Source organism: Humulus lupulus, chromosome 7, assembly GCF_963169125.1.
Source record: "Humulus lupulus chromosome 7, drHumLupu1.1, whole genome shotgun sequence".
Lineage (NCBI taxonomy): Eukaryota > Viridiplantae > Streptophyta > Magnoliopsida > Rosales > Cannabaceae > Humulus > Humulus lupulus.
In genome coordinates this window covers 14,421,769-14,493,857 of record NC_084799.1, presented here as the reverse complement: position 1 = coordinate 14,493,857, position 72,089 = coordinate 14,421,769, and the positions used below count along the sequence as shown (strand labels likewise).

General features: G+C 38.1%; 3 protein-coding genes and 1 non-coding gene across 4 annotated transcripts in view; all 4 read right to left on the bottom strand.

The window, feature by feature from the left end:
* Positions 1-19,772: 19,772 nt before the first annotated feature.
* Positions 19,773-24,629, bottom strand: LOC133790754 (perakine reductase-like). Its single transcript, XM_062228511.1, has 7 exons — positions 24,448-24,629; positions 24,122-24,292; positions 23,508-23,717; positions 23,211-23,383; positions 23,031-23,127; positions 22,758-22,911; positions 19,773-20,220 (listed from the first exon to the last, which is right to left on the bottom strand). Exons 1-7 carry the CDS (start codon positions 24,505-24,507, stop codon positions 20,021-20,023), a joined length of 1,065 nt encoding a protein of 354 aa, XP_062084495.1. The 5' UTR covers positions 24,508-24,629; the 3' UTR covers positions 19,773-20,020.
* A 6,379-nt stretch (positions 24,630-31,008) lies between these two features.
* On the bottom strand, positions 31,009-31,079 carry TRNAG-GCC (transfer RNA glycine (anticodon GCC)). The gene has a single exon. It is a non-coding gene; the product is annotated as a tRNA-Gly (tRNA).
* A 2,661-nt stretch (positions 31,080-33,740) lies between these two features.
* Positions 33,741-35,692, bottom strand: LOC133790753 (perakine reductase-like). The gene is made up of 7 exons (XM_062228510.1): positions 35,580-35,692; positions 35,239-35,409; positions 34,923-35,126; positions 34,662-34,834; positions 34,451-34,547; positions 34,169-34,322; positions 33,741-34,052 (listed from the first exon to the last, which is right to left on the bottom strand). The coding sequence occupies exons 1-7, from the start codon at positions 35,637-35,639 to the stop codon at positions 33,868-33,870; spliced, it is 1,044 nt and encodes a 347-aa protein (XP_062084494.1). The 5' UTR covers positions 35,640-35,692; the 3' UTR covers positions 33,741-33,867.
* A 36,356-nt stretch (positions 35,693-72,048) lies between these two features.
* LOC133790752 (perakine reductase-like) overlaps positions 72,049-72,089 on the bottom strand; it is a 7,503-nt gene continuing 7,462 nt past the window's right edge. The window contains exon 7 of the mRNA XM_062228509.1: positions 72,049-72,089. This exon is cut by the window's right edge and continues 389 nt beyond it. The gene's annotated coding sequence lies outside the window, so the exon portion shown is untranslated.

Below are 72,089 nucleotides of genomic sequence, written 5' to 3'. Positions count from 1 at the left end.
TTTATCAACAATTAACCAAAGTTAATTTAAATCCCATTAAAATATATATATATATATTAATTGGCTGAATAAAAAAAATGATATTTTTCAAAAGTTAACCAATTTTAAATTTTAAAATCAATATCTAAACTATTTTCTAAAAATATCTTGTGTTGTTATAACTATTATCTAATATTTTAACCATTTAAAAAAAATAAAATACAAATAGTTATAACAAGCCTAAAAATATCTAACTAACAAATAGTTAAAAAAATTCAAATATCCATAAAAATATCTAACTAACAATATTAAAATTTAAATAATTTAAATATTAAAAACTATAGAATAAAAATATATTTATATTTTGAAATAAAGATTTAATAAAAATATCAAGAATTTAAATGAAAATATCTTAAATATCTGATATCATAATTATAATATTTTAATATATTAAAAGATTTAAAATTAAGTTGTTAGTCTAATTTTAAATTTGAATTTAATTCTTTGTAGAAAATATCTAATTATTAAAATCAACTAACAAAAATATCTTTATTTTAAAAAATTTAAATTATAAAATAAAAAAGATATTTTTAGTTTTGATTATACATAATAATTTTCACAATTTTTAATTTTATTTATTTTTCAAAAAAATAAAAAAATAAAAAATGATGAATAGTACCCGTGGCACTGTTCACGGGGTACTGTTCATCGATGGTGGCTGGTGAGCGCGCGCGCGGGCGTGCTCGCGGGTGGCGTGCGGAGGCGCGCGGGGTGCGCGCGGGCGTGCGCGCGGAGGCGCTCGGGCGTGCGCGCGGAGGCGCTCGGGCGTGCGCGCGGAGGCGCTCGGGCGTGCGCGCGGGTGGCGCGCAGAGGCGCGCGGGCGTGCGCGCGCGCATGGGCAGCCAGGCCAAAAATTTTCCAAAATTTTTTTTAAGCAATTTTTCAAACCAAAACCATTTTCTAATTAATTTTTACCATGTTTTACACAAAATAAATCATATATAAAAATTAAGAGCATAGAAAACACAACAAAATAACCTAAAAATTGCTAAAATTCACATAAAATCAATATGTTCATAAAAACATGAAAAACCATCCAATTATTCAAACATATCATATAATCCAATTTTAAACATGTTCATGCATGAAAATAAAGATTACCAAAGGCTCTGAGGCCAGTTGTTAGAAAAAACTTATACAGGATCTTTATTTATTTTCATGTATATCTAATATTAAACAAATTAATACGAGATAGCCTAAAACATGTTTCTAAAATTGAATTCAAAGAGAAACAAAAATAGAATACTTACAGTATACGCAGCGGAATTAAGAGTCCTTCCTTCAGTTTCTCTAACTCTTGTATCCTCTCTGTCGCAGAGTATTATCAAGAAACTGAACCGATCTTCTATTTTCTTCACGATCTTCCAATGTATCCTTAGAACCACCTAGACTAGTGTGGGCAATTCTCAACACATGAGATAGATATAGAGAGAAGAAGAGAAAATACAAAGAGGCTTAGAAAAGGACTTGTGTTTAGAGAGAATATAAAACTATCAGAAAATCTGACTTATCAAAAACCCTTTTTTGACTTCTCTATAAGCACTCCTTTTATAGACTCAATTAGGCCATTTAATTTAATTAAAAAATCAATAAAATAACAGCCATTTTGAAGCCCTAGGTCGAAATTATCATGGGTTATAGGCCCGTGAAATTTCCCATTTGATTATAAGCCCATTGGACTTAAAATCAAGGCCTGTATTATTTTCTATTGATTTAATTAATTAAATAATTATTTAAATCCTTTATCAAATTAATTATTTATAATTTGAACCTTGATTTAAATTTATTTATTAATTTAGATACCAATTTATCTTAATTAATAAATCTGCCATAATTTCTCTTTTCTTCTCAAAATTACACAACTCTGTAAAACTATCCAAAATTGACCTGGTCAACTTTGATAATTCTAATTGATGATTAAATCAATTAATTGAGACTATCTAGATGATTTTATCCAAGGTACAATGGGGACCATGGGCCTATGAAATCAAGCTCCAATAAGTTATCATAAATCTAACAAATAAATTTACTAACTTATTAATTCCTCGTGACTCCACTATAGACTTGGAATTGCACTCTTGAATTCATAGAACGCTCTATAACAAATATAGATACGCTATTAATTATCCATTGTTACAACCATAATTGTCACTCAATCCTCTATAGACGGTCTACAATGAGATAGGACTAAAATACCGTTTTACCCCTCATTGTATTTTATCCTTAAAACACTTAGTTCCTTGTAAATGATATTTCAGTAAACTAATTTAATTACTGAAATGAGATCTCTATCATTTAACACCTTGAACCAAACTAAAAGGAAACCATTGTTTCACTTCTTCATCAGAAGCTATAGATGTTCATATCTATGATTAACACTCCCACTCAATTATACTACCGAGTTCCCAAGATGTAAGTATGGGCTAGTCCGTAGGGTAAGCTGGTAACGAACAAGTCAAAGAACTCAAATAATACAATCAGTTTGAATACTAACCACTCAGAATTGAGATTGAATTGACCTATGGTCAACTATATGATATGACTAGAATAGATAATAACGGTATGTTTACTTATCTTATCAACTGTCAATATCGGTCCTGTCCGATGTAACAAATACATCCGATCTTATCTACTTTGCTAATGTTCTGGAAAGAACATAACACTGTAATGTGTAAGTAGATCATATCGTAGATTGGCAAGTCAGTGTAAATCCGGTGCACTGACTAATCTTAGGACTAACTTATTTTTGAACATATAATCATATTTATATTCCACTGTGATTACGTCACTATAAATAAGATTAGCTATATGCTCGGGATTTAATAGAAGTTTATATTAAATAAATAATCATGAAAATAAAACATGTGAGCAAAGTGATTGACCAAGTCAAAAAATGATTTCTATTCTTTTATTGATAATAAAATGAGATTACAAAGAATTTGGGTTTTAATTAGGGCATAAAACCCCAACAGACCCGTTGAGGGTATAATTGTAGTTATATGTGTTATAGGTTTGAGACTTCATTTTTATGTGGATATATTTGAGATATTTGGCATGAGTCAGTCATTAGTATGAAGTGTATGCATAAATGTTACGGATACTAAGGAGTTGTAAAGAAAACTTCATGGATTATGAAATTGGAAATATGACAATAGTTTCAGAAGTATGAAGTAGAACCAGTATCGATGGGTTACTACTAGAACAAGCATAAAAGTGGCAGGAATATCAAGTTGGGAATAAGTTGAGAATTAAGTAAATAATAAGTGATATAGTGAACAGAATCAGATTGTGGGTGGTGTAAACCCGACAATGTATCTGTACGCCCTGGTTTTCCCACGGGCTGATTAGCAGGTCGAGCCTCGGACTAATCATGGTTAGTCCGTAAATTTCCCAGGCCGGGGCTCCTGTTTTCAAGGTCGTACTCCATTAGCTCGAGGTATCCTCAAGGACTCGCCAAGGTTGCCCAAGACTGGGGTGAAGGAGTCTGAAGGTCAAAGGTCGGGTCAGGGGAGAAGCTCGTGGTACGAGCTGCTCCTGGATCTCTGACCCTTTGTAAAGTCAACACACGCAAGATAAACGTGCCTATATCTGACATCACGTGTCCGATATCTCCCTGACTTTTCGGACACGCAGCAGGAACGTGCGTATTCAGACACCCACGGCTGGGTTGGGCCGTGCGGCCCATTATCTCCTTACCTATCGATTTGACCATACTTATGTGTCAGGTTTAGGAATTAATCATGAATGTCACAGAGCTGATATGACAAATAAGAAGGTCACGGGATGACCTCCTTACCAACTTCCAGGTGCCTTCTCCTATAAATATGGAGACCCTGGGAGTTGATAAGGGTTGGAACAAATAGTCTCTGGAGATATATACTTTGTAACCAAATACTCAGAATATATCAATAATATTGACTAGTGGAGTAGAAGGATTTTAACCTTTGAACCACTTAAAAACGTGTCTTGAGTCACCAAGTTCATCCTCTAAGATTTCATATCTGTGACAGTTCTACTTTCAGCACTAATCCCTTTCTCTTCTTCTCTTAATTACCTGTTGGCGAAGAACCGCGTCAACAGTTTGGTGCTTTCATTGAGAGCAAGTTCAATTAGTGTTGCCACAAACATCCAACTATGGTGACCACTCGATCCAGGCATGACAACGAAACAGAGCAGCAGGAGGCCCACCATATTGCCATCCCTGATGAACAAATTCGTGAAGTCCAACAGAGGCCAGGAAAGCAGCCGGCGGGCCAAGACGACACTGGTAGCTCAGCGCCCCGGCCACCTAATCCGAACCCGTGTTATTATACTGCGGTGGAGATGGAGAATGCTCAACTGAGGAGCCAGTTAGCAGCAGCCGGTCGGCAAATCCAGGATATTCTGGCCCGACTACCCCCTCTCACAACCAACGTTAACGTTGGAGAGAGGCAAGGTGAGGCTCCTAAGTCTCACCGGGGTGATCGGCCTAGGCATAGCCGGTCGGATAGGCCTTATGCAGCCAACTCCACCCCTTCATCGCATCATCAAGAGGCAAACTTCAGGGAAATGCCTGGGGTCGGACAACAGCAATACATCCGTTCGGTCAGGACGTCAACTCCTAGTTCTCAACCTTCCTCGAGAACGCCCAGGAGAGCTCGAGGAAACTCCCGAAGGAGATCCGGGGAGGGCCAGCGGCGTCAGCCCGTCCCAGAAGACCGTCCTGCGCCTCGTCCAGCTCGCCCAGGGCGGGACCAGCAAGCTGGCAGAGCCGAAAGGCCCCCACCAAATTTGATCCGTCCAGACGGAACTAGGATCGCCTCCCCAGTCAGGCATCCTCCTTCTCCAATCAGATATCCGTCTCCTCGGCCCGTCCGAGACATCCCGGCTTACGGGAGTAGTAGGAGAAACCCACCATCAGCGGGACCTTCCCGGCGTAGCAGGGCGCCTGAAGAAAGCTCAGGTCCTCACCACCAAAGGCGGACTCCAAGCCTGTTCGACATGAGTCATTGGACCGGCAACCGCCGGAGTGATCTCTCTGGAGGAGACCTGCGTCAGCGACTGAGTTCGGCACAGAGCCACCAGACCACCCAGGGAGGCGACCTTCGAGATCGCCTCAACTCTCACAGAGAGGATCGAGCTAGAGATGGTAGGCCGGCCCACTCGGCGGGAGTCCGATCTGAAGTACGTAACGGAGGGAATGTCCCAAATAACCTATCTCAAGATAGGAGGGGCAACAACCCACCTAATATGTACAATGGGTCCGGAGCTGTGGAACAGCCTCGGAATAACCCAGGATCTCAGGACCAAACCCTCGAGCGCCTAACTCAGATGGAGGAACTGATGAGAAAGCTCCTATCAGAAAAAGAAAAAGACGAATATGATTCGGGTGACGAAATGGAACTCTTCCCCCCCAATATAGCAGCGACGACATACCCATATGATTTCCGTATGCCCCACTTGTCAAAGTTCAACGGGGACAGGGACCCGTCGGACCATTTAGGGATGTTCAACACCCTAATGATGGCCCATAACATTGGCCCGGAGCTGCGTTGCTTGATCTTCCCTTCCACATTGATCGGACCTGCCAGGCAGTGGTTCAAGCAGAGTAAAAGGCAATCAATCAGCTCCTGGAAGACTTTCTCAGCTGACTTCAAAAGGGCGTTCCGCGCCTCCCAGGCTGCCCGAGTCCAAGCCGATTCCCTAGCTAACGTGAGACAGCAGCCCGGTGAGACGCTGAAAGCCTACTTGAGCAGATTTGCGAATGTCACTGCTCGAGCCAGAGATGCAGATGATAGCTCCAAGCTCATGGCCATGAGAACCGGAATCCTGTGGAAAGACATCCAAAGGAAAGGAGTCAGCTCGGTTAACGAATTCCTTAACAGAGCCCAAGAGTGGATAAACTTAGAAGAAGCTGAAGCTTCAGCCGCGGGGACCAGCCAGGTTCCCGAGAAGCCCGCTGGAACGGGGACAGAGATCGTGGTGGCGATCCCCGAGATCGCACAGAACAACCAGCCCAGTGGTGGCAAAAGGAAGGGAAATGGTGAAAACAACCAGCACGGTCAAAAGAAGAATAAGTCTGTGGATAAATTCAAGCCCGTGTTCACAACATATACCGGGCTCACCCAGTCCAGGGAAAGTATCTTCCTGGCCAACGCTGCTCGGGTCCCCTGGAAGAGGGCGGAGCCATTGAAACACCACAAAGGAAAGAGAGACACTTCAAGATTCTGCCGTTTTCATAACGACGTCGGCCACAATACCGACGATTGTAGGCATCTAAAAGATGAGATAGAGACTCTCATCCGAGCAGGCCCCTTGGCGCAATATTCACGAAATAGGGTCCCAGCTAGTCGTCCCGCTCCAGAAGTCCCAGCCAGTCAGCCTGGGCCTCGGGTAGATCAGGACGTCCCTCCTCCCGTGGTCGAGGGAGAGATATCCACCATCTCTGGAGGACCGCACATGGCTGGCACGAGCAGAGGCGCCCAGAAGAGGTATGTGAATGAATTAAAGGCCCACAACGGAGCGGAGTTCGTCCCGGAGCAGCGTCAGTCAAAACAGCAGCGGTTAGAGAAGCAACCGATTACTTTTACGGAGGAAGACGCAGGCCATGTCCAATTCCCCCATAATGATCCCTTGGTCGTAGCAGTCCAGCTCGCCAACGTGAAAGTGAGGAGAATGTTGGTGGACAACGGAAGCTCGGTGAACCTCCTGTTCCGATCCACCTTAGAAAAGATGGGTCTAACCGTCGCCGAGCTAAAGGCGACCTCCATGATGCTATATGGTTTTTCGGGAGAAGGATCGGCAGCGATAGGGACGATCGAGCTGGTGATCACCCTAGGAGAAGAATCTCGAACAGTCTCCAAGCTACTTGAGTTCATGGTCATTGACTGCTCCGCTACCTACAACGCCATTTTGGGCCGACCTACGCTCATAGCTTTCGAGGCCATCACTTCCATTCGACACCTCGCCGTGAAGTTCCCTACTTCAACAGGAATCTGTACCATCAAGGGCGATCAGCTCGCTGCCAGGGAATGCTACAACATTTCCATGAAGGGAAATTCTAGACCCGGGCAGTTGGCAATGGCCATTCAGGGCGAGGAGGAATCTCAAGGACCCTTGGCGGCTCCTGAGATTGAAAAACCTCAGAATCCCGAAGAGGAAAAGATCGCCTTGAGTGAGGACATTGACCCCCGAGTTGGCGAGGACAGATCCGAGCTCCAGGCTATTGAGGAGCTCGAGGAGGTGAACGTTGATAAACAAAATCCATCACGGACGGTTAAGCTTGGGAAGAACCTCTGTGACAAGAGAAAGGCGGAGCCGATTACGTTTCTGAAGAATAACTTGGACGTATTCGCATGGTCCCACGAGGACATGGTGAGGATCAGTCCGAGTGTCATCATGCACACGCTCCATCTGGATAAAAGCGTTCCTGCCAAGTCTCAAAAGCAAAGGCGTTTAGGAACAACCCGAGCTGAAGCCCTAGAAGAAGAAGTGGCCCGGCTCAAAAAGTGTGGCTTTATCCGTGAAGCCAAATTTCCAATTTGGGTCGCCAACCCCGTGCTAGTTCCAAAGCCCAACGGGAAATGGCAGACCTGCATTGACTTCTTCGACCTGAATAAAGCTTGCCCCAAGGATTGCTTTCCATTGCCAAGGATCGATCAGCTGGTGGATGCTACGGCGGGGCACGAGCTCATGTCCTTCATGGACGCGTACTCAGGCTACAATCAGATCGCGATGAATCCGGCAGACCAGGAACATACCAGCTTCATGACCCCAACGAATGTCTATTGCTATAAGGTCATGCCATTTGGCCTGAAGAATGCCGGAGCTACCTACCAGAGGCTAGTAAATAGAATGTTTGCGGACCAGATCGGAAAGAACATGGAAGTGTATGTTGATGACATGCTCGTCAAGTCAAAGACTGCCGACAACCATGTTTCCGACCTGGAAGAATGTTTTAAAATACTACGGGAATACGGCATGAGGCTTAATCCTCAGAAATGCACGTTCGGTGTCGCATCTGGGAAATTCCTGGGGTTCATAGTCAATACCCGAGGAATCGAGGCGAACCCCGACAAAATCAGGTCACTGCTCGAGCTTCCTTCCCCCACGTTGCGGAAAGATGTCCAAGGCCTCACAGGAAGAGTGGCAGCACTCAACCGGTTCATTTCCAAGTCGACCGACAAGTGTTTGCCCTTCTACAACCTACTCCGGGGAAACAAGAAGTTTGAGTGGACAGTAGAGTGCGAAAGCGCATTCCTCGATCTGAAGACGCATCTGGCTGAACCGCCCGTGCTGTCCAAGCCCAGAGCAGGAGAGCCTATTTTCCTCTACATGGCTGTCACTGATGATGCAGCTAGCGCCGTGCTGGTACGAGAAGAGGACCAAGTTCAAAAGCCAGTCTACTACATCAGCAAGAGACTCCTCGGAGCAGAATCACGGTACCCACTGATGGAAAAATTGGTGTTTTGCCTAATCACAGCCTTGCGAAAGCTTAGACCGTATTTCCAGTCCCACTCGGTACACGTCATGACCGATCAGCCTCTAAGGCAGGTTTTGCAAAAGCCTGAAGCATCGGGACGTTTGTTAAAGTGGGCGGTCGAACTCAGTCAGTTCGAGATTTTCTATACTCCACGAACTGCCATTAAAAGTCAAGCATTGGCTGACTTCGTGGCGGAGTGCACGGGATTCCAGGAGTATCCATCAGAAGGCCCACTTCAAGTCGCCTCGCCGCATTCGTCGTGGAAGATCTTCGTTGGTGGTTCATCTAACGAGAACGGCGACGGGGCCGGAATCATTCTAATATCCCCCGAGGGACATAGATTCCACTCGGCGCTAAGGTTCGGGTTCAAGGCGTCTAACAACGAGGCAGAGTACGAAGCTTTGTTAGCTGGGCTGAGGGTAGCTAAGGAGTTAAAGGCGAGCTCCGTCCAGTGCGTCAGTGACTCCCAGCTCGTGGTAAACCAGGTTCTGGGCGAATATCAGGCGCGGGGACCCAAGATGGCCGCCTATTTGGCAAAGGTAAAATCCAAGCTGTCTGCATTCGAGCGAGGATTGATCGAGCAGATACCTCGAGAACAGAACGCCAACGCAGATGCTCTCGCCAAACTCGCCACCTCAGGAGAGACAGAAACCCTGGGGTTGGTGCCAATAGAATTCTTGAAAGAACCAAGTATAGAAGGAGATCGGGCAGAGGTCGAGATGATTGATGCTAGGCCGACCTGGATGACTCCAGTCATTGAGTATCTCACCGAGGGCAAGTTGCCCGAGGGACATAACGATGCGCGACGAATCTTGTATCAAGCTCCGAGGTATATGCTGGTCGATGGTGTGTTGTACCGACGTGGACATTCCCTGCCTCTCCTCCGATGCGTTCATCCAAGTGAGGCACAGCCCATCCTGCAGGAAATTCACGAAGGATTCTGCGGAGACCATGCTGGGGGGCAAAGCCTGGCCTTAAAGGTTCTCAGGCAAGGTTATTACTGGCCAACTCTGTCCAAAGACTCGATTTCATATGTGAAAAAGTGCGACAAGTGCCAGCGATTCGCTGTGGTTGCCCGAGCTCCTCTAGTCGAACTGAAAATGATCTCGGCCCCTTGGCCATTCGCCGTTTGGGGGATAGATTTAGTAGGCGCCCTGCCTACCGGTAAGGGCGGGGTCCGCTACGCCGTGGTGGCCATCGACTACTTTACTAAGTGGGCCGAGGCGGAGCCGTTGGCAACAATAACATCGAAGAAGGTACTCGACTTTGTGGTTAAAAGCATCATCTGTCGATTCGGCCTGCTGAAGAAAATTGTCTCCGACAACGGCACTTAGTTCGACAGCGACCTGTTCACCGAATTCTGTGAAAGACACGGAATTGTGAAAAGCTTCTCCTCTGTGGCCTATCCTCAGGCAAACGGCCAGGTCGAGGCTGTCAACAAGACTCTAAAGGCGAGCCTCAAGAAAAGATTAGATGAGGCAAAGGGGGTCTGGCCAGAGCAGCTCCCCCAGGTCCTTTGGGCATACCGGACCTCGCATCGGACTCCTACCGGTCACGCTCCTTTCTCCCTAACTTTTGGGAGTGAAGCAGTCTTCCCCGTGGAAGTTAAAGTTCTGTCGCATAGAGTCCAGTCCTACGACCAAGATAGGAACCACGAGCTCCTATGCCATTCCTTAGACCTTATCGATGAAAGGCGAGAGGATTCGCAACTCCAGCTCGCCCATTATCAACGAAAGATCACTCGCTACTTCAACACCAAAGTCAAAAAGCGTACCGTTAGCGTTGGCGATTTGGTCCTAAGGAGAGTTTTCCTGGCCAGGAAAGATCCCAAAGATGGAGTCTTGGGACCGAACTGGGAAGGACCATACCAGGTCATTGAGGTCATCAAGGAAGGAACTTATAAGTTAGCTCGACTTGATGGAGGGGCAGTCCCGCGGGCTTGGAACGCCATCCACTTGAAGAAATATTATCAATGACCCACTTGTAAGGCTTGGAAGGCCACTTTTTATGTATTAATAAAAAAATCAAGTTTTTCTTTTTATTTGCAAGTGTAATCTTAAAGTAACCACGAAAGACCCTTTCCCAGTTACTTGGGGGGCATATGGTACCTGGATATAACCAGGTCTCCTTAACGACTTAGATGTTGGTTTTTATCTATGGATCATTGCTCTTCCTAAAGAGCTTGAGACACGGATAAGGGTTAACGCCAACTAAGTCCTATCCTGGTTTTAACCGGGTCATAAAACTTAGAAGTTAACTTAAATTTATTGATCGTGGTTCTTCTTAAAGAAGCTCGAGATATAGATAAAAGTTGACACGAACTAAGTTTTCAAAATAAGCTCCTGGTTTTAACCGGATCATAAAACTTAGAAGTTAACTTAAATTTATTGATCGTGGTTCTTCTTAAAGAAGCTCAAGATATGGATAAAATTTGACACGAACTAAGTTTTCAAAATAAGCTCCTGGTTTTAACCGGGTCATAAAACTTAGAAGTTAACTTAAATTTATTGATCGTGGTTCTTCTTAAAGAAGCTCGAGATATGGATAAAAGTTGACACGAACTAAGTTTTCAAAATAAACTCCTGGTTTTAACCGGGTCATAAAACTTAGAAGTTAACTTAAATTTATTGATCGTGGTTCTTCTTAAAGAAGCTCGAGATATGGATAAAAGTTGACACGAACTAAGTTTTCAAAATAAGCTCCTGGTTTTAACCGGGTCATAAAACTTAGAAGTTAACTTAAATTTATTGATCGTGGTTCTTCTTAAAGAAGCTCGAGATATGGATAAAAGTTGACACGAACTAAGTTTTCAAAATAAGCTCCTGGTTTTAACCGGGTCATAAAACTTAGAAGTTAACTTAAATTTGTTGATCGTGGTTCTTCTTAAAGAAGCTCGAGATATGGATAAAAGTTGACACGAACTAAGTTTTCAAAATAAGCTCCTGGTTTTAACCGGGTCATAAAACTTAGAAGTTAACTTAAAATTTGTTGATCGTGGTTCTTCTTAAAGAAGCTCGAGATATGGATAAAAGTTGACACGAACTAAGTTTTCAAAATAAGCTCCTGGTTTTAACCGGGTCATAAAACTTAGAAGTTAACTTAAATTTGTTGATCGTGGTTCTTCTTAAAGAAGCTCGAGATATGGATAAAAGTTGACACGAACTAAGTTTTCAATATAAGCTCCTGGTTTTAACCGGGTCATAAAACTTAGAAGTTAACTAAGTTTATCAAAAAAAAAGAATATATATGTGTATTGTAGCCAAAAGCATGAAGAAATACATAAGTTAAAATTGCAAGGCAAATTGTCTCGAGGTAAAAATACCTCGTGCTAAGGATTACACAAAATACTTCAAAATAAAAAAGAGAAGAAAAAGCGCCCTAAGCCCCATCAGTCGGCCCCTTGGAGGTCGTGGTCTCACCCTGCTCCGCCGCGCCAGAGGCTTCCTTAGTCTCCGAGGGCGGCACCTCTTTGTCAAGGCGGGCTTGGAACTTCACCAACAAGCGCGCCCAGAGACTCGGCGGCATGAAAGAGAAGTCAGCCTCCGGGTTGTGGGCCCATCAAAGATAGAACAGTTCCTGCATGGACTGTTCCGAGGTGGTCCGTTCGGCTTCAAGAGCGGCCTGGGCCTCAGTCTTCGCTGCCTCGAGGTCTGTTCGCGAGGTGGCAAGGGATGCCTCAAACTCTTGGACCTTCGAGCGGGTCCTCTCTAACTCGGCCTTCGAGGTCGCCAGCGCATCTTTCGCCGCCTGAGCCTCCTGAAGAGCGGCCTGGTGCTCAGCCCTCATCTCCTCGAGCTGAGCCCTGGTCCTGGTGATGCCTCGATGTACGGCAGCGATGTCCTGCGAGAAATGAAAGATAAGTTGGCTAAGTAGAAAAATAAGGCGGTGTGTGAGGGGTAAAGCCTTAAAATAATGGGGCAGCTTACCATTAGGGTCATGTCCATCGAAGACTCTATTACGTGGACCGGGCTCATTGTCTCAATAGTCCGGAGCTCCTTCTCTTTGAACTTGTAGAAATGGTTGACGGCGTAGCTCGCCGACTCGTACACCGTCCCCCGGAAAGCTTCTGGGATCTTCTCCAGATCCTGGGGATCGACCGGGATGCGTACGCCGGGGGCCACTACAGCCGGAGTCCCGACCTCCATTCCCACGTCCTGGGTGGTTGATGGAGATCGCTGGGGCGGCGGGGGCATGCGTCCTGCTCTGGCAGCAGGAAGAATTGCCCCCTCGACCTGGGATGATGGGGTTTTTTCCTTCTCCTTTGCCGGAGATTTAGTGGAGCCTCCAGCCGTGCTCTTGGACCCGCGGAGCCTTTTCAATCTTGGCCCTGCTGGGGGATTCCCCCCGAAGTCTATGCCCCGCAGGCTATCCTCGGGCTGAGAAATCTCTTCTGCCAAAAACAAAAAACATGGTTATTACAAGTTAGCAATCAGGCTGAAATAAAAGCAAGAGGTTAAAGGCGAAAAGTATGCGAATACTAAGGGAGCCCTACCCCCCGAGCTGGAAGAACCTAAGACGATTATTTCCCGAACAGGCGCAAGTTCTGGGTCCGGTTCTGACTCGGGGCTAGACTCTTCTACATACTGCCTAAGCCCCGGAGCATAGATACCTCTCTGGAGTGATGGACATGTGCGTAAGTTGGTCCCATACTCCTAAAAAATGATCAACCTAAAAGCTAGGGTGTTATCTACTACTACGGTACCCCTAGGCCGACTATCTTGGTGATCCAACACGAGCCGGTCAACACAATGGAGCAGGAGTGTGTTCAGGTCCGGGTTCCTTCGGTGATGATGGACGATCTGCCTAGGATTGAACCTAACCAGCCGGGGGTCCGCAGTGGCCCTATCTACATTCTTAAGCAAATAAGGGTTACCTTGACCGGAAGGACCCGCGGCTGCTCCGGATTGGATCCTCTCCTCGTCCATCCCCTGGGCGACCTCCAAGGCCCTCTTCCTATTCCTCACGAGCGGAACTTCAGTCGCCTCGTCCTCCTCGTCTTCCTCTGCCGCGACCTCCTCCACGATGATAGGTCTGTTGGCGCGGGCTGGGGGCGGCCCCCGGGGCCTCTTCAGGTTCAGAGTCTGATTTGGGAAAATCAGTTTGCAGAACACCATTGTCTCGTCCGTCATGAGCACGCGATAGTCCTTTTCACTGGGGGGCAAGCCCGCCAGTGTTTCATATTGACCCCCGAGGGTCACAGACTTTTCGGTCCTCACGTAGATGGCTGCAAGATTGGATGGAATCAGAGTGGAATACGGGAGGAGCTAAAATAAAATAACACTTAAAAGGCGAGCTAAGATCAGGGTTCACTTACGAGGACGGTTGAAGTAGTGGTGCTCGCAGTTCCGGAACCCAGTTGACATGAAGAACTGGTCCTTGAAGTCATTTGGATGGCTTGGCAGTTCGATGACCACCGCCGTATTAGGAAAACAGGTTAAATAGTAGAACTCGTCGCCACGCCCCCGCTGGTCCGGGCTGGCTTTTAGGCAAAAGAAGTATAAAATATCCGCAGGAGTGAGGACTTCCCACTCCTGCTGCTTGAATAAGTACCTCAACCCTGCCAGCAGACGGTAGGGGTTGGGGGGGAGCTGAAATGGGGCCAACCCCACATAGTTGAGGAAATCAGCGAAATACTGATCCAGGGGAAGGAAGGCCCCTGCCTTGAAGTGTTCACCGCTCTAGGCCGCGAACGATTCATCGAGCGGTGTGCAGCTCCGCTCGCCCTCCGCAGCAGGTCGGGCAATAACGGAGGCTTTCCCCAGTGGAATGTTGTGGGTGAGGAAGAGTTTGTTGATCTTCGCCTGATCGGTTATCTTTGAGACGATTCTCTCCGCCTCAAAAAATGCGTCAGGGGGCACCTCGACCTCCTTCTCCACGGCCGGCCCAAAGTGGGGGATCGGTGAGCTGGACATCACCGCCTTTCCTTTCTCCTGCTGGGAGGCCGAGCTTCCAACGCTCTTCTGAGGGAGGTTCTTTTTTGGAGCCATCTGGTCGCCTAGTGAACACAAGAAAACATTTTAGAAAAGGCGATCCAAGCAGGATGAAGAATAATTATTATTTGCACGAGCTGGGGTAAGCCCAGCTCGTGGAAGATGGAACCACGCGGCTCAGTGAACACGCGTGTATACTCCCAGCAGATCCCGGATTACTCGGAATTCGCGTGTCAGGGGGTTCAGAGTAAAATTTTCCTTGGGAGGAAAGTTTCAGTAGGCAGGAATTGCAAAACCGCCCATGAGGCGTGTTTCCTAAGCTACCCGGTTTTGCACTCAAAATTCCCAAAACTCCTACCCAGAAATTGTTCTAGAAAAAGCATCCTGAAACCCATGCTCTAAGGCGATTTCCTTCAACGAGTATGTCCTAACCTAAAAAGGGCTGTCACCCTCCATATCCGCGCAACCCAGAAAACCCTTGCATGCGGCTACAGTAAATTTTTTTACTTAAGCTACAGTAGCATGTTTTCAAAGTAAACAGGGTCAGGAAACTTACAGTGTATGGCTGGAAGGTAGACGAGAGTGTTGCGCTGGTAGGAGCTTCGTCGGTGTAGTAGCTTCCAAAGCTTCGGAGAAACTCATGCGCCTAAGCTTCTTGAACGATGAAAATGGCAGCAGCAGAGTCGAGGGTTTCGTTCTTCTGAAAGTTAGAGAGGGAAGAAGAAAATAGATTTGGGAAATTTTGAATGAAGGGGTGGCCCGTGCGTAGGGTGGCCACCCCCTTTTTATATACGTGAAGAATCACGTGTAGAAGGCTCTTGGATGACCCTAGTGAGGGATCCGAGGCCTTCCACTCGAAATACGAAACGACGGCTGGGCATAGACTAGGCCATTAAATGCGGTTCTCGTAAAACGTACCGTCACCACCCACGACGTTCCACGTATCAGACGCCTGCACAAAAAGTGGAATGTGAAGGGTTGTGGGGAAGTCTAAAAGCCCCTACTGTGGTCTTCTATATATGACGTCATATACCACGAGCAGGAGCTTGGGGGCAGATGTACGCCCTGGTTTTCCCACGGGCTGATTAACAGGTCGAGCCTCAGACTAATCATGGTTAGTCCGTAAATTTCCCCAGGCCGGGGCTCCTGTTTTCGAGGTCGTACTCCATTAGCTCGAGGTATCCTCAAGGACTCGCCAAGGTTTCCTAAGACTGGGGGAAGGAGTCTGAAGGCCGAAGGTCGGGTCAGGGGAGAAGCTCGTGGTACGAGCTGCTCCTGGATCTCTGACCCTTTGTAAAGTCAATACACGCAAGATAAACGTGCCTATATCTGACATCACGTGTCCGATATCTCCCTGACTTTTCGGACACGCAGCAGGAACGTGCGTATTCAGACACCCACGACTGGGTTGGGCCGTGCGGTCCATTATCTCCTTACCTATCGATTTGACCATACTTATGTGTCAGGTTTAGGAATTAATCATGAATGTCACAGAGTTGATATGACAAATAAGAAGGTCACGGGATGACCTCCTTACCAACTTCCAGGTGCCTTCTCCTATAAATATGGAGATCCTGGGAGTTGATAAGGGTTGGAACAAATAGTCTCTGGAGAGATATACTTTGTAACCAAATACTCAGAATATATCAATAATATTGACTAGTGGAGTAGAAGGATTTTAACCTTTGAACCACTTAAAAACGTGTCTTGAGTCACCAAGTTCATCATCTAAGATTTCATATCTGTGACGGTTCTACTTTCAGCACTAATCCCTTTCTCTTCTTCTCTTAATTACCTGTTGGCGAAGAACCGCGTCAACAGTATCTAGGTATATGTTGTTTATAATTGGACGTGGCTACAGTACTTAGCCAAGATATATCGTGATGATCCTAAGTAGTGGGGATCAATTTTGATGGAAAGATTATATGAAATTTTGAGATGACAAGGAAATGTTGAGTTGTTAGATACAATCGAGGTTGAGAGAATCTTGAGATGTTATGGCATAGGAATTTCAAGGATGAAACCCTTTTTAAGGGGGGATAGTTATAATATGTCTTTGCATTTTATGGGTATTTTGGTAATTTGACCTATGAGGGTAAATTGGTAATTTATGATTGATGCTTATGTGAATTGTTTTCTTTTAAATTTCATGATAATATGTGAATTGTTTTATGATTATGAAATGCATATGTATGGTAGCGACAAAACAAGTTCCCTCAAGTATCAGGGGGTTAAGTGCCAAATATATTGGAAATAAGGGGTCAAAGTAGAAATATGAGTTTTATGGTAGAAAGTGTAATTAAGAAAAGTCAAAACTATTAGCTTTGATAGAGAATACAAAATTGGGCTTAAGTAATTACTAAGGAAAATTAGAGAATGAGGATAGTATGGTAAATTTTCTTTATATGATTAATTATCATAAATAAATTAATATTGAGAATTAGGTTTAGAATTGATACGATAGCCAACCACTTCTCATTTTGATACGCGATAGAGTAATAAGCCAATAACATTTTTCTTGTTCTTGATCTGGATCTTGGAGGCTTAGGGATCCAAAAGAGGACGTGGATTTAGTAATTTGGCAGACTAAGAACTATACAAAGGAGTAAGGATTGAGAGATTGGTGGCTGAATATTGATTGGTAAGTTCTTCCAAGTTTACTGTTTAGGTTTGATGATAGATATATGTTTTTTTGATGTTGAGAAAGGGATTTTATTGTATTTGTTATTATTGATGTTTATAATATGTTTAGGATAGGTTATATATGACTTTCAAGGGCTAGAAACATGCTAGGTTGACTGATTTGGTGAATTGGGGTCGAAACTTTGCGATTTGGGGTTGAAATCTAGGTTTAAAATCACATCTACGATTTCTTTATTCGAGGACTAGTGCGATCGCGCCCAACCCTATTGCGACCGCGCTACTTGGTTGGAAAGCCCGTGCACTCTATGGGCGCGCTTGACCACGCCCAGGCACTGGCACGACCACGCCAGTTGCCCATAAATGCATTATTTTAGTTCAAATCTACCCTTTTGATATATATTGGTACCTTTTGTTTTGATGATTTATTCAATAGGGTTTTAGGAGTGTCTTAAGGATATTTTGAGGATGAATTAGCCTTAAGAGGGACATGGGTGTATTTTTAATATGGTTTTGGTTTGGCTTGAGTTTAAAGGTTTTGATGTTATATGATATGATAGACTCGCTAAGGACTTGAAGGGATGCGTTCATGTGAGTGGAGCGCTGCTGGACCAGAAATAAGAAAAGTTGACACATGCACGCAGAGTGTACGCTTGACGTACTTAAGTGTGGTAAATTTTGTATGTCACATTAGAAATTATGTTATAAGTTATGCTATAAATTATGTTATTAGTTATGTTATGAGTTAGCATGTTGTGTGTGACTGAAATATGTGTGAATATGCTGTATGTTTGTGTGTCATGCTTACGATATGAAAATGCATGTTCACGTTACGATAAATTGCATGCTTACGTTATGAAAAATGCATGCTTATGTTAATTTGTGCTTGATTGCACAACTGACCAGATCAACACTGGTCTACAGTCAACACTGGTAATACATGTATGGATTGAATATGTTATGCTAGTATAAGTTATTTTATGCTATGTTTACATTACACTATGGTTAGGTTAGGATAGATTACATTATACTATGACTATGTTACACTGCGATATGGTTGATTATTGAATTTTGTATGATAAGGTATCGCCTATGGGTAGTTTATGTTTTGAGTTGTGATGATAAGAATTAATTTATGTCTATGTTTTATTTTTTATGTTTTATGTTTTATGATTTATGTACTATGTCTTATATTGTTGGGTTTTTGGGATTATGTCAAATATAGCTCTTCTTACTAGGCTTTAGCTCACGAGTACTCTGTGTTGCAGGTAAAAATAAAAGAGTAGTTGATGAGGCGATGAGTGGAAGCAAGCTCGGTCAAAAGTGTGCATGTCGTGATTGTCGACCTGTGGGTCAAAAATGGTTGCTACTTATGCATGGTTTTAAAAGTCTTCAAGTCATGGTTTTATTTTGAGTTTTAATAACTTGTATTTTTATCAACTGTATGCATGTAAAAGATGATTTATTTTAAATAACGAGATCTCGAGTTGCACATTTTGTAAATGATATTTAATTCATGTTTATTTTCAAATGAGTTTCAATAAATATTTTGTTCTAAATTATGTTGGGTCGTTACACAATAGTTTTGGTTTTTTCGGCTGATTGTTGGTCATGGTCTTTATGGGTTTTGTGAATTTGTTTCTGTGTTTGCATTTCATAATGGAATATCCTAAAAAGTGTTCTTGTACTGATGGTTGTTTTGGGGACAAAGTCTTATATGATATAGGGAAAACTTTTTTAGTGTCTAATAAGTTATGAATTTTCTCAACTCTACACGAGAAAAAAGATATTTCCATATATGGAGTCATTTTCATTAGATCCATAGCATAAATCTATCAATAATTCAGATCACTTCTCTGTCCAAAATGTTTATTAGTGACAGACAAGTTTGGTTCAATCAATTAACTATGTTGCAACAATCACTAAATAACAAGGTGATTTCAAGGAAATCTTTTGCTGTTGTTTGTTGTGAGGATCTTTATTTTGATTATTATTTTGTTGTTTGTAGTGACTCTTATGTTTTTTGCTTGTAGTTTTGTGTATTGTTGTAATTGTAGTTGTTTCCTGTTACGTTGTGATAGTTTGTAGTTGTTTTCTTGAAGAACTAATTGGTTGCTTGGGCTGGTTCGATGTTTTAATGAATTTGGCGCCCTCGGTCTGAGGCATGTTCAATAAAAAAAGAAGAAAATGGATTTTACAATATGCTGCCAAATTTGGTCATACAGATGTCAGATAGATCAGACTTAATTATTTATTATACTACTCAACTATATTATGTATGTATTAATTAGTAATTTAATTATCATGTTTGTTTATATATATAAATATATATTTATTTGGTCTTTAGTACAAGTATTTTTAGAAACAAATAAACTTAACTGTAAATTGTGACTAAAATACTTAGTATTTTCAAAATGCATTTTTATACCTAATTTTTTTGTGTGATAAATATACTCAATGTTTTCAAAATGTTGCACTTTTATATTCAATTTTTTTATTGCAGTAAATATATTCAATATTTTTAAAATATTATATTTTTGTACCTATTTTTTTATTATTATTTTGAGAAATAATAGAAATTGAAAAAATATATAAAATTTTAATTAATTTAGTTTAGTCTTTCTAAATGTGTTTGATTATTTACTATTTATACACTCGATACTTATATATTATTTTTAAAAAAATTAAAAAAAAAAGAAGGGTGAATAAAAGATAAAAATATATTATTTTTAGTTTTTTTTACATTATATTGTATTACATGGCTGGGAATGACATATGGATCGGGAAATAGTTCAATCGAGATAAATAGCATTCCTTAAATTTGTAAAATTAAAGAAAAAAAAGCACAAAAGCACACATGATACATAACACATAAAATCATTTTAGCTAGAGACAAGTGAAGACCAAAGTGCTTAATTAAAAAGTAAAAACCCAGTTGCATGATATTTTGTCAAGTAGAGAGCTCGGAAACTTTTGGGATTGGAGGAGTGTTGGCAAATTTCCAAGACATTTTATTTATCATCTCATGTTCTCTGCCACCAACAACCTCTTCAACTGGTACAGCATCACATATTTCTTTCACCACCTCTTCTGTTAGTTTCACATTGATTGAACCAATGTTATCATCCAAGTTCTTAATCTTAGTTGTCCCTGATGAACAATGTCAAACCATACATGCAACCTTAGATCTTGTCAAACAAGTAAATGTGTTTGACATTATTTTCATACAATAATTTTTTAAAATAAAACTAATAAAAAAACAAAATATTTTGAGAACCAAAAAAAAAATTGTCTTATGTGTTTTTTAACATTAATGAAATATTAAATTTTAAAAGAGTTTTTACAACTGTACATTAGAGTATAATGCTAAAACTTATGCTAAACATATAATATATTGATTTTTTGTGTCAAATATAACACACTATTTACATCTCCTATTGGAGATGGTTTTACTTTCTTTTCACTTTCTCTCTCACCCAGCATCATTTTTTCTCCCCTCATTTTTTCATCATTTTCTCTTATTATTTATTACATATTTTAACAACATTTGTTTTTTCTAAATATATTTATTAATTTTCTATTCAATTATGAATTTTAGAAAATAATGACCAAACACCTTTTATTTTCTTGAAAAACAACAACAACAAAAAATTATTTTTTATTCTCATTTCATAAATACACAATTTTGAAAATAATAAACAAAAAGAATAACAAAAGGCTCTTAGATTCTAGCTTAGCTCAGAGACTTAAAGCACTTACATTGGATGAGCTAAAATGTGTTATTCTTTATAATATAGAGAAAAAATTGTTAAGTAACCTTCCATTGGATGATGTAAAGTTATATTTTTTTACCTAAATGAATAGTATTTCTTTATATGTAGTGAAATATTATTCATCAAGCTATAAATATTTTATTATTTTTTTATAAACTTTTGTATATATATATTGTTATACCCAAAAAATGGAGAATGCATTCTAGAAGAGCTAAGGGGAGTGGTCCTAGGAGACCCCAAGGAGGATGTGGTCTTAGGAGACCCCAAGGAGGATGTGGTCCTAAGAGACCCCAAGGGTATGTAGGAGGCAAGCCTCCCAAGATTTCCTAAGTGTTGGCTCGAACGTGTCCAAGGTAAGTAGCTAAGGAGGAGGAGTCTCATGCAAGAGGAATGAGACTTAGATTTTGATAGGGAGAGCTATACAATGTTCGATCGGACATGTTTGGGGGATGCTAAAGGAGGTTGCCTCAATGTTGTCCAAAGTGAGGTTGCCTCAATGTTGTCCAAGGTGAGGTGCCAAGGAGGTTGCCTCGGACCACCTTGGTCCGAGGAGAAGCAAGGAGATTGGTTCAAGGAGGAACATGGCATGCTAGAGGAGAGTGCCATGTTAGAGGAGAGAAGTGCATGTCCTACCACCATGCACGTTCAACCCACCAAAAATATGTCTTACCACCATGCATATCCTACCACCATGCATGTTCAACCAGCACTTGCATGGGTAGTGGGTAGGAGGTGGACCAACTAGCTAGAGGAGACTAAGTCAGACACAACTCCAACAACATATGCGGGAATCTCTCATTCTTCCCACAAATGGGGGTTTGTTACATTTCGAATTTTGAATGTTTAAATGTAATAAATATAATAAAATATCCCTATCATAAGGGGATATCAGTTGAGGATCTCAGGCCTATAAATAGAGAGTTTATGGGATGAGAGAGGGGCTTCCTTCTGCTTCTTCTTTCTAGAGAGATAAAATTGGGTCTGTCTATTCTAGAGAGAGAAAGTGCTGAAATTAGAGAAAATTCTTGTATTTTCACAATTTATACTGAAGAAACTCAGTTGGCATAGTCCATCTGATCTTGAGTATAGATTTATAAATCACAACTCTAAGTGGATTAGGCTATTACCGACAATCGGGGCTGAACCACTATAAAAATCTCCTGTGTTCTTTACTTTTCTTGTTTATACCGTTTGTTGTCGTTTTGATTTCTCTTGAAGGCTTGTCGTTATTGACGTTCTCACGTCGTTGGCTAAAAACGCAGTCAACATATATATATATATATGAGTGTGATACTATTATGTTTAATTATTTTATTTCTTAAAATGAATAAAATATTTTTAAAAATATAATATATATAAATAATGTAAATAAGCAAATGTATGGTATAATGTAAAAGTTTTGAGGTAAATTATAAAAATGTATGTTTTTGTGATATATTTTATAATACACTTTCTTTACAATATTTATCTAAAACTCATAAAAACATCTTCCATCAGCCCATTTATACATATATTTATAGTAGCTATGCACAAACTCCAATTAATCCATCTCTACATTTACATAACATTTACATATCATTTATATAATATTTTAATATTATTATTTTTCTTTATAAGTTTTCTCTCTCCATTTAGTATATATTTATTATTTCTTTTTTATTTTTCAATTATTTTATTTTACTTTAAGTAATAAAATATGTTTAAAGATATAATATTTAAATGATGTAGAGAAATATATAGAGAAGCTGATGTATGGTATAATGTAAAATTTAGAAGTAAAATAGAAAAAGATGTGTTTTGATGATGTATTTTAAAAAATGGAGTAGAGCACGCAATATGAATGCTCTTAGCTCATATATAATAAGACTTTAATCTAACTTGGAAAGGAGTGATTGAATGGGGAAAAACACTCACCAGGGATTGGTACAACATCTTCCCCTTGTTGGAGAACCCAAGCAAGAGCTAGTTGTGCTGGAGAACATTGGTGCTTCCTTGAAAGGGTTTCAATTCGATCATAAAGCTGTTTGTTCTTGCTCAAGTTCTCCCCAAGAAATCGAGGGTGTGAAGCCTAGCGAAAAAAAAAAAAAACAAGTCCTTTAAAGTTCAAATGTTTAGGCCATTCCCATTATGTTAAAAAACACTTTGTATCAGAATTGGCAGAACAAAGACCAGTCTTTTTGTTCATACCAAAATACCATCCCCCAACTCATTTTCATCGATTGCTTTACTCCCAAAGAAGCCACGCCCAAGAGGACTATATGGAACTATTCCAATGCCTAGCTCCCTACATTTGATTATGGATAAAGATCAAATATGGTGTAAAAAACAAGAAGAAAAGCAAAGATTTCATAATCTAAACAAGAAAACCTGCAAAGTGGAACGATTTCTTCCTCAATATCACGACTCCAAAGAGACCACTCCATTTGTAAGGCAGTTATGGGGTGAATAGCATGTGCCCTCCTTATGGTGCTTGGGCTGGGTTCAGATAGCCCAATGTACCTTATTTTCCCCTCTTCCACAAGCTTCTTAAGCTCACCCATCTACACTCCAAACACACAATTATAAACTCTTTGAGCTAAAAAGAACATCTTGCCTTGTAAGATTTTCACAAGTACGTAAATAACAAAATTTACAAATGAAGTAGGAAGAAAACGAATCACTAACAGTGTTCTCTATGGGCACTAATGTGTCAACTCTATGTTGAAAATACAAGTCAATGTAGTCAACATCAAGGCGCTTCAGGCTAGCCTCACAGCATGATCGTACATACTCAGGGGTACCTCTCACTATCAGTGAATGGCTTTCTCGATCCAGTCCTACTATACCAAACTTTGTAGATATTTGTACCTTTTCTCTTGGTAACTGTTTTAAGGCCTAAAACATCACAAAATCACAAGAAGGTATTATTAACGCTCTAGAGCCTCAATTACTTGCCCACACAATAGTAAACTATTTTTCTTTGTAAAATTTTCCCTGAAAAGTGTCAAATGTTGGAAGAATTTTGTAAATTGTATTATAAATCAGGGGTATTTTTATAATATACGATTGTAACGGCATATTTTTGTCTTTTCATTTTTAGACAGAATGAACTATTTCCTGTTTCTAACATTTGACATTGTTTAGGAGAAACTCTTACAATAAAAAAAAAAAAAAATCAAAATACAAAAGTCAAAAGTTTAATAGTTATGAGAGAAATAAAGGATTTATCCCAATTACTTTAACAACATAACACATGGTAGAAAATTACACCAAAGCACACGTATGATAATGATGTGTACCTTTCCAACCAGAACTTCATTAGCAGAGTCGCTACCATAAGCATCAGCAGTGTCAAAGAAAGTGATGCCTTTGCTAAATGCATGTTTTATCACCAAAATCCCTTCCTCTTCAGAAACTGGAGATTTGTAGACTCCATTCAGATTCATACATCCAAATCCCAACTTGGACACCTGTAAGTATAAAAAAGGTAAATGGCAAGAAAGAGAGCATCTTTTCGAGTTAAAATTGTACCAATTTTGCACATGGGTTTTCAAACAACACATGAATGAACACAAATATGAATGGAATTTAATGAGAAAAAAACAAATTGAAATGGGATTTTTACCTCAAGTCCAGTATTGCCCAGTTTAACTCTTGGAATCTGGACCTTGTTATCATCGGCCATGTTTTCAAATTTGGAGACTATTTTGTTTTCTTGTTCAAGTTTTCTTAGGATCAATACACAAATATCTGTTACCAAAACACAAGTATATGTATAGGAAGACTGAAGAAGGCAAGTCAGGCAAGGAGTCTGTTAAAGTCATTGCAGGCCAGGCAAAAAACAAGAAAAAAGACAAACAAAAAAAAAAAGTTCCCTGACATTATCTTGTAAATGAGTAATAATTTATGCACATAAACATTATTCCACGTGTTAGGTAATTTACTCAGTCACATTTATCAAAATTGTATCTGTTGATTTAAAAAGTAGTGTCAATTCACAGTATGCAATATATATGGATATATTTTAATTGTACATATCATTAATCTTTTTAAATAATACCCTTGGTAGGGTGCGGCACATGTTGTTTAGAGTCACTCTAGTGTTATTGCTTAATTAGATGCTTGTTGATAAAGTCTAACATGCAACATGGCCAACCTATTGAAGAGCTTGATTGCCACAACAAAATTAAGGTATTGTTGCCGTACTTTTTCTTTTATTATATATATATATATATAAAACATTTTAATTTATTATCTTTTTATATACTTGTTTGGCACACAATTTTTTTTCTTATTATTTATATAAATACTCATTTATTTCATTCAATTTTCACACCATTACATATATTCTTCTTCCAAATTATCAATATCACAAAACTTCTTTTCTTACCAATGGATTCCCAAATTCTCTAAATACCAACTCCCAAAATCTAAATTTTCAATATTCTCAAGTTTTTCAAAATTCATAATTTTCTCAACATATCAACCCTCAAAATCTAAATTTTCAATATTCTTATTTCAATAAAAAAAAATTCAAAATACTCCCTCTACTAATCCCCAAAATCCAAAATTTTAATATTCTCAATTTAACCAAAGTTTTCCAAATTCTCAAAATTATCCAATGTCCTCTTACCTTTACCAAAATTTTGGCTCTTTTAAGATGCCCCAACAAGCTCTATTCTTCGTACCAACAAATTCACTACCATATGTCTTTCATACGCCTTTCCTACACCAACCCAAAATTGTTTCAAAAAATTATAGGGCAAGTATGGAAAAGTCTAGTATTAATTTGAATCGGAAAACATCGTTGACACCTGTCTCTGAAACCCATCCTAAACATTGTGTTGAAGGGATGGAAAATGTAGTTCTACACAATGAAGATGAATCAAGACATAAAGGTAAAGTCAAATGGAGCAAGGAAACAACTATACTTCTGATAAGTGGATGACTTAATACATCTAAGGATGTCATTGTGGGGAATGACCAAACTTCTACACATTTCTGGGCTTGGATCGTAGAATACTACAATACCAACCAAAAATGTGAGCAAGCAAGAACCGTAAGGCAATGCAAAGACCATTGGAACAAGATGAATCAATGGGTGTTATAGATGAGTACAACAAGCACATCACAGTGGTTGGTCTGATGAGCAAATTCTTGAGAATGCACATCAATTGTACAAATTTGAAAATAACAACTCAAATTTTCTACTTGTGGATTGTTGGAGATTGCTAAAGGATGAGCCGAAATGGAATACAATGTACCAACCAAAAGGTGGTAAGAGAACAAATGTGTTAGAATCAGGGGCATTTACTTCATCTTCCAATGCAGACATCAGTGATGATGAAGTATGTGAAGTGCGTCCTACTGGCCAAAAGGCAGCAAAGAGAAAAGTGAAGGAAAAAAAAGACACACATACTAGATTTATAGAGATTAGTGAACGGAAAGCGGCTGCATTGGAGAAATTGGCGGCGATAAAGGAGAAAGAGGAAGAAGATAATAAGATTAAATGATACATGGATTATCTCATCGTGGACACGTCGCACATGACTCATAAGTAAAAGAAAAATCATGAAACCATGTGTACTTATATTAAGACTAATATCTTGAAGTTGTAATTGCTATGTATTTTTATCAATGACATTATTATGTATTTTATTTTATTTTAATAATATATCCTTTATTTAGTGAGTGTATTCATGACTATATTGTAACGACTATATTTTAACGGCTGCATTTTAATGACTACATTTTAACAGCCATATATGTCATCATGTATATAAATACCGAATTTCAATCCTCCTTTTACTCAACTGATCATTCCATCCTTCATTTTACTCTCTCATTCATCTTTCATTTCCAAATATCATATACTATAAGTTCGACAATGGATTCGCCAAATTCTCCAAATCCATACGACAATATGAGTTTAGAGGATATCATAATTGCAGAGTGTACTGACGATCATGATGATCAATATTTCAAAGCCTTTATGGATGGGGGTAGCTCTTCAAGGCAAGGAAGAAAGAGAGCCCACATTGATAGGGGTCATTTAAAAGGACAGTGACGTTTTTTCGATGACTACTTTTCTGATGAACCATTGTAACTTGTATACAGATTATCAATTTCGAAGAAGATTTAGAATGCGTAGACATGTATTCCTACGCATAGTGCAAGCTCTAGAAAATCATTCGAAGTATTTCCAGATGAGGTTTGATGTAGTCGGTAGAAGAGGGCTTTCACCATTACAGAAGTGCACCGCTGCTATGCGAATGTTGGCATATAGAGCGCCTACTAATTATGTTGATGAGTATGTTCGAATTGGTGAAACCACCGCTATTGGATGTCTAGTCAATTTCGTTCGGGGTGTGAATGAGATTTTGGTACTGAATATTTGAGACGACCCAATGTTGGGGACATTCGTCGCTTACTTCAAATGGGGGAGGTGCGTGGTTTTCCAGGCATGCTGGGAAGCATTGATTGTATGCACCGGGAATGGAAAAATTTCCCAATTGCATGGAAAGGACAATTCACACGAGGTGATCACGACAGACCAACAATCATGCTCGAAGGAGTTGCGTCACAAGATCTCTGGATATAGCATGCATTTTTTGGTGTTCCAGGATCCAATAATGATTTGAGCGTGTTAAATCAATCCCTATTATTCACTCAATTCTTACAAGGGCAAGCTCCAAGAGTTGAGCTTACAATAAATGTCACACAATACAACAAGGGGTACTATCTAGCAAATAGTATCTATCCAGAGTGGGGTACATTTGTTAAAACTATCTCACTGCCTCAAGGAGAGAAAAGAAAATTATTTGCCCAATGCCAAGAAGTGGTACGCAAAGATGTTGAGCGAGCATTCTGAGTACTTTAATCTCGTTTGCTATTGAAGGAGGACCAACACGTTTTTGGCAAATAGATGTTCTCAAAGATATTATGTATGAATGCATCATATTGCACAACATTATTGTCGATGATGAAAGAGATGCATATGATATTTTGGTTGATTTTAATTATGATGACGACTCCATCGACACCCCAACAGTTGAAGTATTGCATAGACCTATTTCTGACTTCTCGACAATGCTTCAAAGAAATGCTGAAATTTGTGACAGAAACATTCATCGCAATCTTCATATAGACTTGGTGGAACACATATGGTCAAAATTTGGAAATAATTTTAATTAGCTTTTTTTTAATTATGTTAGATTGATTAATTATGATTATGTCATTTTATAAGCTCTTTTAAATTTCGTCAAATTTAAATTTAATGTAATATTTATTTATATTAAAATATGAATTTAAAAAAATTAGTATGACAATATTTATAATTATAAAATAATATATTAAATAATAATATGTGGGACTATAGTTGACAACTTTTGAAGTGATTTGGCATCGAAGTATTTTTATGGATAATGTTACCAAAATGATGTGTATGAAAGAGAAAATAAAAAATTAGGCCTGTTTGACATTGTTTTCTATTTTTTGTTTTCAAAGTTGTATTCTCATAAATGAGAACAAAAAACTGTTTTTGTAGTTTTCAAAAAACAAGATGTGTTTGGTTAATGTTTTCTAAAAACAATTTTTTAGTTTTATTTTTTTCAAATCTTAAATAAAATATTAACAAATATATTTACAAAGAGAAATTTTTTTAAAAGTTTGTAATAAATAATGAGATAAAATAATTTGAAGAAAAATGATGAAAAATAAGAAGTAAGAAAGCAAGGAGAGAAAATTTGAAGAAATAGAAATTGAGAAAAGAGAAATTGATCCAAGAAAAAATGAGAGAGAATGTGATGAGAAAGAAAGTGAAGAGAGAGAAGTGATGAGAAAGAAAATGACGAGAGAGAGAAGTGATGAGAAAGAAAATGACGAGAGAGAAAAAATGATGGGAGAGAAAATGAGGACATATTAAGTGATGAGAGAGAAAGTGATATGAGAGAAACTGAAGAGAGAGAAACTAATGAGAGAGAAAATTATGTGACAATAAATGATGCTAGATAATAATAAATAAATAAATGATATGAGAAAAAAAAAGATAGACAAAATTCTTTTGAGAACAACAAAAAATAACTTTTTGTTGTTCTCAAAATTTTCTGTATTTTATAACTTTATTTTTAAAAATTGTTTTATGAAAACAATGTCAAACACCCTCAACTTGTTTTTAAAAAACAGTTTTTAACTTTTAAAAGCAAAAAATAATTTTTTAGTTAAGGTGCCAAACATCTTATATTTTTGGATGATTTGTACATTTTAAGTAACCAATGAAATAATCACTGTTGGAGTTGCTCTTATAAATTTTGGATTAATAAAATATATATTTCTTAATTTTTTTTTAAGTGAACCCCATGAAACACATACAAATCATCCAAAATATATTTGCACACAAACTCATACAAACACATACGTGAACTTCAATAATGGAAAGCACATACAAACAGGCCGGAAAGATTTGCACACAAACTCAGTCAAGAGCCATACAAGTCTAGTGTATATATTTAATTTACATAAATAGATAAATATCACCCAGCAAACAATACAACATTGAGCACATCAAATATAAAAAATTGAAAACTGTTAGAACCTTACCCATTAAAGTTTGAATAAAGAATATTTACAGGAAAAATACTTAAATTATTGTGTTTGTAGCAGTTAAATATCTAAGTTATTTTTTTGTGGTGAAAATACTTTCCGTTTATGTTTTGGTGCAATTTAGTGCATCTATTTGTTTCGTCGTTAAGTTTGTCACCATGAGTATAAAATTTGCTTATAATTTGGATACTTTCGCCGCAAATATATCTTAAATTTGGTACTATCGCCACAAATATCCATTTAATTTAGTACTTTCGCCGCAAATATCCATTGAATTGTGTACTTTTGTCTACGTGTCACAATCAAACTTAATAGTGAGAATTGACGGTTGTACTAAACTGCACCAGAATATGGACGGAAAATACTTTCGCTGCTAAAAAAATAACTTTAGTATTTACAAAGATAATAAATTAGATAATTTCACCGTAAATATCCCTAGAATAAAAAATAAAAATCTTTAATATTAGTATAGTTTTATCTAAGCTATATTAAATTCCCTAAAAAAAAGTAAGCAATATGAAAAACTATATACGATGAAATCAGACCTATATATATAAGAAATAGAAAGAAAGAAAAAATAGTGTAAACATTGAGAATGATTAAAAGACTCAAAAATAAAACCTTAAAAAATAAAAGAAAAAGAAAAAAAATATTATTGTATGTTTTGGAGGGTAAATTGTGAAAGTTGCGGCCAGTTTTTTTTTTCACACTCTGTAATTCGTCCATGAATGGAATGATCAAAATAAGTGGGCTCTAACGGTTTGTTTGGTATTGTTTTCTGTTTTTTATTCTTAAAATTGTGTTTTCAGAATTGAGAGCAGAAAATAATTTTTGTAGTTTTCAAAAAATAAAAGGTATTTGATTAATGTTTTCTAAAAATAATTTTTTAGTTTTATTTTTTTAAATCTTAAATAAAAATTTAACAAATATATTTACAAAGAGAAAAATATTTTAAAAGTTTGTAATAAATAATTAGATAAAATAATTTGAAAACAAAAATGATGAAAAATAAGGAGTGAGAAAGTAAGGAGAGAAAATTTGAAGAAATAGAAATTGATCTAAGAGAAAATGAGAGAGAAGGTAATAAGAAAGAAAGTGAAGAGAGAGAAGTGAGTAGAGAAAAAGTGGTGAGAGAGAAAAATGATGAGAGAGAAAATGATGATATATTAAATGATGAGAGAGAAAGTAAAGATATATTAAGTGATGAAAGAGAAAATTATGACATAATAAGTTATGCAATAGAAAATAATGAAAGAGAAAATGAAAAGATAGAAAGTGAGAAGAGAGAAAATAACGAGATAGAAAGTGAAGAGAGAAAAAATACGGAGACAGAATGATAAGAGAGAAAGTGATGTAAGAGAAAGTGAAGAGAAAGAAACTAATGAGATAGAAAATGATGTGACAATAAATAATGTTACATAATAATAATAATAATAAAAGTGATGCGAAAAAACAAAATTAATAACAACATCAAATAATTTTTGTTGTTATCAAAATATTTTAGTTTTTGTAACGTTGGTTTTAAAATGATTTTCTAAAAAAAAAAAAGGCCTAAAGCTTTTGTTTTATTAATCTTTGATTTAAATGCACCAGCCGGGAATCGAACCCGGGTCTGTACCGTGGCAGGGTACTATTCTACCACCAGACCACTGGTGCTTTTGATTTATCATTTGATAATAATATATAAATTAGATTGTTCTTTTCATTATTTCAAAATTCGTATTTTTTATTTCCATAATCTGAAGCAGTATTTGTTTGAATACTACTAACAGAGTTTAGAAAATATAGTTTTGATTTTATTATTAGATTTTTATGATGTCTTCGTCTGACATTAAAAAAAATGCCACCTTGTGATTTGAATAATTGAAAATAGTATTTCAATTTTTTTATTATGATTTTCCTAGTATTACAACTACTGAATTAGGTTGGTTAAAGAAAGGAAATTTCATTTTATATGCATGATAATTTAGTGAAATTTTTTAATATGCTAATATAAATTACTATATCAAATATATGACAATTTCAATTTTTTAGACAAAAATACCTCTAACATTTAAACACAATTTTTCTCTTTCAATCTAAACTCTCTTTTCCAACATATCTCATTCTCTCACTCTTTCTTATTCTAAATTTGTAGATCTTGAAAAAATACTAAAATTAAAAAAAAAAAAAAACATTTGAAACAGACATTTGAGTGAAAAAATATGAACCTCCAAAGTTTTCGCCAAATTTCAGTGTAGAGCATTGAAATTGTATCGAAAAAGCATCGTTTTGGCCAAAAATCAAGTTTTCATGATTGCATCATAATGACATTGAAACACCATCGAAAAAACATCGTTTTCACCAAAAATCAAGTTTTCATGATTGCATCGCAATAATATCAAAACACCATCGATTTTGCATCGAAAAACCATTGTTTTGCCCAAAAAATAAGTTTTCATGATTGCATCGCAAGAGCATCGAAACACCATCGATTTTGCATCGAAAAAGCATCATTTTGGCAAAAAATTAAGTTTTCATGATTGCATCGCAACAACATCGAAACATCATTGATTTTGCATCGAAACATCATTGATTTTGCATCGAAAAAGCATCGTTTTGCCCAAAAATCAAGTTTTCATGATTGTATCGCAACAGCATTGAAACACCATCGATTTTGCATCGAAATTGCATCAATTTTTACAACGAAATGCATCGTTTTGATGCAATTTAGATACTTTTTTATGGTGTTTTGATGCAATTTCAATGAAAAATCGATGGTGTTTCGATGCTCTTGCGATGCAATCATGAAAACTTGTTGTTTGGCCAAAACGAAGTTGTTTCGATGCAAAATCGATGGTGTTTCGATGCTGTTGCAATGGAATCATGAAAACTTTATTTTTGGCCAAAATGATGCTTTTTCGATGCAATTTCGATGCTCTGTACTAAAACTTGATGAAAATTTTGGAAGTTCATATTTTTTCACTCAAATGTCGGTTTTAGATGATTTTTTTTTTAATTTTGGTATTTTTTTGAGATCTACAATATTAGAATGATAGAGAGAGTGAGAGCGTGGGATAATGAGAGATGTTAAAGAGAGAGAGTTTGTATTGAGAGAGAAAAGAAATGTTTGAATGTTAGGGGTATTTTTGTCTAAAAAATTGAAATTGTCATATATTTGAGATAGTAACTTATATGTTGGCATATTAAAAAATGTTACTAAGTTATCATGCATATAACATGAAATTTCCATTTATATATATACATTTTATATTATAAGTGTGTAAATAACGTAAATTGTTAGTTTTAATAATTTTTTATTTTTTTTGTTAAATTTAACAAAATATTCTTATATTTAACGATAGATTATAAACATGATTTAAACTTAAATTAAAATAAATAAATAAATAAGCAAATTAAAATATGATATTTTTGATATATTTTAAAATAATAATTATTTAAAAATAATAAAATCATACGTTTTATAACTTAAATAAAATTTAATTAAACATATAACATAATATAATCTACTATCAACTAGAAACAAACTTCTTTTAAAAAAAATAGCAACAAACTTAAATTTAAAATTCATGTATAATATTAATATTATTCTAAACATATAATATATAATCTCTTGTTGCCACTACCAAATTTAAAAACTAAAACAAACAAAAATAAATAAATTTATTAAAATATGATATTTTAAAAATATTTCATGATAATTTAAATAATTAAATCATATTTATTTAAAAATAATAAAGACATACATATAATTTTTTTCATCTTATAAATTTGTGTGATAATTTATTTTCTATCAAGTAATTGAATCTCTTTTTCTTTATCAAATTCACCAAAAAACATTGCGAGATACATTAGAAACTAAAAATAGTTGATGCATATATATCAGAACAACTAAACATCAACAATATATATATATATATCAGGACAACTAAACTTCAACAAAACAAATATTCTAAAAACAACATAAAAACAACTTGAAAACAATAAAAAAAAGAACAAAAACAAAATTGTAAAAATGTAAAAATTTCCTTAAAACCGTAAAATTGAAAATAAAAATCTTTGACTATAAGAATGTATTTATTTTAGCGAAATTAAGTTTTTTTTTGTAAAAATCTCTAATCATGACCATGTAAAAAATTGTTAATTAACGAAGAAAAAAGACCTGAGCTAAATTTAGGAGACACCAATTTAAATGCTAAAAATATACTTCTATATATAATAAGTGGTACAAAATAGTAATCAAAATTAAAAAAAGTACTGATTAATCTTTTGTTAAAAGGAAAAAAAATACAGAGAGAGAAGAAAACAGACCAAATATCAATCTCCAATACAAAGCTCATGAGCATTGTCTTTTATTACAAAACCTAGAATTAGAAACATTGATTGAGACTGAAAAGTGAAAACTCAGCTGAAATGTGAGACAGACTCATTAAAATGGTATTTTTCAATCCCCAAACTTAAGTGGTGTATTTGCAAACTTCCATGAGCAACGAATAAAAGCGGGATGCACTCTATCACCGGCCACGTCATCGATGGGTACCAAATGAGAAATCTCGTTCAAGACTTCTTTGCTCAAATTCACTCCTAACGATCCAATGTTATCATCAAGGTTTTTTGTCTTAGTTGTACCTATATCATTAATTAAACATATTAACCCAAAAACAACCTTAATTAGCTTACATTTGCACTAATTAATAACTAATAACATGTCATTTCTATATACATAGAGTAGTTTGTTGTCTCACCAGGGATAGGTGCCACGTCATGACCTTGATGGAGAACCCAGGCAAGTGCCAATTGTGGAATGGTGCATCCATATTTTTTAGCCAACTTCTCCATTTGATTATACAAGACTTTGTTTCTCTCTATATTTTGTCCTTGAAATCGAGGATGTGATTCCTTAATGTTTAAAACAAACAATTAAATAAATAAGTAAAAGCGATTTTTAGGTAATTAATAAAGGACATTGTTATACTTAATTCGATTTAGACAGATAATAAACAAATAAATGGTGAATTATACTATACCAGAAAAGTGTTGGGAGGTAGACTCTCCACAATTGCCTTGCCACCAAAAAATCCACGACCAAGAGGGCTATATGGAACTATCCCAATACCAAGCTCTCTGTCATTCAACATTTAAACAAACTAATTAATAAAAAGATCACTATTTTGAGTTAATTGATAGTTATAACCTCATTAAATATTGATTCCAAATATATAAAATACTTTATCATACCGGGAAAGTGGGATGATTTCTTCTTCAATTTCACGAGTCCAAAGAGACCACTCCATTTGTATAGCAGTGATGGGATGAACTGCGTGTGCTCTTCTTATTGTGTCTGTGCTTGCCTCAGATAACCCAATGTACTTCACTTTACCCTCTTCCACCAACTTCTTCAGCTCTCCCATCTATAAATTATTATAACACATATATATATAAATATTTACCAAAGCAAGAAAAGAACTAACTCTTATATGTAATGAAAATGGAAAACTCAGTGTCCTCAATGGGGATTGTAGTGTCCACTCGGTGCACATAGTAGAGATCAATGTAGTCCACGTTGAGACGCTTAAGACTAGCCTCGCAGCAGGCCCGGACATGCTCAGGACTACCATTCACCTCAATTTTGTCAGCTCTTATTTCCACAATACCAAATTTTGTGGCTAATTGAACCTTATCTCTAGGCAACTCCTTCAAAGCCTGCCAAACATAAGATAACATCAATATTAATTCCTATATAACTACTCTGTTTCAGTACCGAGAGTTAACATTAAGAAGAGAATATATTTGGATTTATACAAATTAAGTATACCTTGCCAACCAAAACTTCATTAGCATTCTTCTCTCCATAGATATCTGAGGTGTCAAAGAATGTTATTCCTTTGCTGAAAGCATATTTGATTATTGATATGCCAACCTCTTCAGGGACTGGTGCGTTGTAGACTCCAGTAAGCCCCATACAACCGAACCCAAGCTTTGAAACCTGTAAATTAAGTTATATACATATATCTAATGATCAGTATTTGATATATTTTTCAACTGGGTTTTAGCTCAAATTTATGGTTCCGTAGTAATTTGTGAACTTCTTCACAACTTAAAATCTAACAAAATGAAAATTTAAGAGTAGAAATTTTGATGGGTGTTAGTTTTTACCTCCAATCCTTGGTTTCCCAGTTTCACTCTTGGAATATTGAGACCTTTTTCTTCAGCCATCGTTGGTTATTTTGGGTAGTGTTTGCTTTAAACTCTTACTCTCAGTTGTGTTGTTCTGTGCACTAAGAATGCAACCTTGGACTCCTTTATATAAGGAAGACTTGTAAGTTTCGGAGCTTGTGAAATAATTTAAAGCATTCATTATTTATTGTTATCTTAGGATTTTAATGTGTGATCATTGATGACTTCATTCTTCAGATGAGTCATGTGTGACGACTGACCACACTAAACTGAAAATTGTTTGGTTTTTCAATAATTAATTGGCAAAAGCAACACCAAAATCAAAAGTTAAAACTCCATATGTTATGGTCAAACTCAAAATGCATTTTTTATAATGTGGTGGTACAACGACGTGTAGTTTTATTATCGAGCTGAAACGACATTGGCTAGACCTAGATGATATGAATTATTTTACTTTGACATAAATTGATGTATCTTTTTGAGAAATTCACATATTTAGTTAAGATTTTATAAAAAATACATAGCTTTTCTTTTGTAAACTAATTTGTAACAACACAATTTCTATGTAACCAAAGTTTATAAATTTGTAACTAAAATTTAGAAGTTTATAATCATATGTTACAATTTTGTAAATAATATTTACATACTAGTTAGAAAATTGTAATACCCGATTACAAAACTGCTATCTATATTTTTGTAAATTTTGTAAAATTTAGTGTTTTTAATTTTTTTTTTTGAAATTTATAGTACTATGTGTAATTTTTCCTATATTTTTTAGTCGTGAGAAGAAATGATAATTATGGTAGAAGATTTTAATTATACTATTTTTGTATATTTTAAAATATAAACTCGTAAATTTTATTATAAAAATGTTTGATTTAGTTAATATCAATTTATCCTTATATAATCATATGAAGTGGATAAAATCCATGCAAAATACAAAATTATCCATCGTTTGGGACGCATTCAATTCAAAATTTAAGCCATATGATCTAAGTCAATCAATATAGTAAAAATAAAGTTGTATATTTATCTAGTCTCCTAATTTATAGTTGGGATTTTTTTTTTTAAAATATCACTTTTATACTATTAATGTTAAAAAATATGACAATTATACTCTTATTAATTTGTATGGAAAAATTTATTAAAGAAAAAATTAAAGTATGAAAAATACAATTAGTAGCTAACTAAAATATGAAAATACCATATTTTTTTTGTCATAGTCATATTTTCTTTAATTTTGAAGGTAATTTTTTTTTAATTTTTAATTTTTTTCTACTAATTTTTTCTTTCATCCTTTTTCTTTTTCTATTTTTCCATTATTCTTCTTCATCATCTTCTTCTTCTTTTCATTTTTATTAATTTATTTATTTTTTCTTTCATTTGTATTATTTTTTTTCTTCATATTTTTTCAGTTTTCTTTCCTCTTTTTTTTTTCGTTCATTTTTTCCTTCTATTTTCCTTCACTTTTGTATTTATTATTTTTCCTTTCTATTTTTTTTTCACACATATGAGCTTTTTTTTCTTTTTTTTTCTTCTTCCATTTTTTTTCTTTTTTTTCTACCAATTCTTTTATTCATATTTTTTTCTTTTCATTTTTCCATTATTTTTCTTTTTCTTCTTCTTTTCACTTTTATTTATTCATCTGTTTTTTTTTCCTTCATCATTTCTTTTGTTTTTTTTTTCATTTTTGTACTTATTATTTTCTCATTCCATTTTTTTTTCTTTTTTTTTCCACACATATATTTTAATATTACATAATTATTTTACTATTTATTTATTTATTATATTTTATTATTGTAATTTTTTTTATAGTTTTTTCAACTATATGTAAAACAATTCAAATCAATTTTTTCAGCATTTTCTTTTTACTGTAACACTTATAGGAATACCAAAATTTGGAAAGAAAACTAATAAAAATATGAAAACGTGAATGAGTAACTGGTTACCTTCACGTTCTTTGTGTGTATATTTCTGAGGGTAACTGGTTACTTTCACGTTCTAGTGTTTGTATATTTATGGGTTCTTTATGGTAACTGGTTACCTATGTTACTAAAGTCATAGTTACTTATTCTTCCTTTTTTAATGAAGTGTTCTTCCTCTTTTTCCTTCAAATTTGATGTTTATTTTCTTATTTAATATGAGTAACTCGTCACCCCTCTTATGGTAACTGGTTACCCCTCTTACGGCAGAAAGTTACTCCTCTCAGGATAACTAGTTACCCCTCCTGGTACATGTTATTTAATCTAGCTCTAGGATTTTTTTTACATAACTATTAAAGATCAATCAAGTAACTGATTACCTTGCCCAGGATTTGAAAAAAAAAACGTACAATCTAAAAAAAAAGGAAAAAATGTTTACAATAAATACAAAATTAAATTAAAAACAGTTCATATTACAAAAAAAAATTGCAAAACAACCAAAGAAAAATTAAATATAAAATAAGTAATATTAAAACAATATAAAAGAAAAAAAAAGCTAAAAAAATAATAATTAAATTACAAACATACCCTTCCAAATTAATAAAACTTGATTAAGAGTAAAATTATGGCATAAACCAACTTTTATACAAAAATATGGGAAAATAAACCCATAAAAATGAAAAATTCTAAAAAAAAAAGTCATATTTTTGCACACTCTATTAAAAATCTCATATAATATGTAATTTCATCTTTATAGTTTTACCTAAATATCAAATATAATTTAGTGTTTTTAAAAATTTCACAACACACCTTATCATTATGAGAAGAAAATAAATCCAAGCTAGGACCATTTATTAAAGACAAAAACAAGTCAGAAAATATTTTTTTATATATATTTTTGGGATTTTTGCGGTATAAGTACCCAAAGTTTTGAGTTTGTACACGGCATAGACCTAATTTTTTTTACGGAACATAGTAAAACTGTAATTTCGTCCAGCTTCGTCACCAAGAGTTTCGTGAGTCTGTTTTATAAGTACACGTGTAAGGACTAGATTAAGCCTAATTTTAAAAATTAATTTTAAATTAGAAAAATAATTAAAATACATTTAAAAATGAAAAAAATTCTAAAACATCTAAATTACTAATAAAATAATTGAATCCCATGATTAATGCCCAAATGTGACTTCCACTAAGCGGTGGTTGTAGTATAGATCAGATGGTCGATTCCATAAGAAGGTAAAAAAACAAAGTTAACAATAAATAAAGTTTAGAGATAAATAATTTGAGAAAATTACAACAAGTGATATTTTTATGTTTTTCAGATTTAAAGATTAGAAATAAAGATAGGATAAAAATGTGATGTAAAAAAAATGTAACAAGTAGGAAGGAGCAAGAGTCACATATATGCATACTTATTTATTTGGATCTTTGATTCAAAAAAATTACACAAATGAATAGTTCACATTCAAACTATTCGTTTACATCCAAACTATTCATTTGGAAGATTTAACATTAATGTAACACTTAAAATTACCTAATAAGACTTAGGGCTATGATTAGGGTGTCAGGATGGCAAATTATGGAAAATTATTTGAATATATGTGATTTAATTATGAAATATGTGTTTATGTGATATATATGTGTATTATTATATGATTTTGTGAGTTATATTATAATATGACTAGATATGCGTGTTTATGTGTATTAAATATGCATGTGAGCTCGTTTCTTATTAGAAGGGAAATTTTAGGGGTGAGCATCGATCGGTTTGGGTGGTTTTTTCATATTATTAAAACCAGAATTCGGTTTTCGGTCTGGATTGGTGCGATCCAAAAACCGATCGACCAAACCAGTTGAAGAAAAAAACTGACTATTTTGGACCGACCGACCAAACCGAATTTATTTTTTTATTTTTTTAAAGTTTTAGTTAAAAAAACTAAAAATTTTGGATTGTTGAAATACATTTTTGTGCGTTTTTAAAAGATAAATATATAGAACATAATTACATTCACAAATTTGAAAGTTTGAAACATAATTAAAAGCCTATATATAAGAGCATAACATAATCTCAAATCACAGCACATCAAAAGTCCAATACTCCAATGTCTATTTGTCCAATCCAAGACACAACACAATTAAAATTTAAAACCAAAAGTCTACAACCACAAATCTCAACACATGATTAAAGTTTAAACTTAAAGTCCAAAGTCCATAGTCCATTACAACACAAATTAAATCTAAGTCTAATCGACTACAACAACACAAATCAAGTTCAAAATAATAGATAGAAAACAAAGTCCAATCCAAAATTCAACATTCATTTCATGGCCTACATCAAGCAACCATGACCACTTGCTCCTAAGACAAAAGAAAGAATAAAATTATAATGTATGACATATGCTACATGATACTTTTAAGAGAAATAAAGCTACTAAACTATAATCTTAGAATTCAACTAGTTACCTTGAGATTTCAATTGTTCTTATCAGTCCCACTCCCGCTCCCAGACCCACTGCCAAGATTCTTAGGTACATAGGTAATACATGAGCCATCACCTGACAAATCTTCAATTAATACAAATAAGCTATAATATATATATATATATAATATTTCAATTAGAATAAGCTATTAAGTAAATAAATACCTGGAAAAACTTGTTCACATGCCTCTAAACCATCAATCTCATCCATGTATTGTTGAAGCACAACAGGCTCTTCAGACTCACAAGTATACCAATTTTTAGAACAAATCAAAGCCTCCACCATCCTCGGGGATAAGGAACTCCTAAATGAATCTAGGATTCTTCCCCCAGTAGAAAAAGCTGATTCAGCTGCTACTGTAGACATCTGAACAGCCAATACAGCTTTTGCCATGTGCGCAACTATTGGATACTTGAATCCATTCTATTTCCACCATTGTAGACTATCAAAGGTAGGATCAAGCTTCTCACGATGATCACTCAAGTAGTATTCAAGATCATTTTCTTCAATGTCATCACTAAGTTGTAGTTGCCCTTGAAGAAATGATTCTATACTGGAATTGATAACAGGCTGAGATGGTTGAGACTGAGATTGAAATAGTTGAGCTTGAGATGACTGAGATGGTTGTTGTTGTTTATAAAAAGCATACAGCTGTGCCAAAGTATTTGTCACCAACTTTATTATTTTTTCAGCCTCACTTGAAGTGTACACAAATTTGAACAACCTCTAATTTATACCTTGGATCAAGGATATTAGCAATAAATGTCAACATATTCATCTTCTCAATCCTTTCCCAGTACTTGTCATACTTTTGTTTCATACTAACTGCCGTAGCCCCTAACAAAGTATTAGGATTAGAAGCCATAGTAGTTAAATCAACTTGAACCTTCAAAATATCTGGAAGGAATAGATTGGATGTGACATATAATGACCCACTAAATCGATTAGTAAGATCATAGAATCTCCTCAAAAAGTCAACAAATACAACTGCTTTTTCCCAGTCAAGGATGGTTGGTGGGACATCCATTATTTCTTCATCAAAGTACTTTGTGTAGTTCGCATCTGCTTCCAAATTCTCAGAAGCCTTCTTGAATTTTATAGCAGATTCTAACATCAAGTAGGTGGAGTTCCACCTAGTAACCACATCCAAGCATAACAAGGCTTTTGATTCAATGTTTGCATCATTGCAGCTTTCTTTAAATCTTTTCAGTCTAGCTGGAGATGATCGCACATATCTCACAACATTTCGAATGCTTGAAATTGCAACATTCAACTCTTTCAACCCATCAGTTACTATCAAATTCAAAATATGAGCTGGACACCTCATATGAAACATTTCTCCATTCAATGGAATGGTATTGTCTTTGTCCAACAAGTGCCCCGTCAATTTTCTAAGAGCAACGTCATTTGAGGAGGCATTGTCAACCGTCACTGCAAAAAATGAGGAGATACCCCACTCATTAAGAAAATTTATCAACTCTTTCCCCACAAGTCCCCTTTATGGCTAGGAACTTGGATAAAGTTGATAATTCTCTTCTGCATTTTCCAATTATCATCAACCCAATGTGCAGTCAAACACAAATAACTAATATTCTGGATTGATGTCCAACAATCAGTTGTCAACGACACTCTGTGCTTCACCAAAATCGACTTCAACTCTTTCTTCTGATCTAGAAATGCATTATAAATATCTCTCGCAACAGTAAATCTTGATGGGAACTGAAATGTGGGAAAGAAATGTTTAATGAGCTTTTGAAATCCTTTTCCGTCCACGTGCCTAAAGGATAACTCATCCATAATGATATATTCAGCGATCACTTTCCTAACAGCATTTTGATTAAACCTTAGTGGCAACCCACTTGAAGCGACTTTTTCTTCATTGCAGGCTATTGTCTTTTTAGTAAATCTATCCATAGTTGATTGTTGCTTCTTACTTTGCTCAACCCAGTCACTGAAAGGACACTTCTTACATTTTCTCTCCACATGTGCCCATAGTGTGCTAGTCCCATTCAACTTTGTATCAGTCACATAATCGGTGCCACAATAATTGCAAGCAGCCCTTGGCTTCTTAGGATCACAATTAGGCAACATAGTGTAATGATCCCACACGCTCGATGTTTTCTTTCCAACCATTTGCTTCTTTTTTGGCCGTTCAACCTCTTTCCCCTTTTCTTTTTCATTATCCTCTTTCTCGGTCTCTTTATCTTTTTCCTTATCTTGATTTTGTCGATCATTCCTTTTCTTTCGTACGTTCTCTTTTTTCCTTTCCTTCGCTTATTCTTCTCCATCAGAACTTGACAAATTAGTTTCAGCATACTCCAACCACTCCCCCACCATCTCTTCTAAATTTTCCTCGTTATCCATATTAATGATCTATTTACATATTTATAAACATAATTTCAGCAACAAATATAAGGCATAATATGAATTTAGTTCATATGCTAGAATAAAGAAAGTGAAATCACATACTGTATTCTAGCATATGAAAGATAAGCAAACTATGTTTGTATTTCACTCAGCACTCAACAGAACATGATAACAACAAGTTGTTAACAGAATTAAAAATCAAAATTAAACTAAGAAAAGGGGAAAATTTTAATTAAATTTATAAATAATAGAATATAATTTGTCAAACTTCATATGTGAGGGGGGAAATGACAATAACAAAAGTAGTGATGGAACTACCGATTCTTTGCCCATACTTGTATATGTAAATTATTTATTGGGTAGTTTTTTTTTCTTTCTTTCTTTTACAACGGTTAATAGAATTATTAGCTTATAATATATTCTTAATTATATATATATATACAACAAAAAAAAATCATCCAATATAAGAAAAAAAATACAAATATAATAACCTTTAAGCCATATAGGGATGTAGAAGAATTTTGTGACAAAACTATATATATTCTAAACTTAAATTACCCAATTTAAAAATATGATTGTATGCTCTATAACAGAACCTAAATCCACACTAAGTTATAAAATGAAGACATGATTCAATCACATATAATCAAATCACAACATGTGTTACATATTCGAATAGCCCACCTAGTGTAACCAAAAACTAGCAAAACAAACAAATTCACAACAAAATTCTAATCGTTCACAGTCACATAACAGGCCGTGACTCCAAACACTTCCTTACGTATATTTAGATATAAACAAATATATGAAACCTATTTTGCACTGTATCCATCTCAATTAATTCCCCTCTCAACGTTCGGAATTTAACAGACGTCGTTCTTCAAATTTTTATCGAAAAAATCTGTTACCATTACCCTTTGCAACATTAAAAACCGAGACAAAGACTATATTGTGTTGCGAAATTTTAAAGCTACGCAAGTATACGTAGTCGTGTCAAGTAATAAATTCCGTAAGAACGGATATCGTCCCACAGAGACTATCTCCCAAGTACCACTAATTGATTTTCGAATTCTATTTGGTTAATTAAAATTTAAGTGAACAATTAAAAATAAAAGAAATCCTATAAAATATGAACCAAAATTAAAGAATTGGAAACAAAACAATGAATCACTACTTAAGAATCAATAATAAAAATGACCTAGGAATTAATTTCATCAACTGTTCATTCTATTAATTTTAATAATCAATTCTAAAGCTCTTCTTTCTATTCTAATAGCAGATTAATTTATTCGATTCCTATTCTTTTTCAAGACATAAGATCTCAATCTATATGCAGGTTTTCTACATTTCTGTGCTAAACTTAAACATATAAAATGCATTAAACATGAAAACCTAATTGCTACACAAGTCATAAAGGTAATTTCGTCCAATATGCACCCTATGTCTATATAATGATAGCATATTCAATTCTCATCTTTCAAATTTTGAATCAAAACCATTAAATCAAGCAAATAGTGATCAAGTATTTACTAGCATTAAACATACAACATATAGATTAGAATAGAGAAGAAGTATCAATAGAAATTCATAATAAAATTAAATAGAATCTCAGTGACTACATTAATTCCTAGATAAAAAGAAATTAGTTCATAAACACCATGATGAAAATAAACTGCAAATAATTGTTCATAAAATTAACCTAAAGATTCAGATGAAAAAGAAAACTAATAATTACAGCAGCCTCTTTTTATCTAGGGTTTATAAAACTTCCAATCCCCCCAAAATCGCAGTTGAATGTCCCTTAAATAGCCCTCCAATGCTCCCAAGTGAATAGACCAAATTGCCCTTCAAAAAGTGGTTTAAAATATGAAAAATACGTAACCAGCGCTGTAGCGCTACTTTTGGAGCGCTGTAGCGCTATTTACAGTGCCAAAATGCTTCAAAATCTGGTGCACTAGCGTTATAGCGCTCTTATTATGGCGCTGTAGCGCTAAAGTCAAAATAGAACGAAACTCGTTTCGAACAGCCTACAGCGTCAGCTCATCGAATTTTGATCATAACTCCTTCGATATAACTCCAAATTGAATGATTCAAAAAGATATGGAAAGCTAAGAGAAATATCTACAACTTATATTTCTAGAAGTATTTCCAGAAAGTGAATAAATCATGGTAAAACGTCTTAAAGTCTCATACTTGCGTTATAGAGCATAAACGACATGTGTTGAGCATCTTCAATGTAGTATTTTCCACACATAATGTCTTGAAACTCCACAATCAACACAAAATCCATCTTATTTATCATAATTAACATTTTTCTTCTCATTTCACTCCATATTATGCACGTGACCATTAAAACCTGAAACAAAAAGAAAACAGGCATAAATATGCACTAAACAATCCTAAATAACTAAAAACACAACCTAAAGTGATCTCTAAAATAAACCTAAAATGACCCTAACAAATTGCAAAATAAATTTACCACCATGTTTCCAATTTCAATACCAAATTCAACACTATACTGAATTAACTTCAAAATCATCCCCTGTGTATTTCCCTCCTAAATGAACAACACCCAAATTTAACAACCTGGTGAAAACTTAAATATGAGTACAAATAAAAAAGAACCTCAATTGGATAAACATCACCTTTACCTAAAAATTCAGCTTTAAAATAAATCCATTTACCTAAGAATTATGCTTTAAAATATATTGCATTACTAAGACAACACTAGCTGAGATAACAACAAGTTGTCCTTATATTTTATTTGAATTTCTAGCCACATTAACCACATACTTATACCAATAAATAATGATTGAAAGACAAATCCATATAGATTGAACCAACAAATAAGAAAAATCATTGTTCAAAACTAAATTTAGACCAAATACCTTAAAAATACTCATCCCAATTAATGACAACATATGTTCTCATAGTTTAAATTAACAATAAAACATTATTTCTTAATTTACACACCCATGTCGAAAAACACAATATAAAACTTGCATAAAATTGGGGTTACTATGTTAAAGAAATCAAAGTTTTTCATTTTAATTAGAAATCAAACCTTTAAGCCAACTATGTTTGTAATCAAGTAGTGTGGCGGAGGGAGCTCCGTGTCCATGAAGCAGTCGCCTGAGTGGGTCAGCTGAGCCATGTCTGTGAAGTAGTCGCGTGCGTGGGTCGTGGTCGTCCGGCTGGGCCGTGCTGCTGCCACTGAGTCGCTGAGTGAGTCTGGTCGGTCCGTTCGTTTGGGTTGGGATGGGAGGAGAGTGAAACAGAACAGAGAGGAGAGGAAGAAGGAGGAGATGAGAGGCGGCTGAGTGATGAGGAGAGGAAGAAGTATACGATAAAGAGAGAGAACAGAACAGTGGTCGGTGTCCTAAGTTTTTTTTTTTTAAGTTTCAAATTTTTTATTTTTATTTAATAATTTTAATAATTAATAATTATATAATATTATATTATTATATTTTATACTGTTCGGTCAGTTTCGGTTCCGCCGGTCGGTTCACACAAAATTTTCAAACCGACCGAACAGTGGCGGTTTGTGACGTTAACGGTTTTTTCAGTGTTCGGATTAATTGGTTTTGGTTTTTTCGGTGTTCGGTAGGTCGGTGTACACTGTTTTTTTTGTTTTTCGGATTTTATGCTCAGCCTTAAGCAATTTTAGTAATTTGGCCCGTTACGGGTATATTTGGAACATACGTGCATATATGTGTGAGACCACATTATTATGTTGATACATTTAGGTTATTCTCGGCACGAGGCGATCCCATGGAGCAAATTAGGGGGGAAGTCACAATGGGACCAAATACCCAACTCGGGGTGAGTCAAGGGGTATTTTGGGCATTTAGTACATTACCAGGATATCGAGTAATGGGAATAAATATTTGAGGATATTGTAATGCCCCGAATTCTCCGATGTATTTTAATGGTGGGAATAGTAGGTCGGGAGGGCCATACTTGTTTAATTATGCCATTAACTGATAATATGCATGTATATGTGAATTATATTATAATATGATGTTAAATGCATGCATGCGAGTCCACATTTTAATTATAGAGGTGTGATGGTAATTTGGCTCGCTGAGGGTATAATTGTATATTTGTATGCATGTCGGTGATATATTGTTGAGACCACATTATAATGTGGGTTTGTTCGAACTATTCGGCATGAGATGATCTTGGAATATTGATTAGCGGTTTAGTCACAACAGGTTTAAGTTCGGGGCTCGGGATGAGTCTCGGGGTGATTTTAATGATTAGAGCGTTACTGGGAATTAAAGGTAACAGGAGATGAATTATTGGGGTTTGAGATTATTGAGAATAGCGGGAATCGGAGAGCGTTAATTATGATTAACGAGATAGGTGGAGAATACCAATTTTGCCATTGGGAGCCTTTAGAAACTTTAAATTGACCTAGGGGTATAATGGTCATTTCACCCCTAGGATAGATATAACCATTTTGGCTGAGAAGGAGGTAGAAAAATAGAGTAAGTTTCTAAGCCTTCCCGTATCTTCTTTCTCCTTCACTTTCTCTGAGATTTTTGAACCATTCTTGAGGATTCAAGCTTGGGAAGCAAGCCTTGGGAGTTTGGGAGTGTGTTCCACCCTTGAAGAGCATCATAAGCTGAGCTTTGGGTAAGTTTCTAACCATAGAATTCCCTGGTTTGCCCTGTTTTAGTTCTGTTTTGCAGTTGTGATTTCTAGTTTGAGATCTTGGTTTTGTTGGGAGTTTTGGCTAGGGTTCCTATGGTTGGGATGTTTGGGGTATGTTGAGATGGTTTTTGGGTTCATTTGGCATCAAAAATGGGATTTGGAAGCTTTGGAATCAGGTTGGAATCGAAGGAGATGAAGAAGGTCGTTTCAGGGGGTTCCTGGTCTGGAGGTAGCGCTATAGCGCCCACCCTAGGGCGCTACAACGCTACTCAGGGGGCATTTGGGCGTGTTGGAGGTTCTGAGTATAGCGCTGGGGCGCTAGGGGTCAACACTGTAGCGCTACCCTGTTCCTTCAAAGTCCCGTTTATGTGTTTTTAAGGGTTTTTAACTTAGGGTTTCAATCCTTAAGGCCTGGGATCGAATCTACTCACCGTGTGGGCATGTTTCGAGGTCCCGAGAGTGGTGCTTAGGTTAAGACCCTATCCATGTTGATTCTCATTAATGGAGGTTATAATTGGTTGTGATTAGGTAACCGCTAAGGAACCAAAAGATCGATCGTTCTCAGGAGTCGTTCTTATAATATCTCTCGCTCGAACCTGAGGTAGGAAAACTGCACCCTGTGTATATATGACATGCGTGATTGTTATTGAGGCACATTGGTTGATAAATGTGGACATGGATTGCATATTAAATGCTAGTGAATGTTGTTTACTTGTATATGGCACTGACTAATCAGGGGCACTGACCTAAAAGTCAGAAACGGCATAAGCGTCCTGAACGCAGGGCCGAATGAAGATTAGATCTAATCGATATAAGTGTCGAATGGTTCTAAGGCATTAACACTGGACCGACCCTAAGGTGGATGAACTTATAAGCGCTTGGCTAGTCTAAGACTAGTTACTGAGAGCCAGGGCATAAGGCCTAGGTGACTGCTTGTCACGTGGCTAGGGAACGCTGTTTCAGGGTTATGACTCTATGGTCATGAGGAAGGTTATGTTAGTGACCAGTCACCATGCACCTATCCTGTTTAAGCTAGTGAAAGGTTCACTTATCTGTTAAGCCCCGGTGACCCTATCGTCACAAGGCTAAAGGGAGCTAGACCCAACTTAGTGACTTTTGCGACTGTCACCTATTTGTTTGGACTAAAAGTCCTGTATGATTATTATGATCATTGATGATATTATATCATGCTTTATTGTGTTTTCTTGCTGGGCCTTGGCTCATTGGTGCTATGTGGTGCAGGTAAAGGGAAAGAAAAGCTCACCCAACCTTGAGTGGAGAGCTTAGGCGGTGATGTGTACATATGCGGCCGCTTGACCACCACGGCCAAGGAGTTCTCAGAGGAACTAAGGGGTTTACCCTATTTTTGCCGCTTAGGTCGGCGGGGTTGTAAATTTTGAAATAGTAGTGGCCATTTTGTAAACTGAATAACTTTTAAATGTTTTTAATAGCTCATGAGCAGTTTATATACTTAATAAAATATATCCTTTCCTCTTTATTGTTTTTCACCTTAACTTGTTAATAACACCTAGAACACGTTTTTAACCAAAGGACTCGGGTAGCGGGACAAATTTCCGTTCACCGTAACTGTTCTGGGGTAACCAGGGCGTTACAGATATATTCAGAGTTCGGGGATTTTGACCATTTTATCCTCGGGTACGTTTTTGGGTACCTTGAGTCTTGGGATTTGCTTAAGGTTACTTGAACCTTAAGTAATCCACACAAAACAAAAAACAAAGGAGAAGCACTTAGCAAACACTCTTTCTCTCATGTATACTCTCTCTCTCTCTCTCTCTCTCTTAATTCTTTGGGAATTTCTTGCAATCTAATCGAAGCTAGCTTAGGCTTGGGATTGCTTGGGGAAAAACTTAGTATCAATTTCTAGCCTCAACTCTCTGTGTTTTCTCTGGTTTTAGCTAAGTTTTAGAGTTTTGAAAACTCAAATCTGAGTTGGATATTTGGTGAGGTTTTGGCCAAGTTTGAGCTCGGGTTTTGTTGGTGTTTAAGTGCTGAGTTGATTTGGAACATTGTTTTTGGGATTTGGCTCTATTTGGATAGGATTTTGGTGAGATTTGGCTTGAAGAAATGAGGGGAAAACTGGGTTTTCATGTTGAGTCGCTGCCCTATTCTTGGGGTGTCGCGACTCTCATGAACGATGGGGAAGGAGGTATTGAATTCCATTTTGAGTTGTGATGCTTGTAGGGGCGCGCCGCGACGCGTGTGTCTAAAGTAGAGCCCTTGGGCTCTCTGACTTGAGGTGGGTCGCGACTCTTTTGCCTTGGGTCGCGGCGCTTGAAGGGATTTTGAGCCTAGGGAAGGTATTGAGTGCGGGTACTCAAACCAAAGGGCTCGAGATCAGTTATATTACCATGTTTAGTAGAATTCAACGTCCTGGAATCTAGGACTCGGTTCGGAAGCCTTTATTCACTCGTTATTGATGAGATTCTATATTATGGCTGTGACTAGGTTACCCCTAAGGGTTCGGAACTGGGATCGTGCTCGAGGGTCGTTCTTATTATACGTTGCACTCGGACTTGAGGTAAGAAAATTGCACCCAATACGTGATATATGTGATTAGGGCTTGTCCTAGTTGTTAAATATAATTATGAATAGGGTTCGAGCCCCCTGAGAATGAACATGATTAAGATTATTCCCATGATCGTTTATTAAGCATGTTTGAATGCGTTGTATCCGGATAATTGTTAAATGATATACGCTTGTTTGCATTATCTGCATAATTAAAGCTCGACCCCGTTAAGGAACATGATTATTACTGTTGTTGACGCAGTTCTTCGCCAACAGGTAATTAAGAAATGAAGAGAAAGGGATTAGTGCTAAATGTGAACCGAAACAGATATAAGATCTTAGAAAAAGAAAGAGGTGACACAAGACACGTTTTTTGAGTGGTTCAAAGGTTAAAATCCATCTACTCCACTAGTCAGTATTATTGCCTTATACTGGATATTTGATTACAGGGCCTTTTTTACAATAGAGAATCCAACCCTTATTAAGTCCCAGGGTCTCCATATTTATAGGAGAAGGCTCCTGGGAGTTGGTAAGAAGTTCATCCCGTGACCTTCTTATCTATCACATCAACTCTGTGACATTCATGATTAATTCCTAAACCTGACACATAAGTATGGTCAAATCGATAGGTAAGGAGATAATGGGCTGCACGGCCCAACCCAGTCGTGGGTGTCTGAATACACATGTTCCTGCTGCGTGTCCGAGAAGTCAGGGGCATATCAGACACGTGATGTCTGATATATGCACGTTTACCTTGCGTGTGTTGACTTTACAAAGGGTCATAGCCTCCATACTCAGTTCGTACCGCGAGCTGGATACTTAACTCGACCATAGGCCTTCAGAATCCGGGTTCAAGTCTTGGGCAATCTTGGCGAACCCTTGAGTTTCCTCGAGCTAAGGAGGTACGACCTAATGACAGAAGCTCCGGTCTGTGGGACGTCCACGAGATAATTATGATTAGGCCGCAGCTTGGCTCACTAATCAGCCCGTGGGAAAAACAGGGCGTACAACTGCCCCCCAAGCCCCTGCTCGTGGTATGCCATGTCGAGTAAGACCACAGTAGGGGCTTTTAGGCTTCCCCATGAACTCTTCATATTCCACCTCTTACGCAGGCGCCTGATACGTGGAACATCGTGGTTGGTGACAGTACGTCTTACGAGAACCGCATTTAATGGCCTAGCCTATGCTCAGCCGTCGTTCCGTATTTCGAGTGGAGGGCCTCGGATCCCTCATTAGGGCCATCCAATGGCCCTCTACATGTGACCCTTCACGTATATAAAAAGGGGTGGCCACCCTACGCATGGGCCACCCTTTCATTTGAAATTTTTCCGAATTTCTCTTCTTCTTCTTCTCTCTTCATCTCAGACGAAAAAACCCTCTTCTCTGTGACTGCTATACTCAGCGTTCAAGAGGCTCAGACGCAAGGATTTCTTCAAAGCTTTGGAAGCCGATACTCCGACGAAGCTTTCATCCAGGCAATACCTTCATCCACCTCCCAGTCAAACATTGTAAGTTTCCTGACCATGTGCGTTTTGAAAATATATTTCACTGTAGCTTAGGTAAATATTTTACTGTAGCCGCATGCATGGTTTTACTGGGTTTTTTGGATACGGAGGGTGAAACCCCCTTTTTAGGCTAGGGTATCTTTGCTGTAGGAAATCATTTAAGAGTATGGTTTACAGGATGCTTATTTTGGGGAAAATTTTGGGTAGGTGTTTTGGAACTTTGGGTGCAAAATCGGGTAGCTTAGGGAACACGCTTCACAGGCGGTTTTGCAATTTTTGCCAACTGAAACTTTCCCCCCAAGGAAAATTTTATCCTGACCCTCCTGACACACGAATTCCGAGTAATCGGGGATCTGTTGGGAGCACAGGCGCGTGTTCATCGAACCGCGTGGTCCCACTCTCCACGGGCTGGGCTTACCTCAGCTTGTGCAAGTAACATTTGATTTTTCCTCACGCTTGGGTCGCCTTGTCTGAAATGTTTTCTTTTGTTCGTTAGGCGACCAGATGGCACCGAAAAGGAACGCTCCCAAGAATACCGTCAGCAGCTCGGCCTCGCAGCAAGACAAAGGAAAGGCGGTGATGCCGGACTCCCCAATCCCCAACTTTGGGCCGGCGGTGGAGCAGGAGGTCGAGGTCGCCCCCGATGCCTTCTTTGAGGCAGAGAGGATCGTCTCAAAGGTCACCGACCAGGCGAAGATCAACAAAATCTTTCTCTCCCACAACATTGCCCTGGGGAGAACATCCGTGGTGGCCTGGCCTCCCTTGGAAGGCGAGCGGAGCTGCGCGCCGCTCGAAGAGGTATTCGCGGCCTGGAGCGGTGAGCATTTCAAGGCGGGGGCATTCTTCCCGCTGGACCAGTATTTCGCGGACTTCCTCAATTATGTGAGGTTGGCACCGTTTCAGCTCCCCCCCAACTCTTATCAGTTGTTGGCGGGGTTGAGATATTTATTTTTGAAGCATGAGTGGGAGGTCCCTACTCCAGCGGACATTCTATATTTTTTCTGCCTCAAAGCCAGCCTGGATCAGCGGGGGCGAGGCGACGGGTTTTACTACTTAACCTGATTCCCCAATACGGCTGCAGTCATCGAGCTGCCCATCCACCCCAACGACTTCAAGGATCAATTCTTCATGTCGACGGGGTTCAGGAATTGCGAGCTCCACTACTTCAATCATCCTCGTAAGTGTTTTTTTATCCTTAGCTCGTAAGTTAAGTGTCATTTTAGCTCCTCCCGTACCCCTTTCTGACTTAGACTATTTCTGCAGCCATCTTTGCGAGGACAGAGAAATCTGTGACCCTCGGGGCCCAATACGAGATGCTGGCGGGCTTGCCCCCCAGCGAGAAAGATTATCGCGTGCTCGTAACAGACGAGACGATGATAGCCTGCAAGCTGATTTTCCCAAATCAGACTTTAAACCTCAGGAGGCCTCGGGGGCTTCCCCCAGCTCGCGACACCAGACCCATCATCGTGGAGGAGGTCGCGGAAGACGAAGATGAGGAGGACGAGGGCAACGGAGTTCCCCTCGTGAGGAATAGGAAGCGGACCTTGGAGGTCGTCCTGGGGACGGGCGAGGAGAGGATCCAATCCGGAGCAGCCGCGGGTCCTTCTGGCCAAGGTAACCCTTACATGTTTAGGAGTCTAGATAGGGCCACAGCAGACCCCCGGCTGGCTAGGTTCAATCCTAGGCAGCTCATCCATCGTCACCGAAGTGATCCGGACCTGAACACAACCCTGCTCCATTATGTCGACCGGCTTATGCTGGACTACCAAGATAGCCGGCCTAGGGGTACCGTAGTAGTAGATAACACCCTAGCCTTTAGGTCGATCCTATTCGAGGAGTATGGGACCAACCTTCGTACATGGCCATCACTCCGGAGGGGTGTTGTAGCTCTGGGGCTTAGGAAATATGTAGAGGAATCTAGCCCTAAGTCAGACCCGGACCCAGAACTTGCGCCAGCTCGGGAAGTAATCGACTTAGATTCTTCTTCTAGCTCGGGGGGTAGGATTCCCTTCGTGTTCATATATTTTTTACTTTTACCCCTTAGTTTTTGTATCTGTATGGTTGCTAACTAACCACGTTTTTGTTTTGACAGAAGATATGTCTCAGCCCGAGGAGAGCTTGCGAGGTGCGGTCTTCGGGGGGAACGCTATTGCTGGGCCAAGAATGAAGAGGCTCCGGACATCCAAGAACGCCACCGGGACCCCCACAAAGTCTCCTGCAAAGGAGAAGGATCAAGCCCCAGCTGCACAGGTCGCGGGAGCGGTTCTACCTACTGTAGGGGGAAGCAATATGCCTCCTCTGGCTCCGCGAGCTCCACTCGCTGCCCAGGACGCAGGAACGGAGGTCGGGACTTCGGCCATCATACCCTCCGATGTACGCATCCCAGTCAATCCCCAGGACCTAGAGAAGATCCCCGAGGCCTTTTGGGGAACAGTGTATGAGTCGACGAACTACGCCGTCAGCCACATATACAAGTTCACCGAGAAGGAGCTCCAGGCCATCAAGACAATGAGCCCGGTGGGCGTGCTGGAGTCTTAATTAGGCATGGCCATGACGGTAAGCTAACCTTAACCTTTTTGTGGTTTTTTTACATTGTTATACTTTGCCCTGCTTTTTTCTAAGGCAATTGTCTTTCCGTCTTTGCAGAGCGTTGTCGCCCTTCATCGGAGCATCATCAGGACCAAAACTCAGCTCGGGGACATGAGGAACAAGCATCAGACTACCCGCAAGCGGCCAAGGATGCCCTGGCGGCCTTGTAGGTTGAGTTGGAGAAAACTCGTTCGAAGGTCCAAGAGCTCGAGACCTCCCTTGCCACCCGAGGACGGACCTAGACGCCGCGAAGACTGAGGTCTAGGTCGCCTAGGCTGCCCTAGAGGCCGAGCGGACAACTTCGGAAAAGTCCATGGAAGATCTGTTCTACCATTTCTGGGTCTACAATCCAGATGCAGACTTCTCTTTCTTGTCATCGAGTCTCTGGGTGCGCTTGCTGGTGAAGTTCCAAGCTCGCCTTGATAAAGAGGCGCCCTCGGTGACCAGGGAAGGCTCTGGTGCCGCCGACCAAGGCGAGACGGCGACCTCCAAGGGACCACCTGGCGGAGCTTAGGGCGTTTCTTTTCTTGTGCCCCCCAATATTTTTTAAATAATTTTTATGTAACCTTTGCACGAGGTGCTTTCACCTCGAGACAATTTGCTTTAACGCTTTTAATTGATCTTCTCTTTTTTGCCTTTACGCATTTCGGTTACAATTTCTTGAAAAACTTAGTTTATGCTGATCTTTATCCATATCTCGACCTCTTTAAGAAGAACAATGATCAATAGATTTAAATCAACTTCTAAGTTTTATGACCCGGTTAGGACCAGGAACTTAATTTGAAAACTTAGTTCGTGTTAACTTTTATCCATATCTCGAGCTCTTTAAGAAGAACAACGATCAATAGATTTAAATCAACTTCTAAGTTTTATGACCCGGTTAGGACCAGGAACTTAATTTGAAAACTTAGTTCGTGTTAACTTTTATCCATATCTCGAGCTCTTTAAGAAGAACAACGATCAATAGATTTAAATCAACTTCTAAGTTTTATGACTCGGTTAAGACCAGGAACTTAATTTGAAAACTTAGTTCGTGTTAACTTTTATCCATATCTCGAGCTCTTTAAGAAAACAACGGTCAATCGATATGAATCAACTTCTAAGTCATTAAGGAGACCTGGTTATATCCAGGAACCATATGCCCCCCAAGTAACTAGGAAAGGGTCTTTCGTGGTTACTTTAGATTACACTTGCAAACATACATAAAAGCTGATTCTCATTAATACATAAAAAAGTGGCCTTCCAAGCCTTACAAGTGAATCACTGATAATATTTTCTTTAAGTGGATGGCGTTCCAAGTCCGTGGGACCGCCCCTCCATCAAGTCGAGCTAACTTATAAGTTCCCTCCTTAATGATTTCGATGACCTGGTATGGTCCTTCCCAGTTTGGTCCCAAAACTCCATCTTTGGGATCTTTCCCGACCAGGAAAACTCTCCTTAGGACCAAGTCGCCAACGCTAAAGGCGCATTTTTTGACCTTGGCGTTGAAGTAGCGAGTGATTTTCTGTTGATAATGGGCGAGTTGGAGTTGCGAATCCTCTCGCCTTTCATCAACTAGATCGAGGGAATTGCATAGGAGCTCGTGGTTTCGATCTTGGTCGTAAGACTGGATTCTATGCGAAAGCACCTTAATTTCCACGGGGAGGACTGCCTCACTCCCAAAGTTTAGGGAAAAGGGAGTATGACCCGTAGGAGTCCGATGTGAGGTCCGGTACGCCCATAGGACTTGGGGGAGCTGATCTGGATAGACCCCCTTTGCTTCGTCTAATCTCTCCTTGAGGCTCGTCTTTAGGGTCTTGTTTACAGCTTCGACCTGGCCATTAGCCTGAAGATAGGCCATGGAGGAGAAACTTTTTACGATTCCGTATCTTTCACAAAACTCAGTGAACAGGTCGCTATCGAACTGGGTGCCGTTGTCGGAAACGATCTTCTTGGGCAGGCCGAATCGACAGATGATGCTTTTAACCACGAAGTCCAGCACCTTTTTGGACGTTATCGTTGCCAAAGGTTCTGCCTCAGCCCACTTAGTGAAGAAGTCGATGGCTACCACGGCGTAACGGACCCCGCCTTTTCCAGTGGGGAGGGCGTCAACCAAGTCTATCCCCCAAACGGCCATGGGGACGAGATCATCTTCAGCTCGAATGGAGGAGCTCGAGTAAGTGCGGCGAATCGTTGGCACTTGTCACACTTCTTCACGTATGAGATCGAGTCTTTGGACAGAGTTGGCCAGTAATACCCCTGCCTCAGGACCTTTAAGGCCAAGCTCTGCCGCCCAGTGTGGTCTCCGCAAAATCCTTCGTGCCCTTCCTGCAGGATGGCCTTTGCTTCACTTGGAAGAACACACCGGAGGAGAGGTAGGGAGTGCCCGCGTCGGTACAACACCCCATCGACTATCGTATACCTAGGAGCTTGATACAGGACTCGCCGTGCATCGTTACGTCCTTCAGGAAGCTTGCCTTCAACGAGATATTCAAGGATGGGGGTCTTCCAGGTCGGCCTGGCATCGATCATCTCGACCTCCGTCCTGACATCTTCTACGCTTGGTTTCTCCAAGAATTCGACTGGTACTAGCACCAAGGTCTCCGTTTCCCCAGAGGTGGCGAGCTTGGCAAGAGCATCTGCATTAGCGTTCTGCTCCCGAGGTATCTGCTCGATCGAGCCTTGTTCAAACGCGGACATCTCAGATTTCACCTTTGCCAGATAGGCGGCCATCTTGGGTCCCCGTGCTTGATATTTGCCCAGAACCTGGTTTTCCACAAGCTGGGAGTCACTGAAGCACTGGACGGAGCTCGCCTTCAACTCCTGGGCTATCCTCAGTCCTGCCAGCAAAGCTTCGTATTCAGCTTTGTATTCAGCTTCGTTGTTGGAGGCTTTGAATTCGAATCTCAGTGCCGAGTGGAATCTATGTCCCTCGGGGGATATCAAAATGATTCCAGCTCCGGAGCCGTTCTCGTTGGATGAACCATCTACAAAGACCCTCCACGAAGCCTGAGGCGAGCTTATTTGGGGTGAGCTTTCTGCGGAATCCTCCTGGAATCCCGTGCATTCCGCCATGAAATCGGCCAGGGCCTGAATTTTTATAGTAGTTCACGGAGTGTATAGTATCTCGAACTAACTGAGTTCGATGGTCCACTTTAACAAACGTCCCAATGCTTCAGGTTTTTGCAAAACCTGCCTTAAAGGTTGATCGGTCATGACGTGAATTGAGTGGGACTGGAAGTACGGCCTGAGCTTTCGTGAGGTCGTGATAAGGCAGAACGCCAATTTCTCCATCAGCGGGTATCGGGATTCAGCCCCGAGAAGTCTCTTGCTGATGTAGTAGACTGGTTTCTGAACTCGGTCCTCTTCTCGTACCAGTACGGCACTAGCTGCGTCCTCAGTGACAACCAGGTAGAGAAAAAGAGGCTCTCCTGCCTTGGGTTTGGATAGCACGGGTGGCTCAGCCAGATGTGCCTTCAGGTCAAGGAATGCGCTTTCGCATTCTACTGTCCATTCAAACTTTTTGTTTCCTCGGAGCAGGTTGTAGAAGGGCAAACACTTGTCGGTGGACTTGGAAATAAACCGGTTGAGGGCTGCCACTCTTCCTGTCAGGCCTTGGACATCCTTTCGCGACCTGGGCGAAGGAAGCTCGAGCAGTGATCTGATCTTGTCGGGGTTCGCTTCGATTCCTCGGGTATTGACTATGAACCCCAGGAATTTCCCTAACGCGACTCCAAAAGTGCATTTCTGTGGATTGAGCCTCATGCCATATTCCCGTAGTATCTTAAAACATTCTTCCAAGTCGGAAACATGGTTATCGGCAATCTTTGACTTGACTAGCATGTCATCAACGTACACTTCCATGTTTTTTCCGATCTGGTCTGCGAACATTCTATTTACTAGCCTTTGGTAGGTAGCTCCGGCGTTCTTCAGACCGAACGACATGACTTTGTAACAATAGACGTTAGTTGGGGTCATGAAGTTGGTGTGTTCCTGGTCCGCCAGATTCATCGCGATCTGATTGTAGCCCGAGTACGTGTCCATAAAGGACATGAGCTCGTGCCCCGCCGTGGCATCCACCAACTGGTCGATCCTAGGCAATGGAAAGCAATCCTTGGGGCAGGCTTTATTCAGGTCGGAGAAATCGATGCAGCTCCGCCATTTCCCGTTAGGCTTCGGGACCAGCACGGGGTTGGCAACCCATATTGGAAACTTGGCTTCACGGATAAAGCCGCATTTCTTGAGCCGGGCTACCTCTTCCTCTAGGGCTTCAGCTTGAGTTGTTCCTAAACGCCTTTGCTTCTGGGACTTGGCAGGAACGCTTTTATCCATATGAAGTGTGTGCATGATGACACTCGGGCTAATTCCCACCTTGTCCTCGTGCGACCATGCGAATACGTCCAAGTTATCCTGCAGAAACGTAGTCAGCTTCGCCTTCCTCTTGCTACAGAGGTTTTTCCTGAGCTTGACCTTCCGACAAGGGTTCTACGGATCGATACTCACCTCCTCGAGCTCCTCAATAGCCTGGAGCTCGGATCTATCCTTGCCTATTCGGGGGTCAATGTCCTCACTTAAGATGACATTTTCCCCCTCGGCGCTTTGAGGTTTTTCAATCTCAGGATCAGCTAAGGGTTCCTAAGATTCCTCTTCACCTTGAATGGCCATTGCCAGCTGCCCGGGTTTAGACTTTCCCTTCATGGAAATGCTGTAACATTCCCTGGCAAGGAGCTGATCGCCATGGATAGTGCAGATTCCCGTCGAAGTAGGGAATTTCATCGCGAGGTGGCGAATGGACGTGACGGCCTCGAAAGCTATGAGCGTAGGTCGGCCCAAAATGGCATTGTAGGCAGCAGAGCAGTCAATGACCACGAACTCGAGGAGTTTGGAGACTGTCCGAGACCCTTCACCTAGGGTGATTACTAACTCGATCGTCCCTATCGCTGCTGATCCTTCTCCTGAAAAACCATACAACATCAGGGAGGTTACCTTCAGCTCGGCGACAGTCAAACCCATCTTCTCTAAGGTGGATCGGAATAGGAGGTTCACCGAACTCCCGTTGTCTATCAGTACCCTTCTCACTCTCTGATTGGCGAGCTGGACTGCTACGACCAGAGGATCATTGTGAGGGAACTGGACATGGCCCGCATCTTCCTCCGTAAAAATGATTGGTTGCCTTTCCAATCGCTCCTGCTTTGACTGACGCTGTTCCGGGACGAACTCCTCTCCGTTATGAGCCTTTAGTTCATTCACGTATCTTTTCTGGGCGCCTCTGCTCGTGTCGGCCATGTACGGACCTCCAGAGATGGTGGATATCTCCTCTCCTACCACAGGGGGAGGGACATCCTGATCTAACCGAGACCCGGGCTGACTGGCCGGGACTTCCAGAGCAGGTTGGTTTGTTGGAACCCTGTTCCGTGCATATTGATCCAAGAGGCCGGCTCAGATGAGAGTCTCGATCTCGTCTTTTAGATGTCTGCAATCGTCGGTATTGTGGCTGACGTCGTTATGAAAACGACAAAACTTAGAAGTGTCTATCTTCCCCTTGTGGTGCTTTAATGGCTCCGGCCTCTTCCAAGGGGCTCGAGTAGAGTTGGCTAGGAAGATATTCTCCCTAGACTGGGTTAGCTCGGTATAAGTCGCGAAGACGGGCTTAAACTTGTCTATGGATTTGTTCTTCTTTTGGCTGTGCGGATTGTTTTCGCCATTTCCCTTTCTTTTGCCTCCACCAGGCTTGTTGTTCTGTGTGACGTTTTGGGTCACTGTCACGACCTCCGTCCCCACTCCAGCGGGCTGCTCGGGGACCTGGCTGGTTCCCGCAGCTGAAGCTTCGGCTTCCTCCAAGTTTATCCATTCTTGGGCCCTGTTAAGGAATTCGTTAACCGAGCCGACTCCCTTCCTTTGTATATCCTTCCAGAGGTCTCCTCCAACGAGGATTCCAGTTCTCATGGACATGAGCTTGGAGCTATCATCCGCGTCTCTGGCTCGAGCAGCAACGTTTGCGAATGTGCTCAGGTAGGCCTTCAGAGTCTCATCGGGCTGCTGCCTTACGTTAACCAGGGAGTCGGCCTGAACACGGGTGGCCTGGGAGGCTCGGAATGCCCTTTTGAAGTCAGCTGAGAAGGTTTTCCAAGAACTGATTGACTGTCTTTTACTTTGCTTGAACCACTGCCTGGCAGGTCCAGTCATCGTGGAAGGGAAGATTAAACATCTCAGCTCGGGGCCAATGCTATGGGCCATCATCAGGGTGTTGAATATCCCTAGATGGTCCGATGGGTCTCCGTCCCCATTGAACTTTGACAAGTGAGGCATACGGAAACCAGATGGGTACGCCGTTGCTGCTATACTGGGGGCGAAGAGTTCCATCTCGTCCCCTGAATCATATTCGTCTTTTTCTTTTTCTGATAGGAGCTTCCTCATCAACTCCTCCATCTGAGTCAAGCGCTCGAGGGTTTGGTCCTGATGTCCTTGGTTATTCCGGGACTGTTCAACAGCTCCGGATCCATTGTACATATTTGGTCGGTTTTTGCCCCTCCTATCTTGAGATAGGTTATTTGGGACATTCCCTCCGTTACGTACTTCGGACAGAGCCCCCCTTGAGCGAGCATGGTCATCTCCTCCTGCTTGTTCCCCTCTATGAGAGTTGAGGCGATCTTGCAGGTCGCCTCTCTGGGTGGTTTGATGACTTTGCGCTGAACTCAGATGCTGGCGCAGGTCTCCCCCAGAGAGATCACTTTGGCGACTGCCGGTCCAATGGCTCCTGCTAGATAGGCTTGTAGTCCGCCTCTGGTGCTGAGGATCTGGGCTTTCCCTCGGCGCCCTGCTACGCCGGGAAGGTCCTGCCGATGGCGGATTTCTCCTACTACTCCCATAGGCTGGGATGTCTCGGACGGGCCGAGGAGGAGACAGATATCTGATTGGAGAAGGAGGATGCCTGACTGGAGAGGCTATCCTAGTTCCGTCAGGACGGATCAAGTTTGGTGGGGGCCTTTCGGCCCTGCCAAACTGCTGGTCCCGCGCCTGGCGATCTGGACGAGGCGCAGGATGGTTGTTGGGAACGGGCTGATGTCGTGAGCCCGCTCCAGATCTCCTTCGAGAATTTCCTTGAGCTCCTCTGGGCGTCCTCGAGGATGGTTGGGAGCTAGGAGTCGACGTCCTGACCGAACGGCTGTATTGCTGTTGTTCGGCTCTAGGCATTCCTCTGGAATCTGCCTCTTGATGGTGTGATGAAGGGGTGGAGTTGGCTGCTGGAAGTCTGTTCGAACGGCTATGCCTGGACCGATTACCCCGGTGAGACTTAGGAGCCTCACCTTGCCTCTCTCCGACGTTAGCGTCGGTTGTGAGAGGGGGTAGTCGGGCCTACATATCCTTGATTTGTTGGCTAGCTGTTGCTAACTGGCTCCTCAGTTGAGCGTTCTCCATCTCCACCGCAGTATAATAACATGGGTTCGGATTAGGCGGTCGAGGCGCCGAACTACTAGTATCATCTTGGCCCACCGACTGCTTTCCTGGCCGCTGCTGGACTTCAGGAACTTGTTCACCAGGGATGGCAGTATGATGAGCCTCCTACCCATCATGTTGTTCTGTCTCGTTACCGTGCCTGGATCGAGTTGTCACCATAGTTGGATGTTTGCAACAACACTAATCGAACTTGCTCTCAATGAAAGCACCAAACTGTTGACGCGGTTCTTCGCCAACAGGTAATTAAGAAATGAAGAGAAAGGGATTAGTGCTAAATGTGAACCGAAACATATATAAGATCTTAGAAAAAGAAAGAGGTGACACAAGACACGTTTTTTGAGTGGTTCAAAGGTTAAAATCCTTCTACTCCACTAGTCAGTATTATTGCCTTATACTGGATATTTGATTACAGGGCCTTTTTTACAATAGAGAATCCAACCCTTATTAAGTCCCAGGGTCTCCATATTTATAGGAGAAGACACCTGGGAGTTGGTAAGAAGGTCATCTCGTGACCTTCTTATCTATCACATCAACTCTGTGACATTCATGATTAATTCCTAAACCTGACACATAAGTATGGTCAAATCGATATGTAAGGAGATAATGGGCCGCACGGCCCAACCCAGTCGTGGGTGTCTGAATACGCACGTTCTTGCTGCGTGTCCGAGAAGTCCGGGGCATATCAAACACGTGATGTCTGATATATGCACGTTTACCTTGCGTGTGTTGAATTTACAAAGGGTCATAGCCTCCATACTCAGTTCGTACCGCGAGCTGGATACTTAACTCGACCATAGGCCTTCAGAATCTGGGGTCAAGTCTTGGGCAATCTTGGCGAACCCTTGAGTTTCCTCGAGCTAAGGAGGTACGACCTAATGACAGAAGCTCCGGTCTGTGGGACGTCTGCGAGATAATTATGATTAGGCCGCAGCTCGGCTCGCTAATCAGCCTGTGGGAAAAACAGGGCGTACAACTGTGTTTGTATTTAATTGACTGAGATATATATGATTTATACATATGCATACTTCTATTATCTGAAGTATGTTTATTTGTTTATCTGGTTGTCTGAATGTCTGGCTAAGGCATTGGCTTATTAGTCAAAGGCGGCAATAGCACGTTGTGCGCTGGTCGAGAGGCTTAGACCTAATCAGGGACGTACTATTATGTTGGCCGACTCTATGGTCGTTTGGAAAATAAAGCACTTGGCTAGCTCTATGGTCACTTTGCTAGGGCTTAGAGCTCCATGATGACTCTATGGTCATCTATTCAGGGCAGCGGGCCCCAGAATGTTCCTATGATCATTTAACTGTAACTGTATGCATGCATGAGTAGGCTAATATTGCTAGGCATGCTAGATATGCATCTAGAATCAGTAGTTACTGTTCATGCACATGTTTAAGTTTTCTTGATGAGCCTCGACTCACAGGTGCTATGTGGTGCAGGTAAGGGAAAAAGGAAAGCTGGACCAGCCATGAGTTGGAGAGCTTTATTGGTGGCGTGTACATATGCGGCTACTCGACCACTACGACTGGGGTTATCTTGGAGGAACTAGGGTTGTATCCCTTATTTTGCTGCCTAGGTCGGCTTGGCTTGTAACTTTTGAACTATTTTAACCTTTTAACGTTATTTTGAGATCTCATGTATGAACGTAAATTTTTTAAATGAAAAGTCAACATTTCCTTTTTGACCAAAATTTTTAGCCATAACCCTTGTCATTAACCTTAGTTACACGCTTATAACCAAGAGACTTGATTAGCAAGTCTAACACTATTTAAAGTTTACAGTGTAATAGTCCTGGATTAGGAGGACGTTACAATTAAAGCACAAACATATTTCACAAAATGTATTTACGTGATTAATATTCTTTACTATAGAAGGATGAGATAAATCTTATGAGAAATCTAAAAATGACACTATACCATTGGCAATAATGCAATAAAAGATTGGACATAAAACCTAACACAAATATTACTTTTATTATTTATAAAATACATAGAAAAAACATAACTAATTCTATATAGATTTAGCAAAAGTAAATATATATGAATGAGATGGAGAAAATGATAAAGATATTTTCTATATTATTTTCACTAATTTGATAATACATAGACAAAATCTATATATTATTAGCAAACATAAATAAAGATAATAAGATGAAAGAAAAAAATCACTCAAATACATAAACTTGAAGCACATTGTGAATCAAAAATACCAAATAAAGTCATAGTGCATATAGAATCATCCTAACCTTCCTAAGAAAGTTAGCAAATTATGCTATACATTCTCATAATAATTCTAGAGGGAAAAGATGAGACATGAGACTAAAATTTGGTAGAGTTTGCTACCTAAAAATTACATGAAAAACTATGGAAAATGAGCTCTTATTTATAGGGCTTAAAAAAGACTAAAAAGAAATAACAATAAGTTTGAGCTTACAAAATAAATATTAATAATAAATCTGATATTAAAATCATTTCTATTATTAATATTATTTTTATTGTTGTTATGATTTTTTTTTTTGGGCGTTTGTTGTGCATGGAGTTGGAGTGTGATGAACAAAATGGAGCTGATGACATTTAGACTGATCTGACGTGTTGCAGGTGTGACAGCTAGCAAGCGAATGGAGGAGCGCCACGTGGCGCACGTGTAGGCTTGGCTGCAGGAGGGAAACCGGGCGGGTGGAGCTGTGGCGCGGATCCGGGTTGGACAGCTAGAGCTAGAGGCGCCGAGTGTCAGCCTAACGCAACACTAAGTGGCACGTTGGGGAGCTGCTGGTGAAGCAGGCGGGCCAGATTAGAGCCAAACGGGCATGGGCTTCTTCTTCTTGGATTTGGATTGCAAAAATCCAGCTCTTCTTTTGGGCTTTTCATCTTTAATTCTCTTTTTTTATTTCAAAGTGCCAAAATACATATTTAATTCCTACAAAATAATAATGAATTAAATCATAATCAAATATTTTCATTCATAAAATATATCATAATAATTCAATGAAAATAATAATTAAAACTTAATTTATTTTGACATTTAAGATCAATAAAGGTGCACCTTTTACCACTAATCACCCCATTTTAATTTATTTTAAAACTCGTTTTTTAATACATTTTTTTATAAACTAATTTCATTTATTTTTACAAAGCTAAAATATAAAAATATATTCTAATTAAAGATAAAAAAATCATAATCGTAGCCCATTCCTTAAAAAAATAACTTAACAAGAAATTTAATAAAACATAAACATTTCATTAAAACTTTCTTCTTCTTCTTCCAATCATGAGGCGATGCATGTGGTGTTATAGAGAGGGTGGCAGATTTGGCTTGAGTTTCTATATGGACGCCAGAAAAATATGGTGGATTTGGGCGACAACTGCATGACAGGAAGCTGGGCGACACTTCTAGGTGGGAGGGGTTTCGACGATGACATGGCAGCAATGGTTGGGAGGGTGAAGGTGGGGTTTCAGGCATTGTTTCATATAACATTACTGCCCTGAAAAGTATTTTTTTATAGCGTTTGAATCATCATTTTTCTTTTTTAAATCCAAATGACCATTTTAGGTCAATTTTTTTTTATCAAAGTTCATATTTCTTAAGTACTAAATAATAGTTAAAAAAAGAGATTATAATCAGTTATGTAAAATCCTTTATTGGCATATTTGACAATATTGACAAAATTAATTAAAGGAGTATTTTCGAAATGGGTAGTTTCCTGTTTTGTAAAATTGAGTGGCAATTTTTGAAAAATGGGTAGTTTCCTGTTTTGTTGAAATGTGTCTTTTTATAATCAGATAATTATATATGTTAATAAAATAAATATATAATTTCCTATAAAATAATATCTTTTCTTGAAATGGAAATTCTTGGTATTTATTTTTATACTTTGATCTGATTTATTTGTCCAGAAATCGTGTACAGCTTGCAGTGATAATGTAGATATTGTTTCCTTATTTATTTAAGGAAACTGGGTTGAAAAAATGTCCAGGTTCAACGAATCTGTTTGAACGGATTGTGAGTCTATTTGAACAGATTATGACTTTCCTGTTTTGGTAGATTTTCCATTTATTGACTGTTTGATTTCTGATTTGTTTTCCACGACCTAAAGAGATTCTAAAAAGTATATAATCATCCTTAGGTTGTTGGTTTTTTATCATCTCTCTTGGTGTGTTATTTTCCAAATATTTTTCAAGTTTTAGAGAGACTTTTTATTATGTGAAGAACTTGAGTCCAGCAAGTTCTTAGTGGTTTATTACAGTGTACTTCTGTATTGTTTTCTTTGTGTTAATTGTGCAGGTTGAACACACTTGGACATTGGTCATCAAGCTTCGGGAGAAGTCTTGTTCGTGAGTCACTTTTCGGGAGGAAAAGTGCAAGTGTTATGATTTGAAGGGAGTTCAAGATCTTAGCACTTCAGAAATTTGATTAGGAGTTTAGATTACAACAGTTGCGACAAATTCAAGAGGGAGTCTTTATTTGTATAAGTCAATTTGGTTTTGTAATCGTTTAGATATTCTTCTAATAAATTTCATTCTCTGGGCGTGGCCTCGTGGACTAGTAGCAATCTGCAAAGATTGCTGATATCACGTAAAAATTCGTGTGTTCTTTACTTTATGTTTGTTTTTATCTTCTGGTCACAAACTGTTTAAACATATCTGGTTTCTGTTCAAACAGTCTTTGTATCTGTTTAAACATTTCTGTAACAGTTCAACAATTAATTATTTAATTTGAATAATTAAGTTGGTAATCATAAAAAACGGAATTTCAATTGGTATCAGAGCGGTTCACTAAACTCTTAGTGAGATCTTGTGGTTATTTTCCGTTTGATTTGTTTTGTGTGAAATGTATTTCTTTGCAGAAGGTAGTTTGGTGTCTTGAACTCCGTTGCTTAATGACTCAAACTATCCATATTGGAAAGTTAGGATGAGAACTTTCATAAAAGCTTTAGATGAGAAAGCATGGAGAGCAATTTTGTCTGGATGGTCACCTCCTACCGAAAAAGGTGAAGATGGAGGCACAAAGGTAAAATCTGAACTTGTTTGGGATACAGAAGAAGAAAAATTATCCAGTTATAATAATAAAGCTCTTCACGCCATTTTCAATGGTGTTGGAGAAAGTTTTATTAAACTTGTTTCCACATGTGTCTCGGCTAAAGATGCTTGGACAATTCTTCAAACTCAGTTTGAAGGAACTGTAGATGTCAAAAGATCTAGATTTATTATGTTACAAACTAGGTTTAATGACCTTAGGATGTCTGATTCTGAAACACTTTCTGAATTTTATGAGAGATTATCTGATATTTCTAATGAGTATTTTGCACTTGGTGAGAAACTTGATGATTCTGTTCTTGTTAGAAAAATCGTTCGAGTTCTTCCTGACAGGTTCAATGTTAAGCTCACTGCTATGGAAGAGGCAAAAAACTTCAGTACTATGAAAGTAGAAGAATTGATGGGGTCACTTCGTACCTTTGAGTTAAATCAAAAGATTCGTCAAAAAGACAATCCAAGTACTTGCAAAGAGAAAGAGAAGACCATAGCTTTCAAAAGTACTAAAAAAGAAGCATCAGATGATGAAGATGGTGATAATGAAATGGCACTGCTTGCAAAGAATTTTAAAAAATATATGAAAAAGATAGGAAATAAGAAGTTCAATGGCAAGCCGTCAAAAGGTAATCATTCTTCTCTTAATCATTTTTAAACTAATAAAAAGGGTATTCAGTGCAGGGAATGTGATGGATTTGGCCACATCCAGTCTGAATGTGCAAACACCTTGAAAAAGAACAAAAAAGGTATGATTACTACTTGGAGTGATAATGACTCAGAAAGTAGTGAAGATGAGGAAGGTAATGTCGCTTTCACTTCTATTTTACCTGTTTCTAAATCTGAAAATGAAAAAATTGTTTGCTTGAATAATGTTTCAAAAGATGAAGAAAATTCTGATAGTGATGAATCTGAATTGAATGATGAGTCTTTGAGTGAATCTTACAAAAAGATGTATGGTTCATGGGTGAAAGTGTGTTCTGAAAATCGGTCATTGGTAAGCAAAAATAAAGAATTATCCTTTGAAATTAAACAACTTACTGACTTAAATGAAAATTTTGATACTCTTGAGAAAAATGTTAGAATGCTTAACCCCAGTTCAACTGTTTTTGAGAATATACAGAATGCAGGTCAAAGAAGTCATGTGGGACTTGGTGCTTCAAGTTCTCAAAAATCAAAGAAAACTGTCTTTATCTCGGCTGGGATGCTTTCGTCTGATGTTCCTATGTCATCCTCACTGAAATCTGTTGTTCCAACAGAAAGGACACAGTCAGCAGGTAAATCCAATGGTAAGTTTGAAAAATTCATTCCAATCTGTCATTTTTGTGGTAGGAAGGGTCATATTCGACCTAAGTGTTTTACTCTTGTGAATTTTTCCAAAAATGAATATTTTGATAAATTCAATTATTTTGATAATTTCAAAAGAGTAAAAAATAAAAATATTCAATCAAGGAAAATATGAATAAAAAGGAATAATTGTTTTGCTAGTTTTGCTAGTAAATATGATAGATCTGCTTCTTCATATTTTTGGTATTTTGACAGTGGTTGTTCAAGACATATGACAGGTGACAGGTCTATTCTTACAAACATAAAACCTATGCATTGTGGATCTGTTACTTTTGGGAATGGAATTGAAGGTAATGTTCTTGGAATGGGTACTCTTAACTTTGAAGGGTTACCTAAAATCAAAAGAGTGTTACTTGTGGAAGGACTTAAAGCTAACGTGCTTAGCATAAGTCAAATTTGTGATCAAGGTTATACTGTTAACTTTGATAAAGAGAATTGTTTTGTTTTAAACAAGAATGGTGAGAATGTTCTTGAAGGTTTTAGATCTAATGACAATTGCTATACTCTTTTGCCTTCTATTATGTGTCAATCTGTTGTGAGAAATAACACTGATGTGTGGTATGCTAAGAACCTGGTCAAAAAGTTTGGACTTGAAAGTTCAAAGATTGCCAAAACACCAATGGGAACGACTGTGAAGCTATCCAAAGATGAAAATGGTGTCAAAGTTGATCCTACACTGTATAGGAGCATGATTGGTAGTCTTCTTTATCTCACTGCTAGTCGACTTGATTTAAGTTATAGTGTTGGTGTGTGTGCCAGGTACCAAGGAAATCCCATGGAGTCTCATGTTACAACTGTCAAAAGAATCATTCGATATGTTCATGGGACTACTGATTATGGTATTTGGTATTCAAAAGAAACTAACCCTAATCTAGTGTGTTTTAGTGATGCTGATTGGGCAGGTAACACTGATGACAGAAAAAGCACTAGTGGAGGATGTTTCTTCTTGGGAAACAATCTAGTCTCTTGGCACAACAAGAAACAGAATTCTATTTCTCTCTCAACAGCTGAGGCCGAATACATTGCAGCGGGAAGTTGTTGTGCACAACTTTTGTGGATGAAGCAAATGATGATGGATTATGAGTTTGATCTTGACACTTTAACTATTTTTTGTGATAATACAAGTGCAATTAATATTTCAAAAAATCCTGTGCAACATTCCCGTACTAAACATATTGATATTCGTCATCATTTCATAAGAGAATTAGTTGAAAATAAAGTTCTTGTCTTGGAATATATTGAAACACATAAACAAATTGCAGATATTTTCACTAAAGCTCTTGATTCGGTTCGCTTTGATTTCCTCCGAAAATCTTTGGGGGTTTGTTCTCTTTAAATTTTTTTGTTATGGTGTTGTCCGCTTGATCTAATGTGCGTTATTTTTTGTTAAGAAAATTGTCAATCAATTTGAAAATTTTGTTGTGTGTCAAGCTGGATAATCTGTCTTGTGTTTATGAATCTTTGGTTGTATATTCTTGAGAGAAATTTAATCAATTCCTCCTAGGCATATTCGAGTAAATTAATCAATGTTTAATGTTTGAGCTTCCTTTTGTGTAGCATTGTTTCAAGTTCCTGTGCAAGAATAGAGCTACCTACATCAGTGTGTGAAAGCCGTCTTTTGAGTAAGTTGGAACTTTGTAATTCGGAGTTATAAAGAGGATACGCTACCATAGAAAAGGGCTACCACTGGTGTAGTGTGACAGCGTCTTCATGGGTTACAATTATTTTTAATTTCGAAAAAGACTTATTTGTCATTGGGCAATGTTCCCTTGCATACACTGTCACACACTTATGCTAGAAGCAATGCATTAAAAAAATTGTACACAGTTTATAAAAAAGAAAAAAAATGTGTGTAAGACTCATACATGTTGATTGATCCACTTAAGAATATGTGCTTGTGACTGAATTGTGGTCTATTTCTCTCGAATATTCTTTCCAATTTTTTATTTTCACAAGTGTTCTTATCCGTGATATACACTAACACTTATTCTCATTTGCTTGATTTTATTCTTATCAGGATAACTCACTTTGTTCAAAGCAGAATTTTTTTTTTGGGTTGAGTTTTTATTTTTGTGCATATATAAAATGAAAATAAAAAAATAAAAAATAAAAAATTTGACAAGGAAATTCATGGTGGACCGAATCATTGTGGTAATTTTGTGAAATTATGCATTTATTTTGTGTGATTTAATATATTCTTTGTCTCCAAGGAATTTATTTTTGTCATCTTTCCTAATTTGGAATACCATGATTTGTATCTTTATTGTCTTGTACTTTGTTTAAAATTGTTTTTAAAAAAAAAGGGAAAAAAGTCAACAAAAAGATCGTGTGGGGTATTTTTTTTTCTCTGGTTACCTTTTTTGGATTGAGATTTTTATTATATTTTCATAAACTGAAATTTAAAAAAATAAAAAAAGGGTAAGTTGTATGAAGATCGTGTGTATTAAAGGTTGTTTCCTTTTATTGTTTTAATTAAATCATTTAAAAAAAAAAAAAAGGAAACCTCTTGTTGCCGTGAGTGTCCAAATTGGGTAAGTGTTGTCCTTACAAAGCTTGCCATTACCCTTATCCTTCTCACCCACGATCTCTCTAAATCTTCGTCTTCTTATTTTTTTCTTTCATTGATTTTGTAAGTGTTTGCTACTTTTCAGATATGGAAAAATAGTGAAAACTCGTGGAGCTTCCTCTAAGAAGACCCCTGCTTCTCAATCTCTTATGTTTGCCTCAGATGACATTCCTCCTGAATTCTCATCTGTTCCCCCAGATTCAGGAACTGTTGCTACAGAACTAGCTGTTGTTCGAGCCTCTCGTGTTTCTTTGGCTTCTTTGAAAGACACAAAGGGGGAGAGTATATACTTTCCAAAACCTGCTTGTTTGCTGTTTTGTTTAACTCTGGACCTTCTTATTTTGAGGGGGAGTTAAGTCCAGTTTCTTTATATGTTTGTTATAAGTTAATGCATGTTTGCAGGGGGAGTTCTTTCTCTTTACTTATCACTAACATTTGTGTTGCAGGTTTTTGAATTAATTTTGTCTATCAAATTGCCAAAGGGGGAGATTGTAAAATCCTTTATTGGCATATTTGACAATATTGACAAAATTAATTAAAGGAGTATTTTCGAAATGGGTAGTTTCCTGTTTTGTAAAATTGAGTGGCAATTTTTGAAAAATGGGTAGTTTCCTGTTTTGTTGAAATGTGTCTTTTTATAATCAGATAATTATATATGTTAATAAAATAAATATATAATTTCCTATAAAATAATATCTTTTCTTGAAATGGAAATTCTTGGTATTTATTTTTATACTTTGATCTGATTTATTTGTCCAGAAATCGTGTACAGCTTGCAGTGATAATGTAGATATTGTTTCCTTATTTATTTAAGGAAACTGAGTTGAAAAACTGTCCAGGTTCAACGAATCTGTTTGAACGGATTGTGAGTCTATTTGAACAGATTATGACTTTCCTGTTTTGGTAGATTTTCCATTTATTGACTGTTTGATTTCTGATTTGTTTTCCACGACCTAAAGAGATTCTAAAAAGTATATAATCATCCTTAGGTTGTTGGTTTTTTATCATCTCTCTTGGTGTGTTATTTTCCAAATATTTTTCAAGTTTTAGAGAGACTTTTTATTATGTGAAGAACTTGAGTCCAGCAAGTTCTTAGTGGTTTATTACAGTGTACTTCTGTATTGTTTTCTTTGTGTTAATTGTGCAGGTTGAACACACTTGGACATTGGTCATCAAGCTTCGGGAGAAGTCTTGTTCGTGAGTCACTTTTCGGGAGGAAAAATGCAAGTGTTATGATTTGAAGGGAGTTCAAGATCTTAGCACTTCAGAAATTTGATTAGGAGTTTAGATTACAACAGTTGCGACAAATTCAAGAGGGAGTCTTTATTTGTATAAGTCAATTTGGTTTTGTAATCGTTTAGATATTCTTCTAATAAATTTCATTCTCTGGGCGTGGCCTCGTGGACTAGTAGCAATCTGCAAAGATTGCTGATATCACGTAAAAATTCGTGTGTTCTTTACTTTATGTTTGTTTTTATCTTCTGGTCACAAACTGTTTAAACATATCTGGTTTCTGTTCAAACAGTCTTTGTATCTGTTTAAACATTTCTGTAACAGTTCAACAATTAATTATTTAATTTGAATAATTAAGTTGGTAATCATAAAAAACGGAATTTCAAGTTATTAGAGTACTCTCAATAGATGCTCTACTCTATTTTTTCAAATACATCACCAAAACTTTTTTTTTTTTTTTCTATTTTACTTAACATATTTACATTATACCATACATCCTCTATTTCTTCTTTATATTTTCTCCACATCATTTAAATATTATTTTTTATTCACTAAAATACTAAAACGGGAAAGAGAAATGAATAAAATAAAATTAACATAGAAAGAGAAAGAAAGAAAAAATAATAAAATAATTTTAACTCAATGAATAGAATAATATTATTTGTGAAGGTAAAAAAATATGTAAAATAGTTCACCCATTGGAAGCCCAATTTTACCATTCTTTTCTATATTTATGGAAAATTAGTTAGTTTACCTCATCCATTGTGAGTACTAAGTGCAAATTAAAGTGCTAAAAAAAGTTAATTAGTTTATTTGATATCTTTATCATGTAAA

Bases quoted from the DNA above. Each gene is read 5' to 3' on its own strand.
- LOC133790753 (XM_062228510.1), bottom strand. From the start codon at position 35,639: ATGGCTGAAGAAAAAGGTCTCAATATTCCAAGAGTGAAACTGGGAAAC. The intron at 34,548-34,661 runs GTATGATAAAGT...GTTGAATGACAG, and splicing joins GAAATCATCCCACTTTCCCG to AGAGCTTGGTATTGGGATAG. The intron at 34,053-34,168 runs GTGAGACAACAA...TTAATGATATAG, and splicing joins TGACGTGGCACCTATCCCTG to GTACAACTAAGACAAAAAAC.
- LOC133790754 (XM_062228511.1), bottom strand. From the start codon at position 24,507: ATGGCCGATGATAACAAGGTCCAGATTCCAAGAGTTAAACTGGGCAAT. The intron at 24,293-24,447 runs GTAAAAATCCCA...TTATACTTACAG, and splicing joins TGGGCAATACTGGACTTGAG to GTGTCCAAGTTGGGATTTGG. The intron at 22,912-23,030 runs GTATGAACAAAA...TTTTTTCGCTAG, and splicing joins AGTTGGGGGATGGTATTTTG to GCTTCACACCCTCGATTTCT.